This window comes from Corapipo altera, unplaced genomic scaffold (genome assembly GCF_003945725.1).
Source record: "Corapipo altera isolate COAL_440 unplaced genomic scaffold, ASM394572v1 113, whole genome shotgun sequence".
Lineage (NCBI taxonomy): Eukaryota > Metazoa > Chordata > Aves > Passeriformes > Pipridae > Corapipo > Corapipo altera.
This window is the reverse complement of record NW_020884895.1, coordinates 3309472-3378321: the sequence shown is the minus strand read 5'-3', so window position 1 is coordinate 3378321 and position 68850 is coordinate 3309472. Positions and strand designations below refer to the sequence as shown.

At 58.3% G+C, this 68850-nt stretch overlaps 2 protein-coding genes across 5 annotated transcripts in view; both read left to right on the top strand.

Annotated features, from left to right (window-relative positions):
• Positions 1-17178: 17178 nt before the first annotated feature.
• On the top strand, positions 17179-46516 carry EPHB3 (EPH receptor B3). Of its 3 annotated transcripts, XR_003528367.1 has the most exons (17): positions 17179-17215; positions 30500-30564; positions 30933-31605; positions 38695-38850; positions 39002-39337; positions 40083-40207; positions 40366-40534; positions 40642-40747; positions 41108-41205; positions 41382-41504; positions 41603-41850; positions 42094-42309; positions 42400-42549; positions 42638-42831; positions 42996-43151; positions 43473-46284; positions 46318-46516. XR_003528367.1 is itself a non-coding variant. In XM_027647409.1 (16 exons), the coding sequence occupies exons 2-16, from the start codon at positions 30508-30510 to the stop codon at positions 43579-43581; spliced, it is 2871 nt and encodes a 956-aa protein (XP_027503210.1). In that variant the 5' UTR covers positions 17179-17215; positions 30500-30507; the 3' UTR covers positions 43582-46516. The 3 variants fall into 3 exon arrangements, 2 of the variants coding, with proteins under 2 accessions (XP_027503210.1, XP_027503209.1); XM_027647409.1 differs by having other exon boundaries at positions 41153-41205; positions 43473-46516; XM_027647408.1 differs by having other exon boundaries at positions 43473-46516.
• A 19905-nt stretch (positions 46517-66421) lies between these two features.
• POLR2H (RNA polymerase II subunit H) overlaps positions 66422-68850 on the top strand; it is a 2444-nt gene continuing 15 nt past the window's right edge. Inside the window, exons 1-5 of one of the 2 annotated variants that reach the window (XM_027647334.1) lie at positions 66422-66544; positions 66912-66995; positions 67709-67802; positions 68162-68245; positions 68339-68850. The exon at positions 68339-68850 is cut by the window's right edge and continues 15 nt beyond it. In XM_027647334.1, coding sequence (XP_027503135.1) covers positions 66472-66544; positions 66912-66995; positions 67709-67802; positions 68162-68245; positions 68339-68456 — 453 coding nt within the window. In that variant the 5' untranslated portion in view covers positions 66422-66471 and the 3' untranslated portion in view covers positions 68457-68850. The remainder of the gene's footprint in view (positions 66545-66911; positions 66996-67708; positions 67803-68161; positions 68246-68338) is intronic. The other variant, XM_027647335.1, reaches the window with a different exon arrangement.

The window sequence follows — 68850 nt, the reverse complement described above, 5'->3', positions numbered from 1 at the left end:
GGCATGCAGTTTTGTTCCCGTGAGCTTCACTCACCATCTCAGTAGAAACCCAAACTCTCTGCAGGCAGGGCTGGGGAGCCCAAGCTGGGCACACCTCATCCTTCTAAGGGAAAAAAAAATTCAAGCCAAAAAGCCTCCCCTGGGAGAGTTTCCAAAACAAATCCCGAGCCTTGGCTCACTGTACAAAAGCAGAAAAGCTCCTGGAGGTTTTCCTTCAGCTTGTCGGGATGAGAATCCCCAGCAGTGTTGCAGCCAGAGCAAGGGACATTGGAGCCAAGGTGCCACCAGTGCCCATCCCTGACCCAGAGGCCATGGCAGGGGGAGCAGACACAGCTGAGAGCATCTGGGAGTGGAGGAGGAGATGCCAGCAGAGGGGACGCTGGGGATGCCTGTGTGCCAGGAGCAGGGTGGGCACTGGCTGTGATTTCCTCACAGAAGTCCCAGGCCAGCTCCCTGAGCGGAGCACCTTGGGATGATGGCCTGTGGCGCTGAGGGCCTGGGTACGTGCAGGCAGGCCCTGAGACCATGTGTGCCTGGGAGAAGCTTCAAGGAGAGAAGGAGCTGGGATGATGTCAAGCAAGTAGGCTCAGGATGAGGAGGAGAGATCCCAGTGGGGATGGGGACCTCTTGGGGCCACCTTCCTGGTCCCCAGCCTGCCAGGAAATGGGGACAGAGACTCAGTGGAATGGAGCTGCTCCCCTCCATCGCCCACATGTCCCCCACGCAAGGCTGCAAGGAGGTCCCCCAAAGCAGGAAAGGGGTGTGATAGTTGTGAGGTTAGCTCCCTCCTGACTGTTGGGTGTCAGTAATGCAACCAAGGCTGGGGAGAGGAGGAGGAGGAAGGAGACTGCTGTGTCCCCAGACAGCAATCACATAGGAAAGCTTTCTCCAGGCTGCAGCTGAAGCATTCACAGGGCAGGAACAGCACCATACCAACTCACAGCTGAAACAAAGCTATTCTGAGGAAATGTCACCTAAACTCCATGCCAGTGAGGGGTGTCCCCAGGTGGACACACTGTCCCTGCTGAAGCCTTCCCCAGGGACCAACCACTAGATGTGAGTGACACTGCTCTGGCTGCCACGGCCTTGCCCTCTCCCACGCACCACCACAGAATCCTGCGATGGGTCCAGTGATGGTGGGTGGCCCTGAGGGACCCCAGGGAGTGCATGGGGGGAGGGTATCTGCGAGGGGTTTATTTTCTGGGACCAACCCTCGGCAGCCCTGGGGTTTACGAGGCAGCCGATGAGGCTGCTTCCTTGCGAGCTGCAGCAATAAAGCTTGTTGGGAGGTCAGAGGTGATACCGACTGCTCTTAAGTGGCCAAAACTGGTGGTCTGTGATGGAAACTGAACTTCTTGAGCCATAATCAGAACCAGCGGGGTTAAATTCCGAAGGCTAAATACCAAGGACTTAGCCTAAACATCTCTCCCATCTTGCTCAGTCTGTCCCAAACAGGATCCTGCAGCATGTGGTTGTTTGGGCAAGGTCAGGCTGCCGGCATGTGAGGTGTGTGTGCCACATCTCCCCACTGCCTTGGGTTCAGACATCACCAGGACTGCCAAATTTCCTCCATCTCGGTGCGCTGTTGCACTGGGTAAACACCTCTGCAGTGCTTGAGAAATTCAGAGCGACCTGCAAATGGATGCAGAGTTAAGCATTTACTGGTTTCAGGCCTCTCCAAAGCACCAGCATGAGGTTGATGCTGGAAACCGAAGCCCTGTAATTGTATTTTTCTGCCTGAGTGATATCTGAAGGTCTGGTTGGTTTGTTTGTGTGTTTGTTTGTAGCACAACTATCAAAGGAGGTCTCGGCAGTGATACACACCGCTTCTAAAAAAGGGCCTGCCCTGGAGCCAGCACCAGCCCTTCTCCAGGTCGAGCCACTACATGTCCCCATAAGCATAACCCGTCCTACCAGTGGCGGCTCCAGAGCCATACCAGCATTCCCACAGGAGTGGGGGATCGCCCACTGTGCCTGAAAACAGGTTCTAACATCACTGAGCACTTCCAGGAGAACCCTGAGAAAGGCTCTCTTCAGGGGCCAAGCAGTGGGTGTGAAAGGTTGTGGCCAAAATGTGGCTGTGGGGAGGCAGGGGAGTGGGGAAGTTGACAGAAGCAGGACTGAGCATATTCACCATTGTATTTCCTCAGTTGTGGAAAGCTGACAGAGACACACCTCTCCCCCCAGAAAAAGACACTAAAAAAATGCAAACATGACCATGCATCCTCAGATCCACGTGCCAACTATAGCACAGTCCTTGGAGAAGACCTGTCTGGACCTCTCATGAGGTCCAGCCCAGTGGTGAGGAGAGAAAGCCCTGGGCAGCATGCACTGCACAAAACCACCCCCATCCCAGCGCGTATCCAGGTATCCAGGCACCTCCATATCACCAGGTCCTGGTTTCTACCTCCAGGCTGTGTGAACAGTCACTATTCCCTGTGGCAGGAGGTTAGCAGAGGGCCAGGCAGGCTGCTGAGCGTTAGCATCAGTGTGGTTTATTACGCTCATTAATGATGTGGAGAAGGCAGCGTGTTAGCAAAAACGTGACATATTTAGGTTAGTTAAGGCTGAAGGACTTCACTGCTGTGGGAAAGGATTGCACGAAGATATATGACATTCACCATGGGCCCATGCAAGATGATGCATCTTGGATAGACTAATCAAGATAATTCACATATATTGTCCTAAATTAATTATAGCCACTAAGTACAAGCCCAACATGTCAATGCAGACAGCTCAATTAACAGCTCTTATTCAATATATGGTGATGGTCAAAAGAGCAAAGAAAAGATTACAACGGGCAGAGAGCATGGAGCAAAGCACTGGAAATATTGCAGTACCACTGCTTAAATCAACACGGCCAGCATGTGGGGGAGTGGAGGGCGAGGGTGATAGGCACAGGACAGTATAGTAAGAGACTAAAAGGGGACAGTGAGGACCTTCTTCAGCCCTCTCTTCCTGATAACCTCTTAAAAACAGAATAGATGAAGTATATGGAGTAGATTTTTAAATAGCAAGGGAGAAGGGGGAGGGAAAACAGTTATTTTAAAAAGCAAGCGCTATTTGGGTGGAGCAGGAGCAGTAGTTCCCATTCATGCAGAGCAGTGACCCCAGAGCTCAGTGCCTGTGTGCTGTCCAGGGTGTGACTGTCCAAGGAGAAAAGGTGGAAAGAGGAGAAAGATGTACCCAGCTCCGTGTACAGCGGGTGAGACTAGGAATGGATGCTGCATCCTGGCTTGAGAAAGGATGTGGAAAGATTGGAGAAGGCTTGGGAATATGGGAAACTGCTTTTTGAGTGGGAGGCTGAGGCAGGCCCCTGCCTATTTAGTCTATCGCAGTGGAGGTTAGGATGAGACTCCATTGCAGTCAGCACGTGCCTCCATAGGGAAGGGATTTCTTTCAGTCAAAAATACGTAACGAAACCCAGAGGCTGCAGCTAGAGTACCATGGCAGGAACTCACCAAGGGCCAGGAGAGCCCTCTGTCCCACACTCCATGCAGCTGAGGGGCTCCCTGCAACCTTGCTTCAGTTGGGGTCTCTCTCCAGATTCTCACCCTGGGGAACCCTGACACCAGGTGCCCTGTGCCCCGGGGCAAAAGGTTTCATGCCTGAGCTCAGCAGTGGCTGCAGGAAATCTTTGGGCTGATTTCCCTCCTCTGAGACTCTGGCCAGCATCGTGCAATCCCTTTTCATTTCTATTTCATGAGATGTGAATAATTAATGAAAAACACAATGCAAAGAGGATAAGATGAATATATATGTATACATATACTCACACTCATATACAGTGCTAGGAATAATTGAGGCTCAAATGTATAGGGAATATTGCGGTACAGCGGCCATGAAAATGTGGGGCAAAGAGCAGGGGCACAAGGGATAGTCCTAAAAGACAGATGGAGGGGCTTTGAGGGGCATAAAGGATGGGATAAAGGTGTTGTCTTCTATGGCAGCAGAGACCCTCAGGCCTACCAACTGGCCTGGGAGCTCACCACAGGCAGAGGCATCTCCCCCAGCTCCTTCCCCAGAGATGTGCAGGGATGCACAATGCCAAAGGGAGGGAAATGCCAAGGGCTACTCCCACATTTCCCCAGGGAAGGGGTGAAATCCTGGTGGGCACCTGTGCTGTAGTGGGTGGTGAAGCCCAAGGAGGGATGAGAAGCAGCATCTCTGGGTGCTGGTGTTTTGCATCTTTGACCAAAGCACCCTCTGCAGCTTCTCAGCAGCTGTCCAAGCCCATGCAGCCATTGCTGTGTCTGTGTGCAGTTGAGCTTCTGGCCATCCACAGCCGGCAAATAGGCAACTGAATTGCATATGCGAAACCCAGAGATTCTCCCTTCAACTGCATGGCAAATCCTATCACCTGCTGCATCCGGTTCCCAGCCTTCAACCGGGCCTGACAAGTGCTAATTGGTAGTAATTAATTAGCTTTCTGGCAGGCTTTCACCCTGTGGACTTGCAAGCCCTACAGAACCCATTGCAATCTGCTGAAGCAAGAAGAGAACTGGTGTTCCCCTGCCCCATACTGACTGCAGGAGCCTGTCAAGAGGAGGGGAGAATCGCCCAGCATCACCCCAGCCTGAGGATCAGGAACAGGGATGGGGACAGAGAAAGGGAAGGCTGCTGCTGCCTTCCTGCATCCCCCACTCTCTGGGGTCAGGCACCAGCCATGGAAGATCAGCCACCTTCTATGGAGCTGCCCTGAACTAACCTGGAGTGATCCTGCAGTGCAGCCCTTAGGCTGCTTTTCCAGCTCAGAGCTGAGCCGTGACCCATGGCCAGATGGTGGTAGGGAGAGGGGCAGACACAAGGGACAGGGAAAACTCGGAAGGTGGCTGAAGGCGTAGCTACGGGTGATGGCTCCTGAACTCAGGCATCAGGGTAGTCACACCTTCACTTGCTCAGGATATGAGGTGCTTGGGAGGCCCCGATGGTCCTGGCTCATGTTGCATGAAATGAATTTGTAGGGCCTCTGCACCCCAGCAGGAGTTGGCTCCCATGGCCCACCCTGACCCAAGGAATGTACTTGGCCCCTTATAGCAGGAGGATCTGTGCTGGCAGGGTGTGTGGGGTCCCCACATGGGAACAGCAGGAATGCATGGCCACACACTCACTGTCACCTGCACCCCAGCCCGGTCCTGTGTCCTGGTGGCACTTTGAACCATGTGCATGAGGGCTCGATAGCCCCCTGGACTGCACATTCCCTAGGCAAAGCATGCAGAGCTGTGCCTCAGCCCTAGCCATGAGCTGCCTTCATGGTGGGACAAGGATTATGTCTGCTCCTCCCAACAGCCTGACAGTGGGGTGTGTTCCTCCTCATCCCTGCCCTGGATTTCCATCTTTTAAATTTGCTTTGCCTCAAAAATACCCTATTATAAATACTCCCCCAGAACTTCTCTTCTGCATAGTGTCCTGCAGGGTGCCTGTCACCTTTTCCACCAGCTCATGCTCCCATCACAGCAGGGGCCAGGTGCTAGGTTGGCATCACCAGCGGGACAAGGTTTGTCACGCCCTGGGTTCACCCCAGCCTGACTGTATCTGCACCCACCGGCACTGGGGATCGGCAGGGGCACCCGACAGCCAGTCTGGCCCATCCTGCCTTTTATCCACAGTCAGTGGCTCCCATTTCCCAGGTCTAATTTATCACCACATTTTTTATAAATGGGTCATTTCCCACCTCCAGCCCGAGAGACAATTGTGATGGGCCTTGGCACTGCGCCATGAGCTCCTTTCAACTTCATAGCAAGTTCATCAAAGGCCCGAGACACCGTTTCCCCAAACAGTAAAAGTGTCAGGGAAGGAGGTGTGTTAGGAAGCCTCAGTGACAGCCAAGTGCTTAATTAGTGGTAATGCAGAGTTTATGACCCCACTCACTGCCTCCCCCAGCCCGTTGTTTCTGGGAAGGGTGTGAAGGGTTAGACAGGTCTCTGTGCTGCTCTGTGACCCGTGATGTCCTCCAGTGACTTGGCGCTAGCAGAGAGGATGGGGACATCCCAGCCTGGCCACTGGGATGAAGAGGAAGATGAGGAGCAAGTTCCCCATGTGGCACTTACTCAAGAGCATTCCCATCCCCCAGGTCCCACTTGTGCTGCAATGGCCCCCAGCACCCTTGGGTGCCCCGGCATCCACAGGCACCCTCTTCTCCTTGGCTGCTGGGTGACTGGGAGGATGAGGGAAAGACCCAGTGTGAGTTCAGCAGTGGAAATGCTGTTTCCCACCCAGCCTCCTCACCCCAACCACAATCTTCTGTCTCCTCTGATGCCTTGAAGCCCCATGGGACTCAGTGAGAGGGCACCAGGCTGGTACCACAGGAGGCTGTGTACCACTGTCACAACCCTTTCATTCCTCTGTTCTCTGTGCTAATCCTCTTTCGTTTTCTCCAGAAATTACCTTCCTGCCTCTCTCTGGGCTGCTTTTAATGTATCCTTTTGGCAACAGAGCAGCCAGAGCTGAGCATGGTGACTTTGGTGTTCAAAGGCTGAGCTTAAGTATTAACAGAGCTGATGGCATTACAATGTTGGCACTCAGTCTCTCACAGATTCCCTAATAAAGCCTAACATCGCCCAGGATTTTTAGCCATGATGGTGCATTTAGCAGGGTCTTCTCTCTGCCTCCCACAGCCACCAGATTCATCCTCTCACCCCTGACCTCGCTGGGGATGAAATTTTCCACCAGAAGTTGCCAAATACAGGCAAGGATCAGAAAGAAAATCAATAGATTTGATGATGTGATGGTTCATCATCTCTATGCAGGAGTGCCCAAGGCTCCCAGGGGAGTGGGTCACCATGGGGAGCACTGCCACCACTGTGAAGCTGGAGGTACAAGGACGTGCACATGGCCAATGGGGATGAATGGGCAAGGTGATGGGCTGTACTTCAGCTCTGCTTGCTCTCCAGGTTCTTCATCCCCCCGGGGCTGGAGCAGCGATGAGGTGATATAAAGCAGATATAAAGCTGATTTTCATTAGGGAGGAGCACAAAGTTTCACCGTGGGGCCCTGCTTGGACTCAGCAGGGCTGTGCCATTGGCAACTCTGCCTGCTCCCCAGGCACGTGCCCCACACTGGGTGATGGATGGCATCTCCATGCCACCATCCCAGTGTGCACAGGCAGAGCTGGCCCAGATCCACCCTGGGATTGGATGAGCGCCGTGATGGACCACATCCCCATGTGCAGGACTGTGCCACCCCTTGCACAGAACATCTCTGCCCGGATGAGCCTGCGGAGGGACCTGGCAACTCCCTGGCACATCCCACCTGGCTGCGGTTCCCTGCTTCACCTCCCTGGCCTTGAGTTCCTGAGTGCTGGGCTCTCCCCCCGCCACCCTCCTCGGCATGGCTGGGGCCTCGCAGCTACAACCAGGAAACTATAAAACTTTACAGAGTGCGGCTGGAGAGAAACAGGAATTGCTGCAGTGACTGCCAGAAGGGCCAGCGTTAGATTCACAAGATTTTCCAGGGCTTGGACTCGCCAGGAAGGGATTTATCCACCTAGGAGGAGCTGTAAAAACTAAAATTAAATTCTTCATCTTGGAAAGGGAGGGGGGAGAGAATGAAGAAACTGCTTGACCTCCCCCTGAATGCTCTGCTGGAGGCCGAGAACCTGGGTGGACGTGGAGCACCCCTGGCTGCACCTGCCAAACCCTTGGCTGAGGGGGGCCTGGCACTTCAGAGGTCCCTGCCCCAAACACTGTGAATAGGTCCTAGAGGTATGCTCAGCATCCCGACAGCCTGCCAGCCTTCTGGGCATCATCTGGGGGTCTGTGTGGGTGCCAAGAGAGGGTTGAAGTCAGTGTCCTGTCCCTGTTCCCCATTGGTCTATCCCATGTGCTCCCATACCTGCTGCAGGTGAAGATGGTGCCAGGCATGGTATAGGGGCAGTTTGGGACTTCAGCAAGGAGTGAGCAGGGATGTTCCGGCTGGCATCCCAGCAGCTTGTCGGGGATGTTTTCCATGGTGTTTTAACACGGAGTTAGTAAGCACTTAAAATTTAAAAAAACATACTGCAGTGTGGACTACAGAGATGAGCCACAGCATCCTGAGTAGCCATTGCAGGGGACAAAGCCGTACCTGGTTGGGTCAGGAGTGGCTGCTTTCTGATGGGGTGCATCTGATTTGGGCACCACACATGGCCCTCACCTCTGGGCCAGCTGAACTGTGTCAACCTCCCCTGATCTGCACCGTGGCCAAGAGGTCCAGGTCTGCCCACTTGCCAAAGGACAGCAGATCTCCTCCTGTGCTGGGGCCACCAGCTCTCAGTCTGGGGACATTTTGGGGCTCAGCACAGTCCCAGGTGCACCTCTCTGCCCGTCAGCTTTTCCTGCCGTCTCCTCCATGCTGGCATGGAGTGGGCAGGTCCTCCCTCACCACCCTTCTCCTCCCCATCCCACGAGGCTCACACAGAGGTGGTGGGCAGGGGCACACCAGGGTCACTAAATCACAGGCCTACTGAACCGGCCCTGGCACCCAGAGTCTGCTGGACAACACATCCTGCATTCCTCTACGCCTCCTCACTGGGTTTTCCCCAGTATAATGGCACACGCTAATGCTTTCAGGAAAAGCCCACACTGCTGCTGGCTTTGGGGGCCATTTCCCAAGTCAGGGGAGCCAGGATAGCCAGTACAGCATCCCAATCAGTGAACAGTGGGGAAGGCTGTGCCGTGACAGGCTCTTTTTAGGAATGTAGCACTCATGAGGTGATAAATCTTATGTTGCTGACCTCTTTACGACATGCTGAATTCTCAGAGCCTCACTGCCGAGCAGCATGAGAAAGCATCCCATCACAGCCAGGGAGAAGTCAAGCTGCTCCTCCAGACATGTGGAGGCAAAGATCAAACAAGGCTCACTTGGAAATCTCAGCAGAATTGTGCCATAGGACACAAAGGATGTCCGGGTCATGCCAAAGCTGCAGCTCTGCTGTCACTGGCTCCTGGGGTGAGCCAGGCTGTGCCGGGGCCCCGACAGGTCCGTCTGCCTGGCCAACGGAGAAGAGCATGGCATACCAGCAATTTGTTTTGTACTCAGCCTTTCAGGCAGGAAAGCCAAGGGAAACCTGCAGATGTGAAGTTTACATGCAAAATCCTGTAGGGTGAGCGCCCAGCTGCTGGCAGTGATGTGGCACCGATGTCCTGCCCCACCGGGACACCCAGGTGCTGCTTTGTGGATGGGCTTTGAGGCAATTTTCCTTTTATTTCAATTTTTTGCCTGCAATAGATTTTACACCGAATGCATGGAAGCACTGCTGGGAAAGTATGTATCAGGGAATGTTCTTTTGTCGCTTATTCTGGTTTTCTTTCTATTTTCCTCTTGTCACTGCCAGTGCAGGCTCTTAAAATAACTGGCTACTTTAAACCATCCTCCTTTGTTCCCTGGCTGAGCACCGCTGGATGCCAGCTGCAGAGGGAGGGAGGTGAAGTGTCAGGGCCCTGCGGAGAGTTTTAAAGGAGGTTTGTGCTGATGGGGACAGTGTGTTACACTCAGAGTCCTCTGAGCTGCCCTCTCCCCCACTGCCGCCTGGGCCCTGTGTTGTGGGTTTCCCCTGGGAAGCACTGAGTTTGCAAGTTCTCAGTTGGTCCCCACTCTGCCACCACATAAACCTTATCCAGGCTCTGGGGGTGCAGCCGTGGGTCTACACACCAGCTTTGCAGCCTGCAGGCAGATCCTTTGCAGTATCATATCCCCGTGAGGTCCCCCCAGTCCCTCCAGCTACAGACCCCTGCCTTCAGTGCTGCCCCTTTCCCACCCTCGCTTTGCAGCAAATTGTTTAAACCATGAAAGCTCCTGAGTGCTGGAGGGAAGAGGTGGGATGGAGGCCACACAACTCCCTTGACCCCAGTTAGTGTGGGAAAGGGATACAGCAAAACTGGTTAGGAACTGGCAACCGGCCCCAGGGGAAGCAATAGCTAAGCCTGGGCTTATCCCTCCCGAGCCAAGCGCCAGGGCAGCGGATGCAAATCCCGGGCAGGCCAGGAATTGCCTGGCACCTATCCCAGGGTGTTTGCACTTTCATTCTCGGGCACCCTAGGAATGCGGCGTGACGGGGAGAGGGGATCCCTGCAGCTGGGGGGAAACTGGGGTGGGGGTGCGTCTGGCCAGCATGCTGCCAGCAGGCTGGGCTCCACCACCTGCGGGCACCAGGGCTGGGCTGGAACCTGGCTTGGAATTGCTACGTCAAAGGCTTGTGCCATGCCCAGGCACATCCCCACTTTGTTTATTCCTTCAGCTTATTATTTTATTTGACTATTTATTCCTGGCTGCCTTTTTCTCACGGTGGCTGTGTTTATTTAGCACGCCAAGCCTGGAGCCCGCCAGGCTCACGCTGCTGCCGAGCACAGCCGTAACCCCGGCACAGCAAGTGCCGCGATGGCAACCCCGTGCTGAGGTTTCTCCCGAGTGCCTGGTGGGGTGTTTGTAATGGGTTCAATGGTGTTTCAAGGGGACAGTGGGCAGGGGATAACAGGGTGGTCACACACGCTTGGCGCTGTTGATGTTGCCAGCACACAGCCACACCAAAGGGCTTTAGCACCTGTGTGTCTGCCCACCAACCCAACCCTACAGGCCCATGGCAGCTACACCAAGCAGAGACACCCTAGGCTGGAAGGAGGCAGGTTTGCAAAGAGTGAGGGTAACCCATGGAGTGATGCCATCCCAGTGCCATCAGTGATGGTCCTGGGGGACCCTGTCCCCACCAGCCTCCCAAGGTCCCATGTGCTCCCAGAACCCAAACCCAGCATGATGTGGAGATGCCAGCAAGCCATCAGCAGCCCTGGCTGCTCATTCTCCCAACCCTGGCTCATCCCTGCATTCCCAGGCCCTACACGGCATTTCCTCTGGTGGCAGCCCCTGAGGACCCAAATCACTGGGTCCTCTCAATGCTGAGGATGCTGCTGCGGCTGGGGGCCGGGGAGCCATGGCAACCCGGCAAGGATGGGGGTTGCCATGGCAATGAGAGGCGCAGCATCCGGAGCTGGCTTTGGGCAAGGGATGCTCCAGGTGGGATGGGAAGCAGGACCAGGGTACCCACCCGAGGCTGAGGAATGCCAAAGCCTGGGCTCGGAGTCCAGGAAAGCCACCCTGCTCTGAGGGCTGCCCCTGGCCCACAGCACCTGCAGGGGGTGGGCAGATGGAGTCTAGTGGGGTCCAGGCTCTGTGCTTAGCCCTGCTGTAGCCCCACTGTGCTCGCTGCCACCATCACCTCCAGCCACTCCCAGGCAACTCCAAGAGGACATGGTGCTGGTTCCTGCATGCTCAGTCCAGGAGAGCAACCATCTCTGCAGGACAAGCAGGGTCAGGTGAGACCTCTCAAATTTTTGCAGCCAGGAGGGTCTGCCAAGCATCTCTGAATATGAGCATGAACCCCAAATATCCTGTCACCCCCCTTGGGGTTCACTAACCCCCAGTTAGGAATGTCTGTGTGGGGTCATGCTGTGGCACAAGGCAGGTTTCAGTTCCTAAATCTTCGTGTTTGGAGATTATCTGCTTCCCATGACTAAAGTGGGCACCCAGCTGACCCCAGCTCAGGGCCAAGCATGCAAAGGGTCTCTGCACTGGCATTTCAGCTGCAGCCCCCTAAAATGTCAGTAATGGGGCCAGGCTGCTAATTGCCTGGTCAGCAAAGTTCCCGAGAGAGGAGTAGGATGGGTGAGGACACCCCCCTTGCAGCGTCACCAATTGACATCCCTGCCTTGGCCCCCTCAGCCCCTTGGCCACCCCTCTCAGTGCGTCCCCATCCTGCCGTGCCCCATCCTGCCGCAGGGCTGAGAGGCTGCAAGGGGAAGGGGGCGATGGGAGGAGGAAATGGACCTCCCAGCTGGGAAGCATGCGGGAGAGTGACATTGGCCAGACACTGATGCTGCTTTTGATAAAGAGCAGGGGGCAGTTTGCTGCCCACAGGCACCCATGTTTCCCACACCTCCCAGCAGCTGGGGCCAAACATCATCCCCCAGCCCCAGAGCCTTTGCCTCCTGCAGAGCCAAAAGCATGCAAGGCTGGATGCTTCTTTTCCCTTTCGGCCACAGTAGGCTGCAGAGCAGGGGGGAAAAGGCATTTTTATTTATTTTTGGTGCAACATTTGTCAGCATCTGATTACAAAGGGGTGATGCAGAAGTGGACAGTGTCACCTGGACAGCATCAGCATGGTTGCAACACGCACCCCGTGGCAGATGGACAGGGCTGGCTCTTCAAAACACACAAACCTCATCAGATTTTCCCAAGGGCACATCCCCAGTGCAGGAATCAGCCTAGAACCCAGGATGACAGCCACCCTTCCTCCTCATGCTGCCTCCCAGGGCTCCAGCACATAGCAGGCCCTTTCCCCTTGCAGAAATGGTGGCTGAGCTCTGTTGCAAGCGCATGCCAGCAAACAAGGCTGGCGGCCGCTGGCAGCCACTTCCAGCGATTCCACCCTGGAGCTTGTGGCCAGGCTTTAGATCTGCTAAGCCTGCTTCAAACTTTGCACTGGGAGAAGTGATTTGTCTGCAAATGTTATGTGGTTAAAATAAATGCAGAGAATTTTAATCCTGGGAATTTGGAAAGTAGGAGATTTAAAATAACAAAACCCTTTCATATGGCACTTAATCCGAAATTAGCTGGGTTTTAAGTTTTACGGCAGTAGCTGATCATTCCTCGGCCACCTCCTGCTCAGCGTGGGAAGGGGGGCTCCTCAGATCCCCAGAGCAGGGAGCAGTGGGGGAGGCAGGATGGGCTCTCCCAGCCGTGCAGTGCCCTGCCATGCCAGGGTGGTGCTGGAGCAGTGACGGCACTCTTTTTTTGTTGACGTGGAATGGATCTCCCACAGCTACTTAAGGTTTTAATTGCCCTGTGATTAAAGTTTTCATTACTAAGCAATTAGCACCTGAAATTTTAAGTGCTGAAGTGTTAAACTGCATCCTGAAGCTGCCAGAGGTGAGGGGTGGTGGATGTGGGTGGGACAGAAGAGGGTTTTGAAGTGGGGACCAGGAGCAGCAGGAGGTGGCTGCCTTGCTTGGGCCCAGCCGGGCTGGCATGGGTGCTGCCAGCCACCCCAACCCGCTGGCAGCATCAAGCGCCTGGCAGCACAGGGAGGAGCTCCCGGAGGGGCGAGAGCCCAGGGAGCCTGGGAAGGAGACAGGCTGGAGCCCGCTCTGGTCTGGCGGGAAACACACCGGCTGGGCAAGTTGGCACCCGGCAGCACTCCCAGCCCTGGGAACAGGGCACCCTGGGGCTCCCTTTGGACTGGGGAGGGCATAGGGGACCCCCCAGCAGCCACATGGCTGCCCCAAGTGCCTGCTCAGATGTTGCCCTTTTGAGTGCTGACTTTTGGACAGGGGACTTGATGATGTCACTTGATGCCATAATTGCCCCACTACAGTGGTACCCCCCACCCAGCTTCCCATATCCCCAGCACATTTGCCCTCCAAGTGAGCAGGCAACGGAGGCCTCTTGCAGGGCTTTTTCCCCCATTCCACCCTTCAAACGCATCCCCGTACCTACCTTGTGGCGATGCGCTCCTGGGACTGGCTGCCTGGTGAGGAATGTACTCCCGTCTGTTTGTTTTTAGATTCTTGCTGGGTAATTTCATTTGATGCCCCTTAGATCTTCTGAGAAAATAGGAATAATTGTTCCCTAATCACCTTTCCTTATGAAATTGCAGCTGAGGTTGCCGCATGCAAAGGAGGTGAGGGGCGGTGGCTGGGCACAGCAGGCAGGGTGTGTGGGTGCACCCGTGTGCGGGGCCATGGTCTGACACACACTGTGCACGTGCCTGTGCGATGTGGGCCCATCACCGGAGCACATAAGGACTGCATTTGGAAATGGGGAGTGAAAGTCAGGCTTGCTTCAGCGGGATTGGGTCTCTAGGTAGGAAATTTCTTACAGAGAGAGGGCTTGGCTGGGAGGTTTGTCCTCTGAACTTCCATGGCCGTTGCTGCTTTTCGAGGTTTTTCTTTCATCTCTGCTGCTCCCTGTCTGCATGGGAATGCCTCCCAGGGACACTGTGGGCTCCACAGCTTTGCCATGCAGGCTGTAGGCTGTTCTAAGGCAAAACATCCCTAACTCAGGTCAATGCTGCAGACACGCTCCCCTGCCTACCCCACAGTGCTGCATTTCAGCTCTCAGTCCACCCCTGCCCATGTCGTGCCAACAGGCTCCTCTTTACAGCCCTATTCAGCTCCATCCATCACCCCAAAGTGCCAGGGAGGTGCCATTGGAGGGGACTGAGGCTGAGTGTCTGTGCAGGGACATTTTGTGGCCAGGAGATGTCCATGTCTATATAAACATATGTGCCCCCCAGCCACGCCATCACCCAGTACCCTGAGGGCCACAGCAGCACCATACTCAGTACTGAGTCCTTGCCCAAGCAGGCGGGTTGACATTACAGAGCCAGCCCCTGCCAGAAAATACCACGCAGTTACCACAGTTATTTCCTATTGTGCAGGCATCAGAGCCCTGCCAGCACTGCTCCCCAGGCTGCCCACCAGCTGCAACACACAGGCAGCAACTGGGGCTCCCTGGCCATCGATCTGCCCCAAAATCCTCAGGCTCCAGTCAAGACCACGGCATTGCACCCACCAGCACCAGGGGAGCCTGAGGCCCCAGGGAGAGGTCGGCTGGCAGCACCAGCCCAGTGGGAGCGAGCAGGGGTTCATTAATTACAGCACGTGGGGAGAGACTCGATTGTATGGAGCATCCTCCCCCAGCCCGCGCCCCCCCGTTGCCTGCTCCAGTTTCTCATCCTATTCTGAAATAAATTCCTTTCGGGCTGAAATTTGCCAGGCATGGCTTGGCTCCAAGGGGAATTCTTGGAGAAAGTTTAAGTAAAATTGGTTCAGCCATTTTTGAGTTATTCAAGTGTGAATAAGCAATTTCCCCATGTGCTCCGTTCAGAAATTTTGTGCTTGGGTAACTCAGACCTCTGGAATTGCAGAATAAACGAGGTTTCTGCATCTCACTAAGCCAGCAGGCTCTGGCTGCCGGAATTGGTACGGTGTCTCCAGCAGGGAGGATTTCCCAGGAGTGATTTCATAAGGAGACAGCAAATCTTCCCACCCTGAGTCTGGCCCCTGGTTAAGAGTCTCAACATCTCCATCAGCCCCCAGCCCTCTCCTTCCCCACTGATGCAGCATCGTACCCCAGTGCACATGTTAATGGTGCCGGCTTTGTCACTCGCTTCTCCACTGCTCATCTCCTTGAGTGACAGTGTGTCCAAACCAACAGCTTCTGGTTGTTGGCTGAAACTTTGGTGTCTTCCACCAATGCAATCCCCTTACCTCTGCTTTGCTCCTCAACTGCTTCCTTTCACCTGGAGAGTGCAATGCCCCACTTGCTGCATCTCCTGTCCCTCACAGATATTTATCACAGTCATATGTCATATGTCCTGTCTTAAATTAGCACACTGGTTCTCTCAGGCATGGCTTTTCCCTTTGGAAACTGTGCCTAGTGGTGCTGGGGCACTGTGGCACTCCTCAGGGCACAGCATTCTGCTGAGACTCCCTGCAGCTCCCAGAGGATGCCAGAATTCCTGCAGTAGGAATTGGTCATCTCCGAATTTTCAGTAGCCCAGGCAGAGCTCAGGCCTGTGCCAATCTCTGTGGCCAGGGCTTGGAAATGGGAATCCTTCCAGGACAAGAAAGGAAAATGCCCATTCACAGAGTTGGTTTGTGCAGCAGAAGGCAGAGGTTATATGGACATGCTCTGCGTCTGTTTGCATAGTGGAGAGGTCAACAACAGCCAGGTCTGATAACCTCCCAAATTCCAGCTCCTGCCAGCAGCTGCAGGGAGTGTAGCCAGGAGCGTGGGCCTGTGGATGCCCCACTGTGCTTGTGTGGGGCTGAGACTGGGTCTGCACAGCTACAGAATTTCTGGGCCAGATTTCTGGGGCAGGAGCAGTGTGGAAGGTGCTGCTGGCAGATGGCAGGTGACTGTGGAGGGGGCAGCCCAGATGGCTGTGCCAGGGGGACAAGGCTGCCTGGGGTGATGCAACCAGTCATGCACCCCACTGCCCCTGGACCTGCTGGAGTTCCAGCCACCCCTGGGGACCAGGAGCATCAACATACCTCAACATCAGGGACCTGGGGGATTTTGCTAAGCCCAAGCATAGCCTCCCGAGGAATCCAAGGAGGAGACGCCGCACAGAGGGCCAGGACAGGTCACAGCCTGTGTCCCGCACCTGGCACGGCAGGTATGTATCTGTCCCGAATGATGTGGCTGCAACCACAGGGACAGCATGTGTGTGTACACCATCCCAAGGGAGCAGTCTGTCCAACACAGGGCTCCAAAACCTTTCCATGGCAATGTTGGGACAGAAGGGGAAGAAGACTGAAGCACTCACAGGCTTGGAAGCTGTGGCTGCATGCACAGTAGCCAGTGCCTTCTCCCACAAGAAATGTGATGGGGAAGGCACTCTGGGGGTAGGGGAAGGGATCCTGGGGATGTCTGTATAGTATCACCCTGGCTGGGATCCCAGCACTCATCCGAGTCCCTGTGGTGGGAATCATGATGTGGTGGGGATGGAATGGGATGAGGAGGTATGTGATGAGATGGGATGGGATGGGTGAGGTAGGATGGGATGTATGGGATGGGTTAGGGGGCAATGGCTTGAGATGGGATGGCCCAGGGTGGGATGCATGAGAGGATGGCATAGGACTGTAGAGGATGGGATGGCAATGGGTGGCACAGGTAAATCAGACTGCCAGTAGTGTGGCACAGAGGGGCCCGTCAACACACAGGACCAGGCTCACGCCGGGCTGGGGGTGCGCGGAGCAAGCCAGGAGAGTGCGGCGCGGCCCCTTTAAGAGCCCAGTTCCGCGGGCGGCCGCTGGGTGGGGCGCGCTCCCCGCCCTGCGCCTCGCGCGCCGTGGGCGGGGCCAGCGGGGGCGCGCCGGGCAGGGCCCGCCCCCTCCAATTCATCTTTCCGCAGAGGCCCCGCCCCCCGACCCGGCACCGCCCAATCGGCTCCGCTCTCGCCGTCGCCAAGGGCGCCGGGTTGCCAGGGGCGGGGTGATTGGCGGGCGGGCCCCGCCCCTCACGGCTCAGCGGCGGCGGCGGCGGCGGCGGCGCCAGAGCGCGATCGTGGCGCGGCGGCGAGAGGAGCCGCGCGTGGCGCCGAGCTCGGGACTGCCCGGCGGGGCCGCCCGCACCGCCCCCGCCATGGCCGCGGCCCGCCCGGGGGCCCCCCCGCCGCCGCCGCCGCTGCTCCCCCTCCTGCTGCTCCTGCTGCTCCCCGGCGGCCGCCGGGCTCTGGAGGGTGAGTACCGGGCGGGCATCCCCGCCCGCCGTGCCGGGGCCCGGGCGAGTGCGCACGGGCGCACGCACCCTCCGGGGTGTCCCCGGCCCGCCGACTCGTCGTGGCTCAGCTCGTCGTGGCGCCGCGAACGGCCGGTTTGTCCCCGCGGGGATCTCCCGCCGCAGCCCCGCTCCCCGCGCTCCGCCGCCCTCGGTGGGTTTCAGAGTCAACGCCCCGTGGAACCGAGCCCGGCGCTGCTCCGCGGACGGCGGCTGCTGGCAGGGAGCGGCGCCTCGTTGGATACTCGGTTCACGTTTCGAGGCTTTTCGCCACGACCGAGAGGGCTGGAAAATTAATATTTCTTTCAGTGGAAGCTCGCGGCGTGCCAGAACTGGTGGGGCCGCGGAAGGAGTGTCCGTGTGCCGTGTCCGGCTCCATCCCTTCCCCGGCAGGGCTCGCCGCGCCCGCCGCTTTAACCCCCGCGGCTCCAGCGTGGGACCGCCGGGGCGAGTGGCCACGCGTGCCGCATCCACCCCCGAGCGGGTCTGCGCTGCGCGGCTCGCCCACCCCTGAGCTCCGGTGGAGTTGGAAATAGAACGGGGACTAATCCTCCCCCCTCGAAGGATGAACCCCGGTGCGCGGGGTGTCAAAGCACCCCTAGGTTTGAGCGAGGAAAGCGGCTTTTGGCCCCACTGAGGGACTGGGGATCCCCAGACGGGCGAGGCGGGTCGCGCCGGAGGGGAGGAAGAGAAGGGGGCCCGGACAGGTTTTTGTCTCGGCACAAAGTATGCAGGGCTCTGGCCAGGAGTGCCAGGAGCGGCGGCGCTCCGGTGTCCGGTAACCGAACCCACTGCCGGAGGGAGGGAGGGAAGGGAAGGGAGAAGCCCCGGTTGGAGCAGAGCTGTGGGTGCCTCCGCCCGGGCGGAGGGCGGTGGGGGCTGCTCGGAGGCGGTGTCGTGCTCGGGCTCGCGCTGCCGTCGCCCCGCGTTGCGGGGTTCAGGCCGCGGCTCCGGGGGTGGCCGTGGGCAGGAGCCCCATCTCCCCTGAGGTGGATGGGGGGACATCTTTCCTCCGGCTTTGGGCTTTGTAGAAAGTTTCGGGGGTGCTTGTTGCCCGAGTTCCTTTTCATCCTCCCTCCGTTCGATTTGGTTTTTTCTCCTTTAAAAGGGAAAAAAAAATTAAAAACCCTTCTCCTTTGTACGCTGTAGGAGTCAGAGCTGGTGGGCCTGCCGGGTCCATGAGCTCCCGGCTAAGCGGGAGCCCCGCAGCAGAAGGGGAAGCCACAGGCACCCAGCCCTCCCGGTATGGAGGCTCCCGAGCACCCACCCGGGGATCCCTGCCTGCTGGAGAGGTGTCAGAGGATGAAGTTGCAGGCGGAGAGCCCAGTGGGGCCCCACGCTTGCAGGCAGCGCCGTGCAACCTGCTTCCCATCAGCGGTTTGGGAATTGGGGAAGGATAGCCAACGTGGGGGCTGGCAACACCAGCAAGCATCGCCTGGGCACTGTCCCGTGTGTCCCGGGGGAGGCAGGGAGCCCCAGCACTGACCGGGGATGGAGCAATGGGAAGAGTCCGATGGAGAGAAAATAAACAGCCCCTGCTGAGGAGTCGCTAGTTTTTTTTCAGCTTCACGAACGTGTGGAGGGGTCAGGGGCCAAACACGCCATCCAAGAGGTCAGGGCCCAACTGTGTGCCAACCCAGTGGGACTGCTTCAGGGCTGGCTGGCAGCCACCCAGCATTTTTGGGGCTGGCCCCGATTCCCCTGGGATTCTCTTTTTTTCTTTTTTTTTTTTTTTTTCTCCTTTGCTCTTTTTCGAGCTGGAGGGAAAGTTTCAGCTGGCCCGGAGAGGCTTCTGCCTTGCCCAGCTTTGGGAAGCCACTGCTCACATCACGGTCAGCGAGCTCCCGCGCTTCTGCTGCGTTGGGCATTTCTGTCCGCGCTCAACGCTGCTTCCTGATGGGGACCGGCGCGTTCCAGCGGTTACTGTAAATCTCGCGTGCACGTTTCTTCGGATATTTTAGTGCTGATCATAAATCTGACGTGGCCGTAAATCTGCACACACGTCCTGCAGAGAACAGCAGTGAGCGGTCCCCAGACCCGGCCACTTTACCGTCTCCTCCGAGGGGCAACAGGCTGGTCTTGCGGCTGGTGCTGGGCTGGAAGGGCAGGGGGCTTTGGGGCTGGATGGCGCTCCTCATTCCCAGGGGGATGGCAGGGAGTTGGGTTTCTTTACAAGGCCCCATGGGGGTGGAGGGGAAAAGCCGCGCTCGGCAGCAGCTCAGTGAGGGCTTTGTGCTGCCGAGGAGAAAATGGTTTCTCTCCAGATCCTGTAAGTGCGCTGGGTCTGTTTGAAGTCACAATGTGTTTTTCTTCTCCGGTTCAGCAGTCCCCAGGCCGGCTGCAGAAGGAATGTTCTATCCAGGGGCAACAGCGGATCCTTTCTCCAGTGCAGGGGTTTGAGCTGAGGAGTTTGTTCGAGCAGGGCTGTGGGAGCAGAGGCCCTGTGGGGAGCGGACGCGGTGGAACAGCATGGGGAACGTGCTGCGTTCCAGGCCCTTGCTGACCATCCGAGGGTAAAACCCCAGGCTTCAAAATACCCTGACCCAAGGGAGTGTGGACAGCCGCAGGCTGGATCTGCCTATTGCCCTGGGGGTGCAGGTGGGCTGGGACAGGGACCTGCTCTCCTAAGGAGCTGCTCTGCCAGGCAGCTTCTGCCCTGAGCAGCCTCTCTGGATGCAGGACTCCATTTAAACTTGGGGTTTCCCACGTGCTTCCCCACAAACCCCTGTGCAGAAGCACTGTGTTGCTGCACGTAGTCCCAAGCCTACTCAGGCTCCAGTGAAATAGCCAAAGCCCCCAGTGCAGGAGGATTTCTAGGCAGGATTTTCCTTATCTGAGTTCTGCCCAGTGGCAGCTCCCAGACCCCAGCCGGGTGTTACACAGTCTGACCACGCTCCTTTCAGCACTAGCAACCCCCTACTTAATTGACCCCTGTGCTGGAACTGCCAGGTATTTTCTTGGCAGGGAGATTTGCTTTCTGTTTAATTACTTTTCACAGAAATGGCATATTTCTCGGCGGGGCGATGGGGCAAGTTGGCCCTGCTGTTTTATTGATGCTTGGGGTAGGGCTGCGAGGGAAAGCGGGTCGTGGGGCTCCGCAACACTCGCTGGATTCATTAAATCTCCCGTTCCTCACTAAAAGCTGCACTCAAGGAAGCCTTCCTGCCTGTGTTCCCGAGGAGGGGAGGAGAAGGGCTTTCCTTTGTGTCAGGCGGAGCATGCGGAGAGCTGGGGAGAGGGAAAACTTGCAGCACCGGGGTCCGTTTGCGGCCCCACGTTTCTCCCTTAATGTACAGCAAGGCTGCAGCTGTGGGACCATTTCTGCCTGGCCCTTGTGATTGGGAATAGCGGCCTCTGGTTTTTAAGGAATGAACCGAAACTCCTTGTTTTGTTGCGATGACTTACTGCAAGAGATATTTGGGGAAACCAGTTGGTTGCATTTTCTTTCCGTGAGCCGTTTGCTGCTGCTGCTGGAGCAGGGGAGCTTGGCGTTTAATTAAAACAGCCCCAGCAATCTGAATCACAGACTTGCATGTTTTTAAAATTGTAGCTGTTCCTGTTGTGCTGAGTCAAACTGGTTTGTCTGGATTAAGCGTCTCCGCCTGGGAGCTGTGCTGGGGGAAGGGTGCTGGGGCGGCCCCGGGGTCGGGATCCCCGTTCCCAGCCGGTGCAGACCGCAGGGTGGGTGTCAGCCTCCCCCCCGAGGAGAACCCTGGGAAAGGGGGACTATACCCAAGGGCTGTGGTGGAGCAGCCACAAACTTCTCTGTGGTTTAAGCCATAATGAGTTAGTGTTGTTTCTAGGTCCAGTGTATTTCCATAAAGTGTTTGGGGAATGGTGGGGATAGGGATGCCCCTCCTCGCAGAGCCAGGTACAACCCCACACCCCAGGGGATGGGCCACCTTGAAGGCCAGGCAGCCTGTTGCAGTGACACTCCCACCCGACTGGGACTATCCCATTCAAATGCGTGTTTTGGTTTTTTTTGTTGCATTTTTGTTGTTGTTGTTGTTGCTCCAAACCCAGCCCTGTGCTCAGGCTGGGCGGTGCTGGCAGCAGGGCATGGGCCATTCCCTTGCAGAGCTGAACTCCATGTGGGAGCCATTTTGTGGGGCGGGCGGGTGGGTGTCCTGCCTGTAGAGGGACAGGCTTGGCACTGTTGGTGAAGCCTCATCCTCCTATGCTTGAGTACTGATATCAACCACCCTTGGCACAGCCATGGAGGAGTTCTGGTGCTGAGCTTGGGAGTGGGGCAACATCCCCATTGCTGCAATTTCAGCTCTTCCCACAGTGCCACCTTTCCCAGAGGGGTTGCATCCCTCCCCTGGTGCCCTCTTTTCCCTCAGTGCAGCCCAGCCCTCCAGCCCGTGCTCCCTGAGGCAGGAGGGAGCGAGCCCAGTGCTGGCTTCGCATGGCTGCCCCGCTGAAGAGGAACGGGAGCCATCTTGGGAAGAGGCTGGAGGACGGCGGCAGGGCCGAGCGCCGGCCCCATGGCCGCTCTCCATGCGCGTGCCAGCGTGTGCTGGCTGTGGGTCCCGGGCTGGGGCGGAGGGGATTTTGCTGTAGGGGTCTCTTAATTTTATTTTTGCCCATCACTAAGCCCCGCTGCACTGCAGGGCCTGGTGTTTCTCATGCATGTGGCAGGAACTGTTGACAAACACCTGTTTCCCAGCCCCCCTCCCCAGGAATGCCCCGGGGGCCCTGCAGGGGCTGCAACGCCGAAGGGGTGGGCAGCAGGGATGTCCCCTCTCAGGGGAGCCCTCCCCCAGGACTCTTCTGCCCAGCGGCAGCTGCGAGGGGATTTGAGCCTCCCTGTTCCTCTGTGAGGTGTGGCCATCGCACAGGGCTGCCGAAACCCATCCCTGTCCTGGGGAAGGGACACTGTTGTCCCCATGTTCCCTCACCCAGTCCTTCTTGTCTCTCGGGTGCTCAGTGCCTGCCCAGCGAGGGCTGGGGCGCAGGGGGGACCCTGCCGGGAGGGGGGCATGCACACGCGGCGTGCTATCCAAGGCCTTTTTTTATTAATGAGAAAAATGTGCAGGGCTTGAACGATCGCCAGGAACAGATTTATTCTAGTTCCCCAGAAATTAAACTGAAATGAAGGAGCGAGTCAGCCCGGCCCGGCACCCCCTCCTGACTCTGTGCTTGTTTTAACTCTGGAAGAATCTGACTTTGGGGGTGGGGGAGGTGGGGAAGGGGGGGGGCAATATTTGGGTTTAAGCAGTTCCAGATGGGCTTGGTGCTCTCAGAGAGCTGAGGAAGCGAGCAAAGAGCAGTGCAGAGATTTGGGTAACTGCCCCAGGCAGTAGAGAGGAGGGAGATCTTGGCAGAAACTCCCGCTCTGCGCTGCCGGGATGGGATGGAGCTTGGCAGCCGAGCCACCCGTCTGTGGGGCGAGCCTTTGGATGTGCACTGAGTAACCTTTTTTGGGGAAGAGGTGGGGCTTTTTTTCTTTTAAATATCATTACTCTTTCTCTGTGCACTTTCCAAAAGTACAACCTGGAAAAAATGGAGCTGGAGGGGGAGAGGGGCCTTTTGGATCTCAGCCTGGCGCAAACAGTTGCCCTGCGGAGACAGGTCTGCAGCACTGACTGCCTTTTCTTCCTTCCCCCAGGGACTTTGGGACTCTACATCCACCCGCACCGCCCCAGCTCACCTTGATGGCCCTGTGGGGATGCCTGCCTCGTGAAACCTCGGCCACAGGGCAGTGGGGTCACAGAAAGAGGTGGCAGGAACGTCCCTATCATAGCATGTCCTGGAAACAGGGGTGGCTTTGCAGGCCCATTTCCTGCCTATGTCCTAGTCAATGGCATTCTCAGCTCGAACAGGTCTGGCATGTCCTGATCGGATGAGTTATTTCTGTGGCAGTGGAGGACAGAGGCATGGCCATTCCTGCTGGGGATGGTGACCTATAAATCTGTCCTGCCTGCTGGCTGTAGAGGTCCTGCCTGCCTGGCATGGCTGGTCACGTTGTCCCCATGGCGGGGAGCTGCAGCGGGCAGCCCCTTCCCTGGGGCCAGGGAGGGACATTCCTGTCCCAAGTGGGCAGCAATCATTTTAAGGCCAGCAGTGTGTCTGGCAGCAGGCTGTCAGGCAGCAGGAATGAGAGGCTGTCTATGGGGTCTGTCCATTCCCCTTGCCCACAGCCCGCCACAGGAAAAGCATCTTTTCCTCCTGGGCAAGCCGAAGCAGCGAGTACCAGGGTGCATCCACCACATGGGCAGGGATGGCAGCTCTTCCTTGGCCAAGCTGACCCTGGTGTAGCACACTGGGCTCTGACATCCGAAATTCCCGTGGTATTAATAGAACAGTAATTGCAGTGCAGGGCTGGACTCAAGCAGCTGGCTCCCGTCCTCTCCCAGTGTCAGTACAGCCTTTTTGCAGGACTGGGACCTGGCAGCGGGACCTGGCAGGGTTTGGGCAGCAGGCTGCACGTGTCTTTGGCGTGCAACTGGAGGGTGGGAGCTTGCTGTCCTGCAAAAGTCCCAGGCTCTGAATGCAGCGCTTTGGAGAGGGGTGCACACAGTGTAATGCTGGTGGGTGCTGGAGCAGGCATGACCCTGCTTGTGAAATGGCAAAAATCTGCGCTCCCTGCCTCCATCCAGTGCGTGACCAAGAGGAAAGAAGCACCCATCCCTTCCCGCATCCCAGGCACTGCCACTTGATCTGCCTTTTGCAGAACTGGCACCTGTCCTCCCTCACATGCTTCAGTCTGTCTCACGGCTGTCAGGAAACAGCTCCTGGCGAGGAGCACACGGCCGGAAAACCCTCTTCAGCCAGTTAGCAGCCAGTGGGTCGATGACAAGGCAGAGCTGGATGGAGGGAGCACTCCTGTCCCTCTCTATCCTGTGTGCCAGGCAGCTCCCACTCACCTGAAAGCTGGATCTGGCCCATGCAGAAGGTGAAGGGTGTTGGGGTCGGATGGTGGGACTGTGAGGAAGATGCAGAAGGCCAATGGCTCAGAGCCATGGGACTGTCTCCTGGCATAAAGTTAATACCCCAGTGCAGGTGTGGAATTGGGAAATAGAGGATGCATCCTTGGAGCATCCTTGGAATGGCAGTCTTGGGCCCTGCTGTGAACTTACCATGGTATTGGCAGGGCTGGAACCGGCAATGGTGAATGGTGCCGGGACTGGCAGTGCTGCCCACCCTTGGCTGGGCTCTCCAGACAGGGACTGCCTCTGCCTTTGCACGTGCATGCGCAGTGTGTGTGCAGAGGGGCCTTAATCTCAGTTGGGGCCTCTGGGCCCTGCCATAATGCAGAAATAATGAGTCTATTATTAAGTGCCCACAGTACTTCTTCACTCTGGTGGCTCGCCTCCAGCAGCAGGCAGAACCTGCCCCGCTTGAAGTGGATGTGTCATCATTTGCCTCAGCAAATCCGATCCCCTTTGATGATGGGCCAAACGCCCTTGGCATGAAGGGCCACAGCTGTGATACAGGCCCTTTTTTTTTCTCTCTTTTTTCCCCTCCTCTCTTCCCTTTGTTCCCAGTTCATTGACAATTCACTGGCTTGCCCTGGACCTGGGGCAAGTGCACATTGGTGGGACTGGGTGGTCAGAGCTCCCGTGTCCCCGTGGAGAGGAAGGAGGTGGGAGGCCGGCTCCCACGGCAGCCTCGCGTCTTCCCCCTCGGCACTGGGGAGCAGCAGGCGCCCTACTCGGCATAAGGACAGGTTCCCAGCGTGGGCGGTGATAGGGAGTGCTCCAGCCCTTCCCTTGGGCTGAACCACACTGCCTGGCCTGCCTGGCCTGACAGCCAGGGAGGGCAAGGGTGGGACCAGCACAGCCCCCTGGCCTTGCTCTGGATGCTCTGGTGGGCAGGCATGCAGAGGGTCCCCGGGAGAGAGGGGAGGACGAGGGCATGTGGGCTGTGCAGCATGCTGGCAGTGCTGCCAGCCCCGTCCCTGCAGAGGGAGCTGGCAGACAGCGCCTGCCGGAACCTTCCCCACACTCTCAAACCCCATGCCTGGCACCTCCGCCATGGGTACCCTCTGCCCAGCCTGGGTGCTGCCAAGTCCACTGATGCCCTGCCTGCTGCCTCCCTCCCTGGCTTCAGTTTCCCTCCCTGCTCTCCTGGCTCTCAGCTGCATCAGCAAGAGCCTCCCCTCCCTGCAGTGCAGCTCCGGCACAAGGGGCTGCCAAGTGCCAAAACCTCCCAGCACGCCACCTCCTGTGCACACGACGGCTCCAAAGCTGCTGTCTGTGGTGTGCTCCATCCACGGAGCATGGTGGGCCGAGCTGGACAGGAGAGCTTCCTCAATGCAGGCAGCACATGAAGTCCCCTAGCCTTGGAACAGGGACATCCCCTGCCCAGGAGGATGGATACAGGGTTTAGCTAGGGTCAGAGAGGGAAGAACCCTCCTGGAGGAGGAGGGATCCGGATGAGCTGCATGCTTCAAGAAAACGTGTTGTGGGGTCTCCCAGACCTGACATGCTCTCAGGGCGCTCCGTGTGGCTCAGCTTTTGTGTACGGGGAAACGCTCGTCAGCGGGAAAAGTGCAACCTCAGGTTCTCTCCCACAGGCAGCTCTTTGTTCCAAGATAAAGGACCTTACACCAAAGGCCCTTTGTGCCGCTGCTCAGAACAGTGCCGGGATTAATTGTACCGATAGGTGCTTGAATAGGGAGCATGCGAGGCCACTCGCTCCTGCCGTAATTATCTTCAAAACCAAGAAGGAAATTAAAATATACTGGGAGATGCCCCTTTCGGTGGCTTTTTGACTAGCAGGCAGTCACCAAGATTTAAAGTACATCCCTAAACAAGCTGCTTTTTCTTACAGAGGAGAAAAGCATGGCAGTAAGGCGGAGAGGCATCCAGCACCACTATGAGCAGCCACCATGGTGGGGCATGTCCTGGGGCAAATGGTCCAGCCATCGATGGTGTCTGCAGGAGCTCAGCATGGGGAAAGTGGCCCATACGGCCAGTCCGAGCCACTCATCCCACACTGAGCTCCTGCAGCCATGGTGCTGTGGTGTGCATAGCTCCCAGAGAGCATGGACACGTTGTAGAACAGGTTCCTCTGTTTGCAGCAAAGCTGCGTGGGCGTCTTTAGTAACTTCCCTCCTTTACCTTCTTCCAGGATGCTCTGGACTTGCGTGAGCTGCCTTCTCCTCATTGGAGCTAGGAGCTGGTGTTCTATGTTGCCAGCACATCCTGATAAAAGCCATCAGTCCCTGTATTCAAAGGAGAGCACGTTCAAATTGGAGCCTGTTGGTGGAGACGATTGAGTCTTCCCCAGTGGCTTCATCTTGAAAGAATTTTGATATTTCTCCCCCCCCTTTCCTGGCTCAGCCATTGCTGCCGCGCGCGTCTGCCGCTCAACAGCGCGAGACGGGCTCTCTGGGCCTCTTAAGGGGGGAGTTCAAACGTTTTCGCTGGCCTCAGACCATGCACGCCGCATTCCTGAGCCTCTGCACCAGGAGAAAGAGGTCCCTGGCTCCAGATGAGTCCTTGCCAGGGCTTCAAACACCTAGTGAACTGCTGGGGACTCTGTGGAGGTGATGGAAGGGCTGCTGAGGGGTACCCCTTGTCTTTGCAGCTCAGGATGTGCCTGGGAGGAGACTTGCAGGGCAGGGAAGAGGCAATTGGAGTGATGCTCAAAGCCCTAGCTGAGGAATAAGGCTCTTCCCCTGTCCCCAATCCCACTCTGCCAGGGAACTGCTTTTATATGGGGTTGACCATGACCAGCTGCACTCGCTGAGCATAGCGAGGCTCCTGCTCCATCCCTTGCTTTTGCCCAGCTGAAGGTAAGGAGAGGACAACTCCCAGCACTGCAGACGGTGATAAAGCAAGCCTTAGGGTGACTTCCCCAAGCTGGCGAAATTGGGAGCCAATTTCCCGTTGACTAATGGGACCAGGCTCTCTCTGTGGCGTGCGGGACTGAAGTGTCTTTGACTCACTGTTCAGCCAGCCCTGACACCGTTCATGTCCCTTTGAAGCACCTGCAAACCTGAACTGCGCCAGGAAGTCACCGGTAATGCCTCTCAGCCCACCTCTGGCACCCTGCACCAGAGGGAGAGAGCAGCTGTGTGCTCCTGAACCACTGAAGCTCAGTGCTTGGGCTCCCCACCCTGGGCACTGGCACTAGCACCCTGGGCACTGTGTCCTCCCAGGGAGGACACAGGTTCGGTCCCAGGCCGCTGTGAGATCTCTACAGCAGCTTTATGGGCAGAGAGCAATTTCTGTGGCTCAGCCCAGCATGTGCCACCAGCCCTGGGACCATGCAGCACAGCAGCCCATGGGGCCATCCACCCACGACCTTCACTGTGGCAGGCTATGAGGGTCTGGGAAGCTCCGCTGACCCCACCTGGGTCACTCCTGTGGCTGCAGGAAACCCCCTCTGCCCTCTGCACTCAGCCTGTTTCCTTTAGCTGGGTTGCTCAGTGATTTTATTTTTATTATTTCCTCTTCCCACTCTCTCCATGTGGTTTACGTGGCTCTCACGCCAACAGCCGGCTTGACTCTGTCAGTTTTTTCTCTTCTCTGCTGGTCAGATGGCAGATGCTGCCAAATTAGGATGCAGGCAGCAAGCCTCCTGTCCAAGCTGAGGTTCTGCCCAGGACCAGCACTCATAGGGAAGGACGCTGCCGGAGGGGGCATCTGCCATGGCAAGAGCTTCCTACATGGAGCCTCATGGAGTGCAGGAGGCTTCCCGCACACATTGGACAGGTTTGGGAAGCAAACTCCCCTCATGGTCTGGTCAGTCCAAGCTGTGCCATGGCTTGCCATGGGATCCTTGTGTTGCTCTGCTTGCGGGCACACCCTGCACCCAGATTCCCATCTCCTCAGCCTGACTCACCGCTGCAGCCGCTCATCCATCAGCAGCCCCAACCCTGAGCATGCAGGGCATCCCTTCCCCACTCCTCCTGCAGAAACACCCACCAGCTGCCCATGCCGGCATTGGGGCCCTGCACTGGTTGGACCCACACAGGGTATCCACACCAGGACTTGGCAGCGCAGCGCTGTCAGCGCCGAGCACATGCTTGGCTCTGCTTGCGGCCAACACGGCATGTCTGGGCCCTCACGGCACCACTGCGCCCTTATTAGGGCAGCCAGCACGGGGTCTGTCCCTCGGAGAGCTGTGGGCAGCTCTGCTCGGGAACCTGCCTCCCCCATGGTCTGGCGCTGCCCGCCTGCCCTGCTCCATGCAGGGGTCTGGGGAGTGCAGCAGCATCCTTGGGGGTCTTGTGACCACACAGAGCTGCACTTGGGCTCCTACTGGTCTTCAATAACTGATGGTGTGGGAAATGGGAAGAGACAGGGACGGCGTGTTGCTGTGTTCCTTGGGCAGGTAGTGCCATGGGACCGAGCAGAGGCTGCCTCATGGGTGCCCAGCGCCATCCTGTCCATCCTGTGCCCCAGCCCTCCTGCGTTACCCACTTGGCAGAGGGCTCCTTCTTTCTCCGCCTTTGTTTTTGCCAGATGCCCCTAGTTTGTGTTTTTGAAAAACAGTAAATAACCGCTACCCAGTAACCACCTCTGTGTTTGCAAATCAGAGCTGATGTCTGTTGTAGAGATTGCCTCCCTGTCCCTCTCTCAGCAGGGAGCTAACACCACGAAGGGTTTTCCTCCCTCTGTCCCCCTTACCATGTCCATTGCCAGTGCCACCAGCCCACGATGGGACTGTGTTTGTGTTTGCTCCAGGCAAGCAGCCTGGGCAAGAAGCAGGCTCACTGGCCTGGCTGGGAACCTGGCAAACCGCGAGGCAGGTCGGAGAGCCCACGTGTCCCCAAATGTGCTTGTTTATCTGTGCCGCGGTGGCACCCACAGCCCATGCTCCCGGCCTGTCTGTGGGTGCTGGCGCAGTAGCTGCTGGCGGGTCTCCCTGGGGTGGGACGCGGGAGGAAGGTGTTTACCTCCAGACGGGCTTCATCTGAAACCCTGCGACGCGTGAATATTTCCTTCCTCCTCCACACTTCCTCCCTGGCCGGGTCAGCCTGTGGTTTTCCTGGGGTGGAGGGAAAGAAGTTGAAACTGCCTCTCACTCTGGGGCTGAGCCATGGTGCCAGCACAGCTGAGCTGCCCCGGCATGTCCTGTGCCCCAGCCAGCCAGAGTGAGAGGCTCCCAGCTTGTTCTAGGGGCTGGAGAGCCATGGCTCCCTGCCCCTTGTCTTGGGCCTGGGTGAGCTGATAGATGGATGGATGGATGGATGGATAGACAGCCCTTGGGGAGCTGCATGGGCTTTGGGATGGGGCCATGCCTGCAGCTGGGGAGCGGGATGCCCTCATCAGGGAGGTGTTTTGGCACTGGTCCAGGGTCCCACTTGGGGCAGGCACTAAAACCCCTCTGGGCACATCAGAGTTTCCAGGCATTTGCACACTTCTTGTACTAGACCCCCCTTAGGCAGAAAAGGGTCCAGAAGACCCACAATCCAGACACCTCCAGGTGCCTGCTCCCCTCCAAACAGCCTAGAGGCCATCCCTGGAGTGGGGGTCACAAGACCAGCAGCCCACAGCGGGGCCATTGGCTCCATCCTGTTGCCGTACTCTCTTCCTTGCATTTTGCTCCTGGTTTTTGCACACAGTGCTCACATGGAGCCACGCGGCTCTGCCTGGGATTAGCGACAGCTGCCTGCAATTGCAGCTCTTCCCAGACAAGCGTCCCGCTCCCCCAAGGCTGGGGCTGGGGCTGTTTGGGGAATGCTGCCGGGGTGGTTTGTCTTGTAGTCTGCTCCAGGAATGTTGGCCAGACGGTCAAATTCTTCTCCCCTCTTGTAAAATGAGTGATGTGGGGCGTCTCTGGGAGAGCAGCCTGCCAGTCCCTCCTCCTCTGGATAAACCTGCCTGGCCCACACCGCCCTGTCATGGGAACGGGCCCTTTCAACCCCAGCCACAGTAAATACGCGCCCTGCCAAAGCAGAGGGGGAGGGAGCGGACGGGGGCGCCCGGTTTCCCTCCTCTGGCACCCCCCGTGCTGGCCGGGGGGCACAACTGGCTGTGCCGGTGGCTGGGAGTGGCAGCCCATCACCATCCCCCCCTCACCACCTGGCCATCTCCTTGTCCTGCTTGCCTGCTCCAGCACAGCTCTCTGGGGACGCCTCGCTCTTCCTGTACTCCTGATGGGAGAAGAGAAATCTGGAGTCTGTCTGCTCCACTCCCGCTCCTCCCACCATGTCTCACCCCCCAAGTTGCTGTTTTCCACAGAAATGTCAGGCTCAGCTCTCCTCTCCCCCACTCCTCCTGTTTTTTTCCCTCTGATCTTGGCCTTCATCTCCAATTACTTCTTTCTCTCCTTCCTTTCTCTCCAGAGACCCTGATGGACACGAAGTGGGTGACCTCTGAGTTGGCCTGGACAACTCATCCAGAGACAGGGGTAAGTTTGGAACCAACCCTGGTCCTGACCTCCAAAGGGCACAGCTGGCCCTGGCCCCACGGGAATCAGGGTTGCTCACCAGTGCCTTTGTGGAGCTGCGTCTTTGTCCTTCCCTCCCATGCTTATCCTCGCCTCATGAAACTATCTCCTCTTGACTCTGTGTCAGCAGAGCAGGAGTGCTGTGGGCCCTGGCCTGGGTTGCTCTTAGTCACCTTGATGACCAGGAGGGTTGTGACAGGTGGAGGTGCAGCTGCTGCCCTTCCCTGTTGACTGTTGCCTGTTTCCCCCCACCCTCAGCCACATTCATGATGTGTCCATGGCACTGACGTCCCCAGCTGGGGATCTAACCCTTCCCCTCTCACTCACAGTGGGAAGAAGTCAGCGGTTACGATGAGGCCATGAACCCCATCCGCACATACCAGGTCTGCAATGTACGGGAGGCCAACCAGAACAACTGGCTTCGCACCAAGTTCATCCAGCGCCAGGACGTCCAGCGCGTCTATGTGGAGCTGAAGTTCACTGTGCGGGACTGCAACAGCATCCCCAACATCCCCGGCTCCTGCAAAGAGACCTTCAACCTCTTCTATTATGAGTCAGATACAGATTCTGCCTCTGCAAACAGCCCTTTCTGGATGGAGAACCCCTACATCAAAGTGGATACAATTGCCCCAGATGAGAGCTTCTCCAAGCTGGAGTCTGGCCGCGTGAACACCAAGGTGCGCAGCTTTGGCCCCCTCTCCAAGAATGGCTTTTACCTCGCCTTCCAGGACCTGGGAGCCTGCATGTCCCTCATCTCCGTCCGGGCTTTCTACAAGAAATGCTCCAACACCATTGCTGGCTTTGCTATCTTCCCGGAGACTTTAACGGGGGCCGAGCCCACTTCTCTGGTCATCGCACCAGGCACCTGCATCCCCAACGCGGTGGAGGTGTCTGTGCCCCTAAAGCTGTACTGCAACGGTGACGGCGAGTGGATGGTACCTGTGGGAGCGTGTACGTGTGCCGCTGGGTACGAGCCGGCCATGAAGGATACCCAGTGCCAAGGTACGCGCATGGCGGAGCGATCACGGCTTTTGTCCCCACGGATACGTTGACGCGGTGGAGGTGGTTTTGTGTTGAGCTCAGTTTGGTTTTGGAGGCTCTTCCCTGAGAAGGGAGAAGGGTGGTTTCTCAGAGGACTGGCCTGCAGTTTGACTTGGAAACCTTAAAGCCTTTGTGGCCTGGACTGGTGCGGTGTCTGCTGTGACACACTAGTTTGCAACCACCAGTGCGGGATGCATCTCCTTGCAGCTCCAGGCATGGTCCTCAGCAGGGATCCAGTACACCTAAGCCCCTGAGCATTACCGAAACCTTTCTCTCGCTGCCGCTGCTGTATCCAGCATCTCCCCTCTCCCTCCTGCAGTGCTTGTGGCTGGGCCTATTGATTGTTCCTGGCAAGTGTGATTTCACGCTGCTTGTGCAGAGGCACTCGGATGCCCTGGTGGTGATCAGGGCTCCACTGTGCTGTGGGAGAAGCCATGTGGATACATGCTCCCCCTGACAGTGCTGAAAGCTAGCAGCAGGGAGGGTGGGGAGCAGCATGAAGGCAGGGGGTCTGAAGCCTCTTCTTCCTGCTCAGAAGAGGGGGAAACACATCCTGCACATGTTGGTGCTGGGGATGGAGAGCCACCATAGCAGCAGGATAGCTCTGTGTGGGTCTTGCAACTGCCATACTCTCCCACGGTAACTTTGGTGTTGCAGTTTAACCCCAGTTTGGGTGTGTTGATAAGGAAAAATCTGCCTGGGTGGATCTTACTCTCCCTTGGGGTGATTTTTAAATTGGGAGCTTTCTCTGGCAGGCAGGACCCTGTCCTGGGGTGGCTGGGGTTTAGGGCAGAAAGGTCGCTGTTCTCCTTGGCTGGAGGCATTGATCAGGGAGTGGGATGCTGGCTGGGCCCCCGGCACTGGATGCCTCATGCTCGCCGATGACGGGATGCTTGGCGCCGGCTCTTTGCTCTTGGCAGGGGCCACACGATGTGGGACGGCCCGTGATGTGGGGCTCGGGCCAGGCTGGCCTCTCCGTTGGCTTTGGGAGCGGTGTTGCTGTCAGCCATGCTGCTGTGGCTGGCTGGGGAGAGCTCAGTCTCCACAGGGCTGCAGCTCTACCGGGTGTCCAGAGCCTCCAGCACCATCAGTGCCAGCACAGCCCTGACTTCAGTGTCCCAACCCCCACGTCATTCTTGAGAGCAACCAATCTGTCTCCTCCTGGGGCAGATGGACACCGGTGCCAGGCATCCGTCCCCACTTAAAACTGTGTGCTGGGGTGCACGCTCCTGGGGAGCTGGTTTCCTTCTTGCTTGGACTGGGAGATCTTGGACCATAAAGGGTGTTGGCTCTTTCCCAGCAGGGAGTGGGGTTTGGGCACAAGGTGACACCGTTTCCAGCCAGCATCTGGTCTCTGCCTGGCCAGGGTGTCCCAAGGCAGGACTGAGGGCTCCTCAGGTTGGGCTCAGGGCATCGCTGGAGCCTAGAGTGAGGTCCACTCTCCACATCCCCCAAGCTGGATAGACTCCCATGTGGGCGGCTTTCCCCCACCTTTGATTTTCCCCCCGAGCCCCAGCTTCTTCTACTGCAGGCAGGGAAGCCATGCTGAGCCACAGGCACATCTCCATCCGGCAGCCTGCCTTCTTGCTGGGCAGAAGCGGCAGTGTCCTCACGGTTCTCTGGGAAAGTTGCGCTGCGCTTGTAAGATCAGATTTTCCGCCATATGATCGTGTGTTTTAAGTGGAAACAGCTGAAGAAGGGCTGGGAGAAGCTGGAGCTGAAGCTCCCTTTTCTGCTCTTGGCTGGATGTTCCCTTATCCCATTTCGACAGTCCAGCACCACCGAGAAGGCTCCTGGCCCCCACATCATGGGGAGAGGTGTAGATGCAGCCCCACGGAGCTGGGGTTTCATCACTCCCACCCTGGGGAGCCCTCCGAGGCTTCACCGCGCGGGCGAGCAGCACTCCAGAGTGCCAGATGGCATTTTAATAAATAACAATACCCTGTTACCGCTTAGATGGGATAAGCCCTGTTGTAAATCTCCCCCTTTCCCCAGACTTTCAGTGGCCTTTGAAGATCTCCTCCTCCTCCTCTTTATCTCCATCCGGAGCCAAGATTAGGCCTTGCATTCAGACCTGTTACAATGCAGCTTGTATCCCGGTCCCTTGGGAGCAGAGGGCTCATCCTGCCCAGCTGAAGACAGATTCTTTGGCATGCTTTGTAAGGCGATACGCCAGGCTGGTACCTGGCGCTGTAGTCCTGAGTTGCCACAGCATTGATTTGGCATCTCATTCTCAGCCTCATTATCTTTATTTAATTAGCACACGGTCCTTCTGGGGGTTGTGCCGCTTCCCACACACTCCCTGCCACACAGAGCTGCAGAGGCAGCTCTTGCAGGATGAAGAAGAGCTGCTGGCCAGGGAGGGGGACAAAGGCCCCCATATTCCTCTAAAGACAGGGATGCACTGCATTTGCATGCCAAGCCCTGCAATCCCATCTCTTCTCCTTTTGGTTAGCAAGCACCCAAACTGTTCAGAGGACCTGGTGTCAAGGGGCTCGCTAAAAGTGCTCCTGGGCATGTGCTCCCATGCCAAATTCATTGGGGTTTGCACCCCTCATATTGCTGGCTTCACGCAAAGAAAGGTTTGGGGTCCGGCTGGCTGCCATGCCAGGGTGAGCCGTGAGCCCCCTTGTCGCTTGGTCCCATGTCCATGGGGGTCCCGGAGGAGGACCACAGTGCCCCCAGAGCCTACACCCCACTCAGGAGGGAGACTGAAGCTGTGTGGTGCAGTCTGTGGATACCCAAACCATAAGAGCACCTGAGGTGACAGTGTCCAGCCTGACACCACACTTTCCTGAGACCCATTTCTCAGACTTTTTGATGTCCCTTTTCTCTTGGCACCAGCCACTGAACATTTGGGCACAGTCAGTAGGTGAGTGCAGGTCAGGCTGGGGCCAAAACCAGAATTTTTGCAAAAATAAATTTCCCTTGCAATCAATGACTAATGGAAACATCACTCTGAATTAAAGAAAAAAAAAATTGCCAAGCAAGCATTGGACTTGCCAACTGTTTGCAGCTTTGCATTGCAACATGGGCTTGCTGCATGAAACCCAGGAAGTGAAACTGCCTGGGATTAATTGCCTGGGCTCCCAGATCAAAGGCAGCAGCAGGGAAGGCAGGGAGAACTGCCGGTTTATAGCCAGGCAGCTCCACAATGGGTTACTTGTAACACGTTCGAGGAAATCTGCCCCTGCTGTACTGCCTGTGACCCACTGTGGCTTGAGAGGCAGCTTTGCTTATTGAATTTTTTTTCTTTTCTTGAAAAAAAAGGAAAAAAATGCTTTCCCGCCTGTTCTTTGGATGCCACTTCAAACCCCTGAGGGCTCTTTCCCTTCCCTCCCTTCAGATTTACTCCATCCACTTTTGGACTGAGCTGGTGTGAAATATTTTCACCCAAAGTGTGATTATTTTATTTTTTTTTAAATAACTGCCTTTTAAGAGTGACTTAAAAACAGAGTTACCGCCTCAGCTATAGCCAGGCTGTTGCTTCCACAGTTCTGCTCCATCTGCAGCCTCTTATGACAGCGGGAAGGGAGCGAGCCATGCGGGTTCATAAAGCACAGATCGTCCCAAGCAAACCCGGCTGCTGCCTCTAAAGAAATTACAGGGTTGTTGGGCAAAGGGATATGATCAGTTTAATTTATCTAGGCTGAAGCAAGGCGTTCTGCTTCATCCTACAGGGAGAGAAATAGCTGGAAGGATGCTGGAATAGTGTAGTGTGAATGGGAAAGCAGTTGAGACATGAGACACAGTAGTTTGGGGCTAGTGTTTCCTGATGTGTCACGACTATCCTTGCCTTTCCCAAGGGAGGGAACCCCAAAGTTTTGGGGATGCACTCAGGGTTCGTTGCTGCTTGCCTGCATCCCGTGCAATAATGGAGGCTGCCTGTGGGATGAGTCACTGCTCTCTGCTGCTGCCAGGAAGGTTTTATTTCGGTGTTTTTTTCAGCTCCCTTCCTTGGATTTTATTCACCAGTGTGGGGATTGTATTTGGGAATAGTGCCCTCCTCTTCCCCCAGCCCTGTGCTGCAGCTCTGTGATGCAGGATCAGGCCCTGGAGGTGGGCGACTGATGAAAATCCTGGAGGGGCTGCCAGAAGCAGCCGGATGGCCGGGGTTGCCATGCCGGCTGTGCAATGCTCCATAGAGGGTGCAGGGGCAGCTTTGCAGCAGGGCTTTGTTACTGCCCTCCTCCCTCCCACACCCCACGCAAATCCCCTCAGAGGCCGATCCCTGCTGTCAGGCCAGACTGCCTCTCCCTCCCATCAAACCAGCAGCTCCTCTTCAGACCGGGGAGCTCCGCTTCGGTTCCCTGACCTGTTATCCTGTGGCTGTCAGTGACTGTCATGTTCTCCCCAGAGGTGACCGCAGCACAGCACCAGGAGATGTGATCTGTGTGCAGAGGTTCAGAGTTGTTATTTTATTTGAGGACACTTCAGCAGGAAAAGTGCTTATGCAAATCTCTCAGTAGGGAGAGGGGAGCCTGGCTTCCCAGCTCCGGCTGGATGGAGTCACGGTCCCACTCCAGAGCTCCCAGGCTCATTCCACGGCATGCCGGCCAAGACAGTGGTTGTTGTACAGGCAGTTTCTTGCAGAGAAGGGATGACACAGCGGCTTATCCACCGGGGACCTGAGATCAGCTTTCAGCTTGGTTACAGCCTTCAAATGTGGCGGCTGAGAGCTGTCATGCTGCCACCGAGGTCTTTATGCTCTGATTTATTAAGCAGAGTTGGAAACTTAAACACTGGAGTGCATCTGGGCCTTGGTCCCTCTCCTGCTCTTCCCCTGCTTAACAGGGCTAGGATATGGCTTGCCTCCCTCCTGCTGGGGTAGCATGAGAATGTGAAGAAATTACCTTCACCCCTTGTGCCTGCACTGGGCACTCCTACAGGGTGGCAGGCACCTGCCCAAGGACAGCTCTGCCTGTCCCTTCCTCCCGTGTCCAGGAGGTCACTGTCCCCTCCATGCCTATAACCCACTGGGCACCAGCTGGCACTGCATGTGCAGGAGGCCAAGTGTCCTCATCCCTCCTGCATCCTTTACAGAGTACCTGGCTGTCCCCAGCTGCCATGCCATGCTTGGGCTGTCAGCTTCACACAAGCTCTGGTTGCTCTGACTTCACTCTCCCCCCAACAAGCCTGTTATTTCAGGGGGTTTTGTCCCTGATGGATCTGGGCTCTTCTCCATAACCAAAGCATGTTTGGCAGCTTTCTGAGCCCAGAGCATTCCTGTCCAAGAGGTTTCAGTCATCTCTCATTCCTCAACAATCTGGTTCCTTATGTGTGAATCTGCATCCACCCAGTTTGAACCGCCCGGGACTCCAGCTGGGGTGGGTCTGCCTGTGCTGAGGCTGCTCTGCGACCTCTGGGCATCTGCTGTCCACATAAAGACACATTTTTTGGTGGCCAGGGTATCCCAGGCTGGGGAGATGGGAGCCCTGGACCTGCTGGCCTCCCATCACTAACCAAGGAGCAGGTCTGCACACTCCTTTGCCCTCCAGCCTGCACAGTCGAGACAGGCTAAGCTTTCATTTCCAAAGGGAAGGCCCAGAGGCTGGGTGAGCTCAGGTCAAGGAACTGGAGTGAGTCGAGCCATGTGGTCGATCCTGTTTTGACCAAAGAAGTCTCCTTGCCGGAAGGCTCACACCCTGAGAGCAGGAAGCAGCTCCTGCCATCCATGCAGGCAATAGGACTGGAGAGCACACAGTCCCCTCTATGGCAGCGGGGTGACACCCCCTGTGAGGGGCTGCTCTCACATACCACTGCCCAGCAGCACCATGCTGGAGTGGGGCTTCTCCCTTGGGGCTGCTGCTTCCCGATGTCTGGTCAAACCAGGGGCCCAGGACAGCACCCCGGACCTGCGTGCGGGTCCCTGCAGGGCTGGCCCGGCAGCGTGTGACTCAGCAGCGCTCCACGCCCCGTGTGGGGCTGCAACCAGCCGTAAAACTTCCACAGAGGGTGACGGGAGATGCCTCATAGCAGGAAACTTCCACTTGCCACAGCCTGGTGAAGCACCAGGAAACCTCCTCCTGTTTTCAGGGTGATGTGTGACAGGGGTGGGAGGTGGGACAGGGCTATGCCAAAGCAAAGGTGGCACCAGCAGGTCTCTCATCTCATCCGGCTGCAAACACAGAGCACAGAATCCACTTCCTTGGGCAGCACTGTGATAAATTGGGCTATTTTGAGGTGTGGGTTGGGTTCCTGAGGCCACATTGCTCCTCAGCTCAAGTGCTGTTAATCCTTTCACGTGCCCCTCATTACAAATAAACACCCTGTGGTGCCAATCAGGCCATATCCCAGGACTTATGGCTCCTTGAAGGACCCTGATCGGAAGTGGAGAAGGGAGGTGGCAGTGATGCTGAAGCAGCTCTTTAGCCAAGGACCTGCAGGAATGTTTTCATCTCGCTCAGTGCTCCACTTGAGCCGACCTCGGGAGGTGCCACCGCCCCGGGACTGAGAAGTGGCTGAAGAGCCCAAGGCGGAAGGTTTGGGGCTGAGTGGCTGATTTTGGATGGTGGAGGCCTCTCACAGGGGCTGCTGCAAGCAGGGCTGAGAAATCCTTTCCTTTTGAGCCTTAATTCCAGCTCAAATTCCAGAGAATGGATCAATGACCTTATAGAGCGTGCTGGGTCGGGAAACCAGCTGGGGAAGGGAGCATGGCAAAGCCCTTGGGAAGAGCAGTGAAGAAACAAAACAGATGATGTGGTCTCCTGAATGGACTGCCCTGCCCCCAATACTGCTGGTGGTGACCAGCTCTTCCCATTTCTAATTACCCTGGTCCTGCTGCTGGAGCGCAGCATTTCCTGGGCAAAGCTGTGCCTGAGCTGGCTGGTGCTCCTGCCCTCTGGCAGCCCACTCTTGCCCACTCTGCACAGCCAGAGGCGCTACATACCTGGGCATGGCTGACAGTGATGGAAAGACTTGTAAGTGGCCTTCAAGCCACTGATGGAAGATTTGGCAGGGCAGTGAGGAAGGATCTCCCCAGCCTTGTTGGGGGCGATGGATACTTTCTGGGTTCGCTTTATAACTCAGGTCTGTTTTTCCTTTCTCTAGCGTGTGGCCCGGGAACCTTCAAGTCTAAGCAGGGGGAAGGTCCCTGCTCTCCCTGCCCTCCCAACAGCCGGACCACATCTGGAGCAGCAATGGTCTGCACTTGTCGAAATGGCTTTTTCCGGGCAGACACAGACCCTGCAGACAGTGCCTGCACCAGTGAGTCCTGCCCGGGGCGAGGCGGGGAGGCGAGGGGAGCTGTGGAAGTTGGGAGGGTCCACGTCTGGGGTGAAAGAGCATGCTGGGCCCATGCCAGGCATGAGCTGGGCATGAGGACATGCCATCCCTGACCCCCCCATTCTCCCTGCAGGCGTCCCCTCGGCCCCCCGCAATGTCATCTCCAATGTGAACGAGACATCGCTGGTGCTGGAGTGGAGTGAGCCACAGGACACGGGCGGGCGGGATGACCTGCTCTACAATGTCATCTGCAAGAAGTGCAGTGTGGAGCGGCGCCTGTGCACCCGCTGTGACGACAACGTGGAATTCGTGCCACGCCAGCTCGGCCTCACCGAGCGACGCATCTACATCAGCAACCTGATGGCCCACACCCAGTACACCTTCGAGATCCAGGCTGTGAATGGCATCTCCAACAAGAGTCCCTACCCTCCTCATTTTGCCTCTGTCAACATCACCACCAACCAGGCAGGTCAGTGGAACTGCAAGGGAGCAGGGGCTGGATCTCCGCTGCAGAGCGGAGCAGAGATTTCCTGCTGACAGCCTGGGAGGCTGCAGTCCTTTGTGGTGCCGAGTAACTGGCTCTCCGCATCTACATCTAATCCCCTGGGTGAACTGCCCTCTCCGTTTAACGCATGTCTCCTGAGGCGATGCGATCAGAACACATGCAAGTGGAGGTTGGCAGATGCTCCAGAGAACTCTGGAGCTCCTGGACCTACCCCAGAGATTCTGTGCCTGCTGCAAAGGAAGGAGGAAGGAAATGAGATTTCTCCCCTGTGGGCCTGGGAAGGCTCAGCACCAGCCCAAAGCTTTGCAGCCAGCCGTTCCCTCCCTCTGACGTTCCCTCCTTCCTCCTGCTCTGGCCCTGCTCCAGCATACTGGTAATCTCCAGCCACTGCGCTCTGATCTGATTTCATGGGTCTTGGTGGGGTGGAGCGTGGAGCTCCTGGCAAGTGGAGGAGGGGAGGGAGCTCCAGTTTGGGCTGGCAGGGCACTTCCCCAGACCAGTTTGCAGCTAGGCATGGGGTGAAGCCTTGGTGCTATTTCTGAGGCTCCCCTTGGTGTTGAGATCACATCTCCTTACAGAAACTTGGGGGAGGCCAGTCTTTTCCATATCTTTCCACCAAGATCATCCAAACAGGTCCTACACTGATGTGGGATGGTGGAGCGGGGAGCCTGGCACCAGTGGCTCATTATTCCTCTACCCTCTTTCCTAGCCCCATCTGCCGTGCCGACAATGCACCTGCACAGCAGCACTGGAAACAGCATGACCCTGTCATGGACTCCCCCAGAGAGACCCAACGGCATCATTCTTGACTATGAGATCAAGTACTCAGAGAAGGTAAAGAAGGAGCAGCCTTTTCCCTCCTCCAGCCTTTCTTAGTTGGCCATCAGCTCGGTGGCAAAGGGAGCCACTGCAGAGATGGTCCCTGGGGAATGTGGGAGCCACCAAACAGGGGAGGGCTTCCCAGAGGTGATGCCCACATGTCTCCCCTACAGCAAGGCCAGAGTGATGGCATCGCCAACACAGTCACCAGCCAGAAGAACTCGGTGCGGCTGGACGGGCTGAAGGCCAATGCTCGGTACATGGTGCAGGTCCGGGCACGCACCGTGGCTGGATATGGCCGCTACAGCCTCCCTACGGAGTTTCAGACAACTGCAGAGGGTGGTAGGTACCAGGACTGGGCTGCCTCCATCCCCCAGCCCTCCTACACATTCTCCTATGCATGCTCCTTCCCTAGCTTGACTTTGATTCCTGCCTCTCCATCCATCCAGGCTCCACCAGCAAGACTTTCCAGGAACTGCCTCTGATCGTAGGTTCGGCCACAGCAGGGTTGGTGTTCGTCATCGTTGTGGTGGTGATCGCTATCGTCTGCTTCAGGTACTGGCTTTACAGGGAAGGGTGGGTTCAGAGCTGGGTTTGGGGGTTGCTCCTGTGTGCCACAGAGCTTTCTTCCCCTGACCTACGGGCAGAGCTCTGTCAGCTCCTGTCTGAGAGCAAAGGACTGGACCTGCTGTGCAGGGATCCCAGACCTTGGGTTCTGTGGAAGGACTGTGCCGGTCGCCTTCCCCAGCATGAGCTGTGCTCTGCCATCTTTGCAGCACAACTAGGCCATCTCCTCCCATAGCACCTCGGGTGGAGTGATGGCTCTGAACACAGACTGCCAGAGGGAAGGCTCTCTGGCATAGACTGTCTATACTGGGATTTCAAAGCTGGCAGTGAATGTCTTTGCCCCATCAGGAAAGGGATGGTTACTGAACACCTCCTCTCGTCTCCTTTGGGCAGGAAGCAACGCAACAACACTGACCCTGAGTACACAGAGAAGTTGCAGCAATATGGTGAGTGTGAGAGCCCAGCAAATGGGCTCTGCCTGCTCTCTCCCAATTCCTGCCCTGTGCGCAGGCAAAGGTACAGCCTTTGCTAATGAGGGAGGGGTGGGCTGACAGCCAGCCAAGTAACTTGGCATCTGTCGCCTGTGCTGTGTCCCTCCTGGTCATGACTCCTGCCCTTGCAGTTACCCCTGGGACGAAGGTGTACATTGACCCCTTTACATATGAGGACCCCAACGAAGCTGTTCGGGAATTCGCCAAGGAGATTGACATCTCCTGTGTGAAAATTGAGGAGGTCATTGGAGCAGGCAAGTCCTGGGGATGGGCACAGCAGCTGCTGAGACTATCACCTCCCACCCTGTCCCATGGCTCACTGTGCTGCCCTCTTGCTTCTTCCCCACCACAGGGGAGTTCGGTGAGGTTTGTCGTGGACGCTTGAAGCTACCCGGCCGCCGTGAGATCTTTGTGGCCATCAAGACGCTGAAGGTGGGCTACACTGAGCGGCAGCGGCGGGACTTCCTGAGCGAGGCCAGCATCATGGGCCAGTTCGACCATCCCAACATCATCCACCTGGAGGGTGTGGTGACCAAGAGCCGCCCCGTCATGATTATCACGGAATTCATGGAGAACTGTGCACTTGACTCCTTCCTCCGAGTGAGCATCCATACCCTCCTGCCCTGGGCTGGGGACTGCTGTGAATGGGGGACACCAACTCCAAGCCCTTCCCTTTCCCTCTGTATTGTCATGCTAGAGTCCCTGGAGCTAAGCTCTGCATAGACATCATGGGGTGGGAGAAGAGGGGTGGCTCTAGGGAGGAGGAAGATGATGGTGGCACATTGGGATCCTTCCTCAGTCCGTTTGGTGTGTTGCAAGCCCCTCTGATCTCTCCCTTGGCAGCTGAATGATGGGCAGTTCACGGTCATCCAGCTGGTGGGAATGATGCGAGGCATCGCTGCTGGCATGAAGTACCTTTCGGAGATGAACTACGTGCACCGGGATCTGGCTGCCCGCAACATCCTGGTCAACAGCAACTTGGTCTGCAAAGTGTCTGACTTCGGGCTCTCTCGCTTTCTGGAGGATGACCCGGCTGACCCCACCTACACCAGCTCCCTGGTATGGGACACTCATGAGGGATCCACTGATCTGGGGGTGGGGGGAGACACCTCAGGTATGTGCTAATCAGGGAGCTGTGTGTCTGTGCAGGGGGGCAAGATCCCAATCAGATGGACAGCTCCTGAGGCCATTGCCTACCGCAAATTCACTTCAGCCAGCGACGTGTGGAGCTACGGCATCGTCATGTGGGAAGTTATGTCCTACGGGGAGCGACCTTACTGGGACATGTCCAACCAGGACGTAAGTGCTCTCTGGGGAGTGGGGAACTGGGGGCTATAGGCTGCCTATGGGAGCCCAGGTGGCTCACAGCCTGCATGTCTCTCTGCAGGTGATCAATGCAGTGGAGCAGGATTACCGCCTGCCACCCCCCATGGACTGCCCCACTGCACTGCACCAGCTGATGCTGGACTGCTGGGTGCGGGACCGCAACCTGCGGCCCAAGTTTGCACAGATCGTCAACACGCTGGACAAGCTCATCCGCAATGCTGCCAGCCTGAAAGTCATCGCCAGCGTCCAGTCTGGGTCAGTGGCATCCCTGTTTCCAGCCAGGGCTTCCCCCAAGCCCAGGAAATGCTGGAGTGGTTGGAAATAGACTGTGGGAGGACAGGGATAAGAAATATCCCCTGCTTCCAGTTACATCTCTCTGCCCTCTGCTGCCTGTGACCTGTGGCTCTCTTGCCCTTTAGCATCTCCCAGCCGCTCCTGGACCGCACCGTCCCAGATTACACCACCTTCACCACCGTGGGAGACTGGCTGGATGCCATCAAAATGGGACGGTACAAGGAGAACTTTGTCAATGCCGGGTTTGCCTCCTTTGACCTGGTGGCACAGATGACTGCAGAGTAAGTCCCTGCTTGCAGAGGAGAGAAGAGGCTGGGGCTGGGGCTGCTGCACAGTGTCTCTTGTCACTTGCCTCTCTGACAGCCACCTCCTCCCACCTGGGCATGTAATGGGCTGAGTTAAGGCTGGGATTTAGCATCCAGTCCCAAGGGAGTTCAGGTCTGGGATTCAGCATCCAGTCCCTTGGTGTTAGAGGAGTGCCAGAGCTTAGCAGAGGGCTGTAATGCAGATGGATAGGTCCCTAGCCTTGCAGCTGCATGGGGCAGGGCCATGTGCTGATGTTGCTGTTGGTGGGGGGCTGAGTCTTCATCTTGTCTTTGCAGGGACCTGCTGAGGATAGGGGTGACGTTAGCAGGGCACCAGAAGAAGATATTGAGCAGCATTCAGGACATGAGGCTGCAGATGAACCAGACGCTCCCAGTGCAGGTTTGACCACAGGGGACTCTGCATTGGAACGGACCGAGGGAACCTGCCAACCAGGTTCAGTTTGCGGTGCAGCCCAGCTTCCCGTTTTCCCCTCCACACGGCGCTCCTCTGCCTCGGACGGTCGCCTGGGACGGGATGGGACTGGACACCCTTCCCTGGATCAAAGGCACTCATGCCGAGAGGGAGCCCAGCTTTTCGTCCCGTGTCCTGGAGCGGCGAGGCAGCAACACATCTTCATATTGAAGGTGGATTATGGGACAGAGATGGCACATCCCGCTTCCCGCCCTGTCTCGGTGCTCATCGGTTTGAAGAGTTGTTCTGCTTCTTGGATTTCTTTTCACCCCGTTTTCCCCCCAGTCCTCACTTCCCTCACCTCCCCAAGGCCACAGACTGTTGACCCGTCCACTGAGTCCATCAGACACGTCAGAACCCTTCCCTAACTCTGGTCCTCAAATGGAAGCAGCCGGGGGAGGCCAAGCCGGCGACAGGGTTGGGGCCACCAGCCCCAGACAATCACTCCTCTCCTCCAGCCCTGGCGAGCCCTCTACCCGAGGGTCTGCACTGGAACGTGTCCGAAGGGAAGGCTTCACTCCCTTTCTTGGCTTTGCACGCCAGAACCCAAACCCGATTTACTATGCAGGGAGTTAGGCAAAAAAAATGAAAAAAGAAAAAAAAAGAGATATATTAAAAAAAAAAAGAAAAGAGGGAGCAGAAAGGTGAGGGAGGGGGACCAGCTGCCTGGCTCCACATCTCTTACCCTCTTGGTTCTCCTGGCCGGCTCTGGACTGCAGAGCGAGGCCGTCAGCACGTTTGCACAGGGACCCTCCGCCCCCGGACCGACGGCAGCCGCGCTCCTCCCGAGGGGCCGGAGAGCGGGGCTGGGGTGGGGGCTGTGCCGGGGCCGTGGCTCCCGCAGCCTCCTCTTTTATGCAGAAGGAGCAGGTGCCGCCGGCGCGGCTGCCCACTCCTGACACACGCTGTGATTGCTGCCAAAAGACTCACTCACCTTTCCCTGAGGATTCACTGCAGCCCGGTTCCTCCGAGCCGAGGGAGAGACTCCCAGCGTGCCTGAGTGTGCGTGAGTGTGTGCATGCGTGCGTGGGTGTGTGCTGGCCGCAGGACTGTGGGAGGCAATGGGCAGAATAAAGGCAATAAGAATTTTACCCGAGTTTCCTTTGCTCGATCGCGCTCTCATTGGATGGGCCTGGCTGCCTGCAGCTTTGCTACCCACCAGGGCCATCCTCTTCCTCCTCCTGGCCAACTCCAAGCTGGCTCTATTCCCCTTTCTGCTCCCGTCTTCTCTTGCTGTCATGTTTTTGGGTTGTCCCACGGGGACCAGGCAGTGATGATGTACCCACCCTGCAGTGCTGGGAGACCCAGCGCGCTCCGCGTGGGGTGCATAGGGTGGAGGTTGTGAGTCCCAGAGCAGAGCCATTCAGGAAACTCCATCTAATGTACTAGAGAAGCTCAGCAACATTTTTCCCCCATCCCCTCATCAAGTCAGGTTGAAACTGTGGGAATCAAACACTGAATGTGAAAGCCAAGTGGAGAACAGGCATGCACACTGCCCATCCCAGTGCCAGAGGGTCCCCACAGCCCCGAGGCTTCTCCCCAGGGCGCTGCTCCTTCTCTGCTACCCCTGGGCAGAATCTGGCCCCCAGCAGGAGTGTTGCAACAGCCCCTGGGCATCCCTCAATCACTGGACTCACTCCTCCCTGTGAAATGGCGGCTGCTGAGCCAGGTAGGAACACACCAAGGTGAACCAACCGGCTGCAGGCAGCAAGGTAACCCCCTGGGAGAACAGAGCCGGGGATCCTGTGCCCTCAGTCCAGGGGAGATTGCTCCATAGTAGCCAAGTGGGACCACTAGTTGCTCATCCTGGGTTTCTCAGGTCCCTCTCGGCTGCAGTACACCTTGCTGGCTGGCTTATGGGGTGCTTAGCTGGAAGTGCAGAGGGGCAAGCAGTTGCTCCCCAAAATGAGGAGGTGCGCCCCTTTGCTCCCCACTGCTTGGCCCTGCTCCCCTCCTTCCCAGGCTGACAGAGCAGGTGTTGTTTTTCCCCTTTCCTTGGAACTGGCCTGCCTTTGGGTTTCTCATTAACCCCGTCCTTCTCCACAGAGAACAGTAAACAAGTCCGGGAGGGCAGCTGGCAGCAGGTCCTGTACCAGGCAACCGTCTCCCTGCTTCCCACCATCTCTTCTTTGCAGGATTCTATCTGGAATGTTGGCTGCTGGGGACACTGCAGCCCCATTTTGCTGGGATTTCCCATCCTGTCTTGCTCCCTAACCTGGCTGCTCCCCAGCCTGCCACAGTGGGACCCCAAACAGCAGCGCTGGGCAGACCTCACTCCTCTCCCAGATCAGGCCAAGGAACCCTGGCACTGGGAGACTTCAAAGAGCAAGTGGCTAAAGAGGTGTCAGAGCCTATTTGGGGCTTGCTAATTCCCCATAGACCTCCACCTGGAAGCACTGTGGGGTACAGGGTCTGCCCCTTTCCTCCCTTGTCCCCCCAGCCCCTGCTGCTGCAAGGTTTGGGGTCCCACTAGCCCCAGTGCACCTCAAACATCCCCACCTCAACCCTCCATCCTGGCCTGGCTTTGCTTTGGGGAGAGGCCCTGCTCATTTTAAACGACAAGCCCCTTCTCCCAGCCTTCTCCATGCACACCCTACTCCCATGGGGCAGGATGCAGCATTCCTGCAGCCAGCCTGGGTTCTCCCCCCAGCCTCAGGGGTGCACCCAGAGGTGCACCCAGCAGCTCTCCTCATGCTGTACCTGCCACCTCCCTTTCCATATCAATCCACACTGGGGGAAAGCTCTGATCCATGGTGAAAGAAAAGCAACAACAAAAAACAGCAGCCAGGGAAATCAATGCGAGCGTGCGTTTGTAAAAATATTTTTTAACAAAAAGACTTTTTTCAATTAAATTATTTAAGGAATTTTATGGAGGTCTGTGGTGCCTGTGTGGTTCTTTGGGGGCTCTGGGTGCCAGGGAGCCCTGCGCTGGGGGGCTGAGGGAGTGTTTGGGCACTGTGTGTGTGAAAGCGAGCCCATGGCAGTGAGCAGGAGGCACTTGGCTCCACAAGCCCAGCCCGAGTGCCCCCCAAAGATGCTCCTTGCCTCCTCCCAGAACAGCCAATGAGTGAGGACTTTTTGAGGGCCTGAGGGGACCAGGGGATGCTCCCAGAGCCCTCACTCCTCGGGTGCCTCTGCAGGAACATCCTGGGGCCACAGGGATGGGAACAGTGTGAAGTGGCCCTTGGGGAGCATGGTGGCCAGGCTGGGCTGGGGGAAAGGCAAGCCCTGCCTGCACCCTGCCTGCACTATGCCTTCGCCCTGGGCTTCCCCTCTCCCAGCCCATGCAAAAGAGTCTTTTGTGCTGCTGGGTTTTTTCCCCCCTTTTAATTCCTAACCAGGAGATTAAGGGAAGACAAAGGCTACAATTGTTCCTGCTCTGCAGAGAGCTGGAAAGTTCGGGGAGGGGGAACCATCCCTTTCCAGACAGACCCATAGGAGGGGGCCATGCACCCCAGGTGGAGGGGCCAGGAGGACACCCTGGGAGCGGCAGTGGGGGGTCCTGGGGCACAGCTGGGGTGAAGGCACACTAAGGGGGGACCCTGCTGGGGTGGGATGGGGGCTCAGGGCTCCAGCAGGATGGTGGGAGGCTCTCTGCAGTGGAGGAGGAGGAGGAAGGCTGAGGATGAGGGGTTGGCTGGCTTGGCGGCTGCTTGGCGTTTTCCCTGCTAACTCTTGGCTGACACCTCAACGACTTGGCAGGGAGAGGATCCCGCAGCCCTGTCAGCTGCCTGGGGCCAGCACAGCTGGAAGGGATCACGGCTCGGCATGGCTTGGTCCATGACCCAGCAGGCCAGCACGAGGCATGGGGCAGTGAGGGCTTGCTCTTTTTCCACAGTCTCCGCCGTGTCCCCACTGCCACACTGTGCCTATGGGAATTGCCAGCACTGTGCCTATGGGAATTGCTGGGGTGTCACATCCTGCACCCGCTCAGCCAAGGACGGGCCGGACGCCGGCCAGGCGGGTCATTGCCTCGTGGCCGGAGCCAGGGACACACCATGGCCCAGGAAGGGGCTGTCCCTACATCACGAGGGACAGGACCCAGAGCATTTTCCCATGCTCGCAAAGAGCCGCGAGACACCCACGAACACCCCAGCTCTGCTCCTTCTGTTTCCCGTTAAGATTATTTATTGGTAATTTTGAAGACCACTTACAGACTCTGTTCACGTGCCAGGACCCTACACGGCTTTTTCCCAGGGCTTTTTTTTTATTAAAAAAAAAAAAAAAGAAATTGTTTTAATCATTTTCTTTCCATTCCTTCCTTCCAGTCTCCTTTGGTTGCTAGCAGGGGATTTGCACATGGTGCAACGTCTGTCCTCTGCTGCTGACGCAGCTCCTCCTCCCTGACCACTGCTGCCAGGGCTGCATCCTCACCCTCTCATCAGGTCTGCGTGTCCCCACAGGGGGACCACGAGGGACAAGACTCCCAGGAGCTGCCAGCCATCCTGAGATGCTCTGGAAAAGGGGATCTGAGGGCCGCGGGGCTGCCTTGAGGAGCAAGAGGCAGCACTCTCCCAGATGCCTGGGAGCTGACATCGTCTTTGGCAGAGCAGCCAGCAAGCAAATGCGCCCGCATCAATCACACTGTGCCTGTCTGCTCTATTCAGGGAGCAGAATCTGACCCAGTGATGGACCACAAGGCAAAAAGCAGATTTGGGTTATTAAACAAGACCAGGGAAATGCCTCGACCCAGTGTGGTCTGGGAAAGGCTGGGTCTGCAGGTGAAAATCAGATGGAAACCAATGGTGGCCCTGCTGGTAGGCTGAGGCTGCCACCAAGGGCTGCCCTGGCTAGAGACGTTTACTCCTTTGGGAATGAGAGGACCAAAGGACTGCCACGTGGGCAGGAGTGATAGCTAGAAATGCCCTAGTCCCTGCCAGCTTGCCTTGCCCGGGTTTCACTGACCATCACCCCTGCCCATCCCCAGAGTATCCACAGATATTGCTGCCTGCACCCTGTGGAGCAGCATCACCCAGGACACTGCCCACCCAGCCCCTCCTGCCACCCAAATCTGACATCTCCACAACCCCTCCGCCCTCCCCCCTCATCCCCGCCCCCGAGGCCCCTTGTTGCTCCTCTTCCCACTTTGATCTCCCTCGGAGCCGGGGCCAGTATCGCCGCCGGGGCCGGGGGCCGCCCCGGGTGTCAGACTGGTTCAGCCACACATTTCTGGCTAATGAGAAATTTCCTCTCCCCGGCGCTCGGCCAGGTTTTTTTTAGCTCTGGTATCGCTACCCCACCTCTGCCTCCTCCACGGCGGACTGAGTCACGCAGGGCCCCTGGCCACCTCCCAGCACGCTGGCTTTGCGACCAGCGCAGGGCTTTCCGGGCCCTGGTAGCGCCCCTGTCCCCTCCACCTCTTCCCCTGGGGATGGCATGACCGGGAGCCTGGCAAAACCAAAACTCCAATGACCCATCCTTTTGCAAGAGCCAGATGCTCCAGAGTGATGCTGTGAACCCGAGGACTCCCCTGAAGCCACGCTGGATGGGCTGAGCCCGTGGAGGGGGAAGGCGCAGCAGTGGGTGGGGGATACGGGTACCACACCCTGCTGTGTCCCAACATCCCAGATGCCCTGGTCCGTGCTCCGGGGAACCGCAGCTCCGGGCAGCTGGGGAAGTTCAAAGGGAAGGGGGAAAGCAGCAGTCCCCGCTCTGCGCGAGGGTTTGGGCTTGGATCTCCGCTCCCGGTGCCACAGCCTGAAGTCATTTCGTGCCATTAATGAGTTTCCTCACCCTGAACTCACTAATGAGCCTGCATGGGAAGCAGTAAGGAGTAAGGGCCCCCAAACTGGGGCAGTGGAGGGGGACAGGGGCTCCTAGCAGAGCATACTGGAGGGAGAGACAGCTGTCACCCAGTCATAACTTCCCCCATGGGATCCTGTCTGCTCTTGGGGCTCCTCATCCAGCCCCATTCACCCTCAGCACATCCCTGCCACCCCAGCAGCCCCACACTGGTGCCTGAAAAGAAAGGTACCTCATGTCAGCACCTCCCAGGGTGGCTCAACCTCTGCCACCTCCCTGGTGTAGTTTCCCCCATCCTTCTGTCCCCATTGTCATCCAGGCGGGGAGCCAGGACTGCGCCCCGGGAGGATGAAGCTGAAACCATGACCCATCCCTGGGGCAGTGAGTCAGGCTGTGCCAGGTGGTTTGTGCTGGAAAGCACCTTCCAGCACCATCCCCACTCCTGTCCCTGTATCTCTCCCTGTTCCTGTCCCCTATTCCTGTGCCAAACCCCATCCCCATCCCACAATGTCATGGCACAGAAGGACCCCACAGGAGGCACTGATGGAGAGGAGGGAAGCAAAAAGCTCCATGGAGGTGGTGGATGTTTCCATCCAAAGCCAAGCCTTGCAGGAAGGGGAGTAGGAGGATAAGCCAAGCCTGGGGCAGGAGCACCCGAGCATGAGTGCTGAGGTGTGTGAGCCAGCATCATCAGACCTGTGCAAACAAACATGCAGGACCACACAGGGATGGGGGAGAGCCAGGCAGAGGGATGGGAAGGGTCTGCCCCATGACGCCCTCAGCTCTGGGACTCATGGGATCAAGGACCTGGGTGATGGAGCCGCATCACAGAACATCTGGGGCCTGGTGTGGGGCAGAGGCTGTCCCTGAGAGTGTGACAGCAGCTGTGCTGTGGTCCCAGCCATTGTCCCCTTGGGCCCAGGTGGCAGGCAGGGGACAGGGTGGGTGCACTGGCACCAGGGATGTGGGCTCTTGTTCACACGCTCCCAGCGGGTGGGCAGTGGGTGATGGACAAGGCATGTCCCAGCCTCCGCGCCGAGATAATCCCGTCCCTGCCGGCCTGCGGTCGGCATTTATCTCGCGCCAGGGCTGACGTCACCCTCCAAGACCCCAGCCAAGGAGGCCTCACTGCTCTTCCTGGCTTTTCCCAGGGACCAGGGGCTTTGGGCCCCTCGCCTCGGGCTGTGAGCAGGTGGATTTATGACCACAGCCATGCTCCGGCATCCAGGGGACAGGAGAGGCAACGAGACCTTTATGGCTTTAATACACCTTTCTGACAGTGAAGTTTAAATGGCCTCGTAAACCCCCCTGTCGCCCACCCCCAGCAGAAGGCAGCAGTTTATTAGGGCTGTAATTCTTCTCCTGGCATTCCATCAGTGTCCTTTTAATCTGCACTAGGGTTTTTTCATTTCTACTTAATACCAGCAGCTGTAAATGCTGTTAGGGATCGTCTTGTGCAGGGAGCCTCTGGAGGGAAACTGGGCACTGGGGCACTGTTGCAATGGAGCAGGTGGAGCTGGTGGCTGGGACAGCCCGGTCCCAACTGAGGGGTCCAAGTAGTGAAGAAAAGCCATCCCTCCTCTGCAAAGCAGGCCTAGGCAGGATGTATCCGTGATGCAAGGAAAGCCTTCCCAGGAAACCTTGGGATTTCAGCATCAGAGCGGTCCGGGAGCTAATCCTTTGTGCCAGGCTTTCCATTTTCATCTCATTAACTCCCGCTCTCTGTGTCGCTGCCCTCTCAGTTTTTCTGGCGGGGAGATAAGTCTTGGTGCTCGGTGCGGTGAATCCTCCGCGCCTGCTCGCCCAGCGCTCCCGGTCGCGCTGACGCTGCCAGGCAGCTTCCATCCAATTACAGCGGGGTGAAGCTCATTTTAATTGCATAGAGCAACTGGGATTACGCAGACTTTATCTCCTAATTCCCTCTTTATCTCTTAACTTCACACTCGCTGCCTGCATTGAAGGCAGGACAGCTTGTGCCAGGGTTTGAAATTCCTGAAGTAGCCTTTCCCCCTGCACTATCCCCTTGCCCAGATGAGGTTGGTCACAAAATGCCCCTAAATGCTGGTGCTGGGAAACCCTCCATGTCCCATGGAGCCAGGATGACCTGCTAGCCGCAACCTCCAGATATCCCCACAGCACTGGGAGGGGCCAAGCCCACCCTCCAGAGGATGGCACCCACTACACCAGTTGCTCTGGGAGGAGGGCTTGTCCTCAAGGTGGTGTCCCCAGCAGAGGTCACATGTCACCTGGAGACAGAAACTCCATGAGCAGCTGGGATGGGCACAGAGTGGGTAAAGGGTTTTTCCTCATAACAACCCACAATAGTAGGTGTCCAGCACCACTGCTGAGGCTGCTGCAGGGCTCAGGGAGTCCCTGCGAGAGAGAGACAAGGTGCTCACCACCAAAAATGCATTCTGAGGACAGCAAACATCTCAGGCAGCTCCTTGGGGACTCTTGAAGATCCTTTATCTGCCCTGTGCACTTAGCTGGGATGAATGCTGCTGCAAGGCTCTGGGGGCTTGTCAATGGAACCAAAAGGTGTTTTTTTTAATCTCTCCAGGTATAAATAGCACCCATGGATGCCTGTTTCCCCCTACAAAAGGCAGACCCACTGTTCCTTCCTTCAGCGGGAGCAAGCAGAAACAGGGTACTCTGCCCTTCCCTCCCTTTTTTTATTCATCCCCAAGACACCCCTGGATACCCCAAGCCACCCTGGTTTGGGCATCCAGCAACACCCACTTCTGCGTGCAGACATGTCCACCCCGACCTCGAAAAAGCTCTTGAGATAACAAGATAGCCAGAGGCTGCCCCGGACAGGGGCACTTGGCAGGACTGGCCCTGATAACAAGCCAGCAGCTGGTCCCCTCTCTGTGTGATATTTCCCTGTCAGTTTGATGTCCCTTGGCTTCATGGGGAGCCAGGTGCCAGGCTCACCCATGCTGCCGGTGGGTAAACTGAGGCAGCAGGGCAGGGGTCAGGTGCCCAGCTTAGCAAGCTCTGCATCAGCACTGTCGGGTGTTAATTAGATGCCATTAGCACACACTAATTACTGTAATTCCAATGACCCACAATTCTGGAGCGTGAGAGCTGTTCCTCACCCTCTGCCATTGTCGTGCATAGCTCTGCCTATGCCATGGCTGGTGGCAGCAGGAAGGGGACTGACCTAGCAGCCACTGATGACAGTGCCAGTGTCACCCTACCAGCATGCCCTCCTGGGGCTCACTCCTGCATGGTGGCATGCTCCTGCCCTTGCTCCCCAGGCACTGCCAACACAAGCCAGACTCAGCCAGACCCAGCAGATCCAGCATTTCAGGTGCTGGCAGAGCCCCACTAAACCTGTCAGTTTTGGCTGCAGGAGTGCCCCAAACCACCATCTCCTTGGCATCCCGTTGGCTGCCCCTCCCATCGTGGATGGGGGGCTGAGCAGACTGGGGGGGCCATGGGCTCTGGTGTTGGGGCTGTGGCAGTGAAAGGGTGACTCTTAATCCGGCAGCAGCTGCGGGGCCCAGGCTTGCTTGTTCAAGGGATATGGCAGCTTGGTCAACAATCCCTGGCCCGTTTCAGGGGGGATTAGCAGCCCCCCGGGGAGGGAAGGGGCCCACATGAATATTGGGCCAGTGGGAACACAGCCCAGTGGAAACAAAGCCAGACAGGGAGAGAGCAAGGAGCAGGCACCCACCATCCCAAGGCGTCCCCAAGGTGGGGGACAGGGGCTTGGGGATGGTCCCTGTCCCCATCCTGCTCTCACACCCCACGGTGCTGACAGGAGGGAGTTCTGGTTATCATCCCACACCACCCCAGTGTGATAACCCCGGCCAACCTCCAGCCGCCCCCTTGACCCTCCATCCGTCCTCATGTCCCACTATCCCAGGCCCCGGAGGGAGGTGACATGGGAAGTGCCCAAACACTGACACCTGGGAGCTCCTGGGAAATGAGCCCTCTTTTGCCAGGAGTTGGCCAGCTGGGGAAAATCTAGGCTGGAGGAGGCTGTAGGGTATAAGGTCAACCAACCAAGAGAAGAGCTGGGCTGTCTAGGGACCCACAGGGACAATGGGAACCTCCCACACACACAGGGGCAGTCCCAGCCCCTGCCACACCAAAAAACCTGTAGGTTCACACTGTCCAAGAAGCTGGTAGGATCCATGAGAGAGGAGGAGAACAGTTTGCCTTGATGACATCAGACCCCATGTTTCCCACATACTCAGCACCCCTCTGTCCCTCTGCAACCTGCTGTGCCCCATGCTGTGTCCTGGTGGGGGGACCCTGTGCCCAGTATTTGGGGTTCCTAGTGTGCAAGGTCTAGGGGACCAGCCCTGCAGCTCTCAGCATTTGGTGAGCAGAACCCTAGGACCTTGTCTGCCCTGGGCTTATCTGCCAGGGGAGTAGAAGCTCTCTTCAGGGCAGCTCCCCTGGCGACTGAGAGGGTCACTACGGTGAGTGCAAGTCCCTTGGGGCCACAAAGGCAGGTGAGACTGAGGTGTGCACCCAGGGAGAGGTCCCCATTGTTGGTGGCACTTGGGGAATGAGCCCCCACCCCCAGGGCCATGTGAGGAGTGCATGTATGGGTGCATGCACACATGTATCTGGGTGCTCCTCTGGGCCCCCCTCACCCCGTTCCCCACGGCTGCTGAGCAGGGGCCACTTTTCTGCTCCGTTAGCCACGGCTGTGCCGGCACATAATGACATGGTAATTGTGAGCGGCGGCCCGGCCACACGCACTACCCGGCTCGCTGGCCGGCCTTCCTGCACCAGGGGTAGCTGCTGTCCAGGGGGTCCCACCATTTGCCCTCTTCACCCAGCCACGGGACCCCCGTGCCTGGTTCCACCCGGGATATGCCCTGGTGGCAATGTGGGGGGGGAAGCCCCTTGGCAGGCTGCGGTCACCTCCTCGCCTGGGAGCTGGGAAACCTGTTCTTCCCTGTGGTGTTTACACGGGTAAGAGGGGTCCTCTGCCGCTGCACATCGCATTTTCTGCTTGGTCACTTCCATCTGTGTCCCCGCATAATGATTTTTTCTGCTACATTAATTTAACACACTGCGGCGAGCCGAGGCGCTGGGACCCCGGGCTGCTTAATTGTGTCAAAGGAAAGGCTCCTGCTCCTGCTTTCATCGGCGGCTGGGGCTGCTGCTGGGTGGGTGTCCCCGCGGGGGGGTGGGAAGGGGTCTCGAGGTGGCCGTGGGGGCTGCAGGAAGGCGGTGGTGGAAGGGTGTGGGGTATCAGAGGGGTTGGCATGAGCCTTCCCATCCCGGGGCAGGCAGGGGGTCCTGGCTCAGGCTGTCTGTTGGGGGCTCTGAGGTGAGGGTGGGAGGTCCTGGGGACCCAAAACTTCCCTTCCAGAGAACCTAGCACTATGGGGTATCTCACCTCATCCCTATGGATGCTGCAGCAGGATGACGGTGGGCACATCCTGATGCCCAGTGCTTTGCCTGGGGGTGGTAGCCTCCCACCCTGGGCCGGTGGGAGCCAGAGGGTTAAGTGCTGTTTGTGTTGGCTGAATGAGGCGGGAGCCGAACAAGCTCCCACAAATGGAGGTTAAGGGCTGCCCAGACGGGATGTGACAACCCGATTTCAGGGCTGTCAGCCCCGGCATGGTGGGCATTGAGTGGGGACATTCCTCTATGACACTCCTTGCTCCCCTGGCTCCCACACGGGGGATGCCGACAAGGGCAATGGGCAGCCCCTGCCAGCCTCACCCTGCCATCTGGGGTGCCATGGGGCATCCATGGGGCACTGCGAGGGTCGAGGAGCCCCCTGCCAGAGGGGGATGCTGGGAGCCCCCCTCGCCCTCCCTGCTGGCGCCCCGTCATAAGTGGCCTTTGGTATTTGCAAACATTGTGGCGAGGGGCTGGGAAGGTCTCGGCCCAACCCAGCAGGCGCCTTTGTGCTGTGCGAACCCCCGGGGGCTCATTTCCATCCCGCCCGGGCTTTCGCCCCCGCTCCTTTCAGCACCAACGGGCCTCGCTCCCCGCTCCACCAGCGTCCCGGAGCCTGCAGCAGCAGTACCAAGCACACAGCTGTGCCCCAGCCCCACACTGTCCCAATCCCTGAGGTTCATGCACCCACCCCACTGTGTCGAGCTGTTGTGTGTGCCACTGCACCATGCAATAGTCGGTGAGCTGCTCTGTCCTGGCCCCACCGAGGGTCCCCGTGTCTGTGCACACTTGCACAGGTGTGTGTGCCCACTCGTGCACGGGCTGCCCTGCTCAGAGGTGTGTGTGTGCTTCCCTCACACGGCCAGCTCCAGGTATGTGTACCCACTCTGCCCTTTTTGCACTCCCACACACACTGCCTGACCTCAGGGTCCCCCAAATCCCCCCGCCCCAACCCTGAGCAGGGTGCCCAGGGCTGGCAGGCAGCTCTGCCCAGCCCGGCACAGCCAGTCCCCATGGCACAGGAATACCAGGAGTGACTCTGGGCTCACCACAGCTTCCAGCACCCTCCCTGTACACCCAGTTGTGGGGTCACCCCATCGCCTCCAATGCATTTTGGGGGACCACCACAGCCACATCCCCCACCAGGCTGCAGGGATCCAGCCCAGTGCAGCTGGCTCTCCAGCAGCGCCCATTGACTGGAACTGGTGTTTTATGGCCCTGCTCAACACCTGCAGATCAATGCCAATCTGCATTTTATTTGTTTTGGGAGTTATAAAGGTGAATTGACCCAGCTGTGCCTCTGGAACTGCTCTCCTTGCTGCCAGGTGCAGGATGGAGGGGATAGGAAGGGCACAGAGGACCCCAGGACACTGTGCCCATCCCTCACCGTGCCGGGAAGCGCTCAAGGGAGATGGGGTTGCTCTTTTCTCGCGCTTTTTGTGGCTGGAAAATCTCCTCGGGGGCCCCCGGCGGTGACCTCTTCCTGGGCGCAGCGCTAAGCCCTTTGTAATGGGATTTTGTGGCAGAACCGGCAAATTAGGGGCGAAGTGAATGTGTTAAGCTGCCGGTTTCTTTCTGGTGGGTTCCCCCTCCCCAGCCCACGCCGGGCCGGAGCTCAAACAAAAGCGATGAGCTCCGCTTTTATCTCCAGTCCTTAGAAGTCAGAGCTGTACAGAGCTGTGCTTCCCACTCCGAAACGGACAGGCTGGGACAGAGATGGGGACAAGGACGGGCAGAGCTAGGGGCTGTGGCAAAGCAGTGTAGGAGGAACATGCCACAAGCAAGTTGTGCCAACACAGTGGTTGTAGGGGTAAATTTGGGTAAGGGGCTCATCTCCAGCTCAGGGAGATGTGACACCAAGGAGTCCCTGTGGCGTGAGACCCCTCAGCATCCAAGCCAGGGAACAGCATTAGGAGGCCAACTAGGATGGGACAATGTCTGGGTCTGCCCTGGTGTGGGAACAGTCCCCGGGCAATGCTGGGGTGATGCAGAGGGAGGACCCACCTCTGCTTCAGAGTTAATATTGTTACAGCACAAAGGCTTCATTAACACTGACAAACACAAGCCATAAATACTCATTAATACTCCACATCACTGATGGGTTTGATAGCCAGTGTGCCCTCTCCCACCGCATGTTCCTCAACTATCTGGGGTCCCTTTGCCATCCTTGGAGAGGGCAAGAAGTTGTGGATACCCCTTGCCGGAGACAAGTGGGCAGCCCCCAGCCTGGGGCATCTCCCCCAGGCAAAGCCATCACCCCAGGCACAGCCTCCCCCCCTGCAGCAGGTCCCCTTTCAGGGGTGCCCCACCATCCTTTCAGCTTAGGGTGAGGGCTGATCCCTTAGGACCCGCCCCACTGCCCTGCGCTGCTCTCGGCTCCCTCAGGCAGAAGAGAAGCACCCTGGGGCTGGGCAAGGAACATGCTGCTTTGGCACCCCAAAAACCCCCAGACACAGGTAGGGGACAGTGTGCTGCCCCTAGGGCCTGCATAAGGGCCTGATTTATTGCTATCTCCTGAATGATGCCATTAAGTGTGCAGCCAGAGCAGGGAGCACAGCTGCCGGAGCAGATCAGCGCCTGATTAATGTTGGGCAACTTGTTATATTGTCAGATAATTATCCCCAAACTGTATGACTTTTCTGCTAAGTGGCAGCGCTTAATTGCGTTTTTAATTACACTGCCATCACCACAGCCCCTCTGTGCGGGAGGCAGGAATGCCAGGAGCTGGGCAGGAGCAGGGTAGGGGGCCTAGGACCCCTTGCAGAGGGCATGGCAGGGGCATCCCGCTCCCACAGACCCTCCCTGGTGTGAGGCACACAGCTGTGGAATCCCCAAGCCATGAGTGCTACAGGCAGTGATGTTTTGGTGTGACCTTTCTTGGTGCTCCTCAAGGCAGAAGGCATGTGGGGCGCAGTAAAAAGGGGGGTGAGGCAAAGTGCTCCCCTTGCCCTCCATGGGCTTTGAGGGCTCACCATCCCCTGCGGCCCCCCCCTCGTCCCCATCCGGCTGGGGGCAGCCCGGGGTCTGGCTTCCCCTCACAGGCAGGAACGGGTCAGGGGTCAATGCATTTAAAATTCCTCCTCGATCTCAAACTCCGGAGAGTGGCCGGGGGGCAGCGGCTGCATGGGGAGCACCCGCCAGTACCCCGGGCAGGCAGCACACGTGCAGGCAGCGGAGAACGGCTGTGTTTGTATGTGTGAGTTCACGTGTATTTGTGTGTGTGCACTTATGGGGAGTGTATGGGCATGGGGACCACCCGTGTGTGTGTGTGTGTGTGCGCGTATGGGTTTGGGTGTGTGCCTGCACATGCATGAGTGCCCACGTGTGCACATTTACACACCTCCTGATGTGCACATCTGTACGTATTTTTGTACATGCACAGGTGTATAGATGCACGTGTGTGCAAGCATGGAGGTACGTGCACACATGTGAGCCTGTCTGTGTCTGAATGCATGGAGGAGGAGGTGTTTGTGTCTGTGTGTGGGATGTCAGTGCCATGTGTAGCTGTGTGTGTATATTTTAGTGTCTGTGTGTGCAAAGGTGTGCATGTGGGTGCACACCTGGCTGTGGGGATGCCGCTGTGCCCCTGCCCAGCTGGCAACTGGGGTGGCCACAATGAGTCCTGGCTCTGTCCCCCACCCCAGCCAGTGCTGGACCTCCCAGGGAGCCTCCCCAGCTGACCCCATGGGGGCAGTGGGGACAGGACCCCTGGGGCTTCAGGTGCAGAAGGTACCCGCAGGTTGCAGCAGCCCCTCTCACCCACCCATCCCTCCCTGGGACAGAGATGCTCCCAGTGCTGCAAGGGGCACAGCCTGGAATCCCCGGCACTACCGGAGTGCCAGACCCCCCCAGGGCTCCACTGTGCTCCCCAGGGGGCAGCCCCCAGGGGCTGTTCTGGCCAGAGCACAAGGGGCTGCTGCTGGACAGCCCCCACACTACATCCCTCCCCACCAGCCGGACATTGGGCAGTGCCGGGAGGAAATCCAGGCGTTATCGGGCAGCTGGCTGCAGACCTCGCTGTGGCCTCTGGCCCGAAATTTCCTGGCATGACCATCACAACACTGTTATCCCGGTCTGGGCCTTTCCCACCAAGGTGGGGCCCAGCCAGCAGGAGACACCGCTTCCCCTCGACACAGTGGGATGAGGGGATGTGGTGGATCAGACCCCCCCAAATCCCCACCATAGCAATGGAGAGGAAGAAACATGGAGTTTGATGCGGAAGGAGCCAGTCCTGAGCCCCACCTTGGTGCTCAGCTGTGCCCCCCGCTCGCACAGGGTAGGGGGACTGGGGCAAGCATCAGGGCTGGGAAGGGAATTAGCCCCCTGAACTGCATCCTGACCCCCAACAGCCCCCTCAGAAGCCCCTCTTATCTTCATGGCAGCCGGATGGAGTCTCACTAGAGAGAGGCTGAAATTTCCAGGAAAAAAATGTAAATAAAGGTCCCTGTCCCGCCTGTCCCCTTATCTCAGGAATCCGGAGCGCGTAGAGCCCTTCTCCCAGCCATATTTCATTCCAACCAGCGCTGCTGGCAGCAAACCAAAGCGTCAGTGGTGGGGATGGAGGGAGGCTGTGCCTCAGAGCTCACCAGGACCCCAGGACCATGGGAGCTACAACACACCGGGTTGGGGTCACCTTCCCACCCCACGGTGCCGGTGGGGTTTAGGATGGTCAGGGGGGCTTGGTACTTCAGATGTCATCACATGCCACGGAGACATGGGGATTCCAGGATGGGGACACTTTTGGGTCCCTGTTGCCCACCTGACGTCCCCAAGCAGCGGGATGGGGGCTTGGCCGCTTCCCCTCCCTGCTCGAAGATCAGTTGCTAATGATGTCTCCTGACCTGCTAGAAAAGAACGTAAATTATTCAGCTTCTCATCAGGGCAATTAAATTAGCTCCTCATTGTGGGCCATGAATATTTCAGGGGGGCAGGGGCTGGGGAGCAGTGGGGGTCAGGGCTGCCAGGGCCGGGGCTGAGCCCCACCCCTTGGCCAGGAGGTGAAGCGAGTGTGTCCGTTCTCAGCCCACAGGGGCCAGAGAGGGTAGGTAGAAGGGATTGGGGGTCTCTGAGCAAGGGGCTTGGAAACTGGTGCCCAGATGTCTGGATCCCATGCCCAGCCCTGCCGTTGCTCTGTCTGTCTGGGTTACTTTCCTCAGCTGCTGACAGAGGCCAGGTGCCGGCAGCCCCGCCCCCCCGCCCCACTCCTGGACCACCTCTTGCATTCCACATTGCCCCCCTTTTTCGGGGGGACAGCTGGGGTTGGTGTCACTGCAAGGGGCTGCCTCTATCCTAGAGATCTCAAATCCCCTCTGCCCACCCCTTGCCCCAGGCTGTGCCAACCCCTGCCCGCCACCCTCCCTGGAGCCTGCGGGTTCTCCGTCAGGATTTCTCTTTCCTTTCTTCCTCGCACCGAACAATTAATAATTTATCCCATAATAAAAGAGGAAACAGTTAATGAGATGAAAACAAGCCAGAAACATCTGCTGGGGCTGCTTTCATCGCCTCCCCGGGCCGCCTGCGCAGGAAGCGGGGGCGGGAGGGGGACGGGGGCGCCGGGGGGGCCGCGGCAGCAGGAGGCTGTCCCTCACACCCAGCCTTCCTCGCCACAGCCCCTCCTCCTCGAGGACCCCCAGGCCAGGCACTCTCTCCCCACTGCATCATCAAAATCTGGCTGAGACCCACCAGGCTCGGGTCATGAATAGCACTGGGGGTACTCCATGAAGGTGTCGCCCCAAAATGGGCAGTGAATCCTGTTGGTCTGGTGCTGCCCAATGTCCCCGGAGATGTGCCTAGGCTGCTGAAGGGGGACAGGGCTGTCCCCCCATCTTCTCTGTCCCCAGACTCCATACCCAGATATTCATTACTGCTGATCCAATCCCCAGTGAGCAGAGCTGCCCCTGAGACCCAATACTATCTGGGTGGCAACAAAACCCCAAATCCTTCTGGGGTGCCAAGAGGGACACGTGAGGATGGGGCAGGGCACCCTGCCAGCAAAAGGGACTGAAGGACTGACACCATGACTTGGTGCTTTGCTGAGATTTATGGGGTCCTAGGAGGAAGCTTATTTTGGGACCACTTATTTCAGAACCATGGCCTCACAGCATGTGAGGAGAGATGCAAGGGAATCCCCATGGCCAGGATGCAGTGGGGATGCTGGTGGGGATGTGGGGTGCTGGGGAAGGAGAAGGCAGGGAAAGGGGCACAGAGGAAAAGAGACAGGCAAGGAAAGGGAAGGCAGCAATGCCTGGAGGTTGCTGATGTGCAGCCAAGAGCTGGGCTGGAGAGAAGAGTCTGTCCCAACCAGTCCCACCACCAGCTTGGTCATGGGAGGGGACTGCGAGGACTCCATGGAGGCACCCTGGGCTTGGGTGCTGCAGGGATGGGGCTGAGGTGGGGCTTTGGGCAGGGGGCAGCAGGGTTTGGGCAGGACGCTCCCACCCTCCTCCGCTTCCAATTTAGCTGATCCTTGCCCCAATCCCTGCAGCTCTCTAATCTATTTGTCTTCCAAAGCCACTAAATTAATTCCAAGCCTAGCAAAATACCACAGCTTTCATCCCAGCCCACCCTCCAGCTCAGTGGGTCTGGCAGGGGCATAGTGAACAGCTGCCAGCGTCCAGCATGGAGCCTCTTACCATCAAGAAGGAGCAGGAACCCACTCCTGCAGGCTCCCAGTCCAGGCTCCAGCAGTCCCCGGGTCCCTCTCAGGGCCTGGTGCCGCTAAGGGCCATCGTGGGGACAGGCAACAGTGATGACAGCTGGGGAGATGGCCTGTCCCTCTGCCAGCCCGGACAGGCACCCGGCCCCGTTTAGAGAGGTGCCGCGGAAAAACTGACATCAGCATCAGCCCAGAGGAATTTGGCCATCCTGGCCCATCCCAGCTGACAGGGACAGGGGCCTCTGACACGCACCACAGCAGACTGGAGGAGGGCAAAGTGGAGGGAGGGCTATAAGCCCCTTTCCTTGCTATACCTCTTCCCAGGACTAGGAGCAGCCAGAGGGTCTGGGAGCATCTCCAGGGTACAGTCGCTGACTCTGCTCCCCTTAGGCACATGTCCCTCCATGCTCTTGAGTGCAGAGAACAGACAGCTCGTGACACTGGTGCCAACCGGGGAGAGTGGTTGGGGCTGATTTCCCCAGAAACCCATTTTTTCACCCAGGATCTCAGCGAGGAGAAAGAAGGTTCTAATCCCTTCCAAGATCCCCTGGGGCTGTGGCCCTGTCACCCCTCGGTCTCCTCTGTCCCCCACCCCACAGGACGTGTCTGGTAGTCCTTGGGGTGGCTGGTGGCAGGTGGCGATGAGGAAGCTGCCTAGACATGGTGACACCCCCCAGCTGCCCCCATGCTGAAGACCCTGACATCCTGCTCCCCTCCCCCAGTCACGGTCCATCATCTCCTCATTCCCAGCCCGGGTAATTGGTGGCCTGGTGACAGACGGGCTCATTAACAGCCTAATTTCGGCTTCATCTCTTCCTTCCTGACCCCCAGCCCAGGTGGGGACCAGCCCAGCAGGGTGCAGGGATGGGCACCCCGAGGCCACATTGCTGCACCCCATGGGGGCACCTGCAGAGCTGGTGGGAGAGCACCTGAGTGCACACACATATGCAATATGCACGGGCTGGCAGCACTGCCCTGGGCAGCCCACGTGGCCCTGACTCCCTGACATCGGGGTGTATGTGGGGACCCCCATTCCTGGGCATGGGGATGGTGCCACCCTGCCCCATACCCCACTGGGATGGGCAGGGATGCCACGGTGGCGGGTACCCGCAGGTGCCGGCGGTTGCCCACCTTCCCAGCCTCACCCTGCTCTTGTTTGCGTCCGTAACGGTGGCGGCGCTTCGGCTCCTTTGTGCCGGCAGATAACAGGGAGCGCTGCTGCCTCTGAAGTACCGGCCGCCAGCCCGGGCACCCCTGCCGCCCCACACCCAAAACCAGACAGACAATATGGGGATATGAGCAAGGAGTGAAGGCAGGGGCACAGGCAGAAGTGCAGGTAGGGATGGGTGGCAGGCACAGGCAGGGTTTCAATCAGCAGGTATGAGCACAGGGTGCAGGCAAGGGTGCAGGCACATTTTTCACTCCCACTGCTCCTCTGCTTTGTCTTTGGGTCCATATTGCAGCCCAGGAACCCGTCACCAGCACCCTGTCACCAGGACAGTGCCCAAACCCCTGTCCCACCCCAGTAAAGGCAGCTGGCGGCAGCCCCCAGTGGCTGATGTGGGCCCCCCAAAGGCCGCCCCACCGGATGGAGGCCTGGCCGCCTTTCAAAGGCACTTGTGTTGTATAATTTATCGGCAGGAGATAACAGACAAGCGACTAACGAGGGAGGGAGGCTGTACCCCTGTTCTGGGGAGCCTGGCACCACCGCACTGGGGCTGACAGGATCCATCACACTGAGGGCATGGGCATCTCCCTGGCCAAGGCAGGACAAGGGGACCCCCCAGTGAGTCCCATTTTGTGCTGGGATGTTTTGGGGGTGCCCCAAGGTAGAGGCAGAGATGGTCCCACTCTGCACCTTGCTTTGGAGGTGCTGCCTGCCTTGAGCAGAGACCCCAGGGGCTACTTCACGACCAGAGCAAGGGGAGTTGGGTTCCCTATCTGGGGGGCTCTTCACCCCAGGGACTCATACACAGCCCAGCATGGGGGAAGGGCAGCAGGCACGATGGGAGCACAAGGTAGGGAAGGGCTGGTCCCACGGGCAGAGGGGCAGCATCTCCAAAGTAGGGCGCCGGATCTAAGGAGGGTTTGTTTAATCCCAGATAAGGAGGCAACGCCAGGCACCTGGCTGGCAAACTGGCACTCCCTGGGCAACAGCACCAAAAGCAGTGCCGACCCCCATGGCACTCACCAGCGCCTGCACCAGGACCGTCTGTTTGCCCCTGGCAGCACAGGGCTGGCATTTGCTGAACACGAGTCCCTCTGGCCACCCACAATCTTGTGACACAGCACGGAATGGCATGGCATGGCACATGGCACGGGGTCAGCAAGGCAGCAGGCATGCGGCAGAGCCAGGGCAGATGGGGATGGAGTGTGGGGGAAAAGCAAGATGCCCATCCTCTGCCAGCCCTGGCCAGATTTACACCAGGGCAGCCCTGCCCCGGCCAATCCTGCCCCACAGGCTGCCCAGGCATGGGGCCAAGGAGGGGGCTTGGGGCCAAGGAGGGGGCTTGGCACCACGGCCCTGCCACACAGCCAGTACCCGGGAGATTCAGGGTGTGGCAGGCTCCTGCTGCCACTCCAATCCTGTGGCATCTGGGGGGCACCTGGAAACCGCCACTCTGCCCCCCCTCACCAGCTGGCCCTGCAGGTGGCTGTGTGCCCATGACCCCCATGTGGGGCCGTGCCCGCCTGTGCCCAGGGTCGGGGCTCAGCTGTGCCCCGGTCCCGAAAGGGCAGGGAGGCAGACGGCAGTGCCGGCTGGTGGGGTCGGTGGGTAGCAGCACCCCTGGGGGGCTGCCTCGCCGGCTGGCGAGCACAATCCCAGCTGCCTGCTAGCCTGCACCGAGTGTGCCAGGTCTCAGCAGGGGCAGGCAGGGACAGCCAGGTGGGATTAGCCCTTTATGTCACCCTGCAGTGGCCCTGAGAGCATCCAAGCAGGGAGCACAACTGTGCCAGAGCCCCCACAGCCTGAATCGCACCAGGGTATGCCTGAGCATAGCGGAGGCTGGCACATAGACTGCTCCCCGAAAAACAGCCCTGGACCCCACACCACTCTGCCCCGGCTGGTCCCCGCCTGGTTGGTCACAGGATGGTACCCTGGGGATGCTGGAGGGGGCACTGGTCATACTGATGAGCCTGGCCGTTGTAGGACTTCCCAGCTCGACACACCCTGGGAGTGTTCTGCCACATGCAGTGTGCTGCTGCCACCCCCTGGTAACCTGCGCAGCCCCGGGTGCCCCCCGCAGTCCTCCACTCAGGGGTGCCCAGGCCCCCAGCAACCCAGCCCTGGACCCCGGACAAACAGGCAGGGGCACCCCGGGGTGCAGAAGGGCAGAGGGACCCCGGGGTGGGGAACTCCACAACCCCGGGGTGGGGAACTCCACACTTTGCACCAGGCGAGGTGCCTGCCTGTGGCCCCACATTCCGGCAGGGAGGTTTGTACCAGCCCCCCCCCCCGAGTCTGAGTGGGTAGAGAGGGGAGGTGGCTGGGGGGCTCGTGAGGGATCACCCGTCCAGCAGATGATTAGAAGGAGCAGAGGTTATGTCCCAGCACATTAAAGACTGTCCCTGCTGAGTGCCACCGCCGCGGGGTGACCCTGCCGTGAACCGCCCGCACCCCCCCAAGAGGCCACCAGCCCCCTCCAACAGCACCCCCGCCAAGCTGGTGTCCCCGCTGTGTCACCACACTGCCCCGTTCCGCTGCCTGCGCCGCAGGCATGTGCGGGGATGCGCTGACACCGTGTCACGGAGGGGACACGTCGTGGGGAGGTCACACCTGTGTGGGTCTGGGCACCACAGGCATCTTGTGGCAGGCATCCTGGTGCAAGTGCTGGGGCACCTCGACTCTGGATACCACCCTGGATCACCTGGAGATGTCTGGCTCCCGGGGATGGAACGTGGGCTATGCCCCACCTCGCTGCAGGCATCAGTGCCACACACAGGGACCTGTGTCCCATAGATGTCCCCACTCACGGTCTCGTGGTCCCCGGAGAGCGGCTGGCACGTGCGGCAAACACGGAGCCGTGTCACCTGCCCTCCCCAGTCCCTGTGACACCAGGACACCTGCCCGCCCCACCAGCCCCTGTGGCAGCCCCTTCTGTACCACACCTGAGCGGGCACCCGCTGCCCAAACGAGGTGAAGGGTCCCCGCTGCAACGTCTTGCCTGAGCCAGGGAAAAATTTGTTCAGGCAGGCTGGCGGTGGTATTCAGGGAACCGGGGGGAAAAGGGCTGAACTCCTGAACCCGTCCCGGCGGCTCCGACCAGATGCCAGGCATGGAGCACCCCGTGGTGCCCGACGTGTGAGCAGCCCCCGGCCGTGCCAGACCCCCCTGCTCCCCTCACGGTTCATCGGCAGGACACGGGTGACGGTGTCACACGTCTGCCCCCCCCCCCCCCCCCCCCCAGTGGCTGGCGTGGAAGGGGGAAGGAGCCGGTGGGGGGCTGCAGGCCCTGGCGCCTTCGCTGGCTGAGTCCACGCAGCTCATCACATCGATGGCTGCCTGCGGCCGGTGAACGCAGGTGAAGCCCCTCTGAGCCACAAGGGTGGGACGCGAACTGCGAGACGCCCGCGGGACAGCCCAGATCCTCCTCAGGGGCAGCTCGGACCCCCCCGAGGGGCAGCCCGGACCCCCACCACCCGGGACACCCCAGACCCCCGCGGGACAGCTCGGACCCACACAGGGACATCCCCAACTCCATCGGGGACCCCCCGGGCCCCCCGCACACCCCGGACCAGCCGCACGGGGGCGCTGCCGGGGCCGCTCCTTCCCCGGGGGCGGGGCCGCGGCGCGCGCGGCTCCATCCGCGGCCTCGCAGCGCCCCCTGCCGGCCCCACGGGGGCAGGCGGGCGGGCTCTAGGACCGCGCGGGCACCAGGACTGGGGCGGGCACTAGGACCGCGGGGCTCCCCCCGCCGCCGGCGCCGCGGTGCTGGCAGGGAGGTCGCCCCGCCCACGCTGAAGCTGCTTCCGCCCGGCGCTGGAAGGGCGGGCGCGTCATCGGCGTGCGCCGGGCGGGAGCGGGAGTGCGGCCGGGACGCGGAGCCGCCGCCATGGCCGGGATCCTCTTCGAGGACATCTTCGACGTGAAGGACATCGACCCCGAGGGCAAGAAGTTCGACCGTGGTGAGTGGGACCCCGCGCCCTCCCTCGGCCTCTCCCGGTCCCCGCTCTGCTCCTCCCGCCGGCGGTGGCCGCTGTGCCCCGGCACCTCCGCGTGTTGCCTGCCCCCGGAGCGTCCCATTTCCCCAGGGCATCCCCAGCCCGGCTGCTGTGCCCCTCTCGCCCCGCGGCCCCCGGAACCCTTCTTTCCCCGCCCCACCGTGTTCTTCTGGCTGTGCACACCTCCGTCAGCTCCCAGGCTCCGGCATCCATCCCCGTATCCACCCCCAAACAGCTCAGGTGCCCGACAGGGGTGGGGAGGGGGCCCTGTTCCCACCCAGCCCCTGGGGATGTTCTCTGTCCTGATCCCTGACTCTGCTGCTCTCCCTAGTGTCTCGCCTGCACTGCGAGAGTGAGTCCTTCAAGATGGATCTCATCCTGGACGTGAACATCCAGATCTACCCGGTGGACCTCGGTAAGCCGTCAGGCTGGTAGTCCAGAGAGGGTCAGCGGTGTCAGCTTTGGTGGGGTAGGCTGGAGAGGCACTCTGAGGATGGAGCCTGAATTTGCTGTGAACAAGAAATGAGACTTCCTTGGGCCCCTGTGCTGTCCCCGGTCACAGGAGCTTCTGGGCACTCTGTATATGCTGGGACTGAGCGGGGTTCTGGTTCACCACCCTGTGTGTGTTTAGACTCATCTCTGTCCCATTCCCCAGAGATGTCTGGGGAAAATGTCTCGCTTACTGATGCCAAGCTTTAAGGGAGACCTGAAATTAAGTTCTACAGCTAAATACACCAAATGGATGAAAAAGAGAATTTGCCCTCAGTGAGGCACAGAAGAGCTGGAACTGGTGCTGCAGGGGTCACTCTTCTGCCCAGGGTCCAGCCAAGTTCTCTGGGACTCTCCCTGTGAAAATCTTGCTGTGTCCCACAAAAACACCAGAAATGGTGTCCCGGTGGCTCTGGTCTCCTCCATGATGTGGAGAATAGGGGAGCACAGGGTTCAGTGTGACCTTTCACTCGTTCCCCACAGTCCTGGTGGAGGGCTGGCAGCAGGGGGCAGGGCTTTTATATCACAAGTAAAACACCTGCCAGGGTGGTTGTTTACCACCACCCTGAGTTCTGGCTGTGGCTGCTGCTGCTCTGGCTGTGCCCCCACCTTCTCACCTCTCCTCTGCCCTCTTCCCAGGGGACAAATTCCGCCTGGTCATTGCCAGCACGTTGTATGAGGATGGCACCCTGGATGACGGCGAGTACAACCCCACAGACGACCGACCGTCCAGGTACGGGGCCCAGCTGGGACCCACGTGAGCATGGGTGGGGGAAAACAGGGAGTGCTGAGATTGGGTGTCTCAGGTTGGACATCAGGAGGGATTTCTTCACAGAAAGGGTGATTAAACATTGGAACAGGCTGCCCAGGGAGATGGTGAAGTTACTATCCCTGGAGGTGTTTAGGGAAAGACTGGGCATGGCAATGAGTGCCATGGTCTAATTGACGTGATGGTGATTGTCAGTGATGATCTCAAAGGACTTTTCCAACCTGATTGATTCTGTGACTGTGAGGTACCTTCTCCCAGAAGACACTGAGCTGGGGGTCTGCCCAGGTTTGATCCCTTGGTGACCTCATACTGTGCTGTTGCAGGGCAGACCAGTTTGAGTACGTGATGTACGGCAAGGTGTACCGGATCGAAGGGGACGAGACTTCCACAGAGGCAGCCACACGCCTGTGAGTACCCCGGGGTGGTATGGGAGGCACTGGGATCTCAGCTTGGGTCTCCCATGAGATTCCCTCTTCTCATATCCTTCTCCTCCTGTCCAGCTCTGCCTACGTGTCCTATGGGGGGCTGCTTATGCGGCTGCAGGGAGACGCAAACAACCTGCATGGGTTTGAGGTGGACTCTCGTGTTTACCTGCTGATGAAGAAGTTGGCCTTCTAGCACACCTCCATGACTGCCCCACAGACATCCTGCTGGCAAGCAAACAGGAGACCTGAGACCCCAAATTCTGCCACAGCATCCATGCTTCCTGGCCTCTGGGGCTGGGGAGGAAGGAGCAGTCCCCCTCTTCATCCCAGCCTCTTCTGACTCCTGCTGGGATCCACAGCTCTGTTTGGAAGGAGAGAGGTGCCTGACGTCCAAGTGGAGACAGTGCCGTGTACTCAGGTCCTGCCTGATGGCATCTCCTCACCTCCACTTTCCTGTGCTCAATAGTAGGCTCAGCCCTGGCTCTGGCCAGGGACAGCCGGACTGGGACAGATGCCTGCCTGCCTCGGGCCTGGGGACCATTCCCTCAGGAGCCATCCCGAGGCAGGCTGACTTGGTTTTGATTAAA

Coding starts and splice junctions, on each gene's coding strand:
- EPHB3 (XM_027647408.1), top strand. CDS start 30,508: ATGGACACGAAGTGGGTGACCTCTGAGTTGGCCTGGACAACTCATCCA. Junction 31,606..38,694: donor GAAGGATACCCAGTGCCAAG/GTACGCGCATGG, acceptor TCCTTTCTCTAG/CGTGTGGCCCGGGAACCTTC. Junction 39,338..40,082: donor CATCACCACCAACCAGGCAG/GTCAGTGGAACT, acceptor CCTCTTTCCTAG/CCCCATCTGCCGTGCCGACA.